Genomic DNA, 72,089 nt, shown 5'->3' on the forward strand with positions numbered 1-72,089 from the left:
GTCAGGGGTAAATTGCACTTCAATGTTTTATCTTTCTCTGCAGGAAATCAGAACTGACTGATCTAACTCAAAGGTGGGCACAGGCTGACTGTTCACAGAACAAGCTGGCTGGTCTGGGCCAACAGCCCCACTGCTCTCAGTTCCATAGGCAGAATACATCTGCCAGCTGACCTCCAGAGGGGGAAAAGGGAACAGCTAAACTCAGCTTGTATACTGAGTTTCTCTCAGGCCGGCTCACAGAGAGCTAATGAACCATGATTTGTAGAACTTCATGAAGATACATCCAGCTATAGAGCTCTTCTCGTCAGGATGTAACTGTTATTACATCTCCAGGACTGAACACTTCAGAAATAAAGTTCAGAATGATTTTAAACTGAGGCTTATTCCTCAGACCTGATGTGCTTTCTGCAGGTCTCAAGTGACAAGGCAAAAAACCATAAAGTTTATTCTGCTCTGTCCATTTTAACAGAGAAAGACAGTAGTACTGTAGATATTTAGAACATGCACAACACAATTTTTGCATGAATTTTTCAAGGATAAATGGAGGTTTGTTCTTAAATGAGGGAAATAAACTGGCATAAAGTAATAGAAAAAGCTCAAGTATTCACCAGTTTCTGGGTTTGGTTTTCACAGACAGGCCTGAAGCCTGAACCTACACCTCTGCATGTGCCAGCCAGCATGCTCTGGACAGGCACAACCATCAGGAGGAAACAGTGTCAGGGTCTACCTAAAAACTACATGTATTCAAGTCCATAGTGTGGTGATGGGATGAGCACAGAGCTGTAGAAGTGGCTGGCCCACATGATTATGAGATAGTTAAAGTACCATACATGAAACAAACCATGTTTATCATGAGAGGGTTCTGACCACTGGAAAAACATCTCAACTCTGGATAAAAAGAAGACCCAAGGATCAGGGGCTAGTTTGCTTCCACTGCAGTTCCCAGAGGGATGAAAGTACACTTCCCCTTGGAATTTAATCCTAAATACTTGCAGGACACAGGAATAACCAATGTGGATTTGTCACAGGCAAATTAGACTTGACTACTTGATAATTCTGGATGTCACTGCTGACAGCAATACTGATGACATGAGAGAGGTGATGCAGCACAGTCAGGCCTCAGACAATGCCTCCTTTCCTTAGAAGCTGAGGTGTGTGGGCTGGAAGAAATCAATATCTTAACATCCAACTGGGGGCCAGCAGGTAACAGAGAAAATATTCCAAGGGGACAATACCAAGCACACAGTGTTCAACCTTCTCCTGCTAGTAACAGACAATATAAATGAGTGGTCATGCAATACAGCTTGCAGTCTCAGGTTGGATATTAGGAAGAACTTAAAAGTGGAACAGATTAGTCAAAGAGGCTGCATGATCTCCATCCTTTTCAGGTTTTTAAGACTTAATTAAAACAGAACATAGCTGACCTGGTCTAGTATTGCCCATAGCCTTACATCATACTTGAGGCGAGGCTGTTAGGGTCCTTCTACCAACATATCTATGAATTGGTGTGACAGACTGCACTCCTGTCAGTAAAAATAGTGGCATTTCAAACAAACTGCCTTCAGTATGCAAAACACACACATTTATTCATTGAAGTCTGATGATTGTTATGGGTCCCTTCCAAACTAAAATATTTTCTGATTCTTTCCCTGCTTAGCTTCATGCCCAAGTCTCTCTGGGAAGCTTTGCACTTCCAGAACAAGTATCTGCTGTATTTATGTGAACTTGGGACTTGTTCTCAGCCCAGTTAACTGCATAATTCTGCTCTCAGGCCCACTGAAGTGACCTTTTTGTCCTCTGTATACTTTCGTCACAGAGACAGACACAGCTAATTTACTGTAGGGAAGAGTTTTTATCACCAAATCCTTCCTTGTGCCACAACCATGAAACAGTATCTGCAGTGACATACTGGGTTCTCTGCTTAGAAACGTACCTCCAAAGAATTATCAGTTTCAGGTTGAAGGATTCTCCATCTTTGGTACTGTGGTTCAGAAAAACATTCACGTAATTAAGATTTTAAGGCTGCTACCCTTAGTCTGAGGAACTCTAATTAAGAGCAAAAGCATTTGGCAGAGGAACAGAGGTGTCAGAACATCTATCTATAATTCTATTGTGTCCAACAAAACAAAAAACTTCCATCTCCAAATAGATCAGTGATGCCCTTTATTTTTCCACTCCAGCAATTGCCAATTAATGAATTGCATTTAGGACTTGCTGATATTCCACACAACAGCTGCTGGTAAATCTCTGGCCGCCTGTACAGACCAGCTTCTTGGAGAGCCAATGTGCTGTACAAGCGTGGCAGAAATGGAACAGGCAGCCAGGATTAAATCACAGTTAAAGGGGGAGGGGAGAGGAATGCCTGCATTACAGCCTTGTGAGGAATTACTGGTGACATTAGTTCTCCAAATCTACCCCTGGCCTAATTAAGCTGTATTTTCACTGTAAAGCAGGCAAACTGCCAGCCATGGTGAAGTGAAACCAGCTTTCCAGTAACTGCCAGGAGGAGCTCAAAAGCATGTTCATGTTTAAAACAGAAACCTTCAAGAATAAGAGGGCTTGAGGAGCTATGTTTGAACAGGGCTTGAACTAACATTAAAATACAACACTTAAGATATTGCATCCTCTGAGCCTGATTTCATAATTATGTCAAGTATCACTATTTCCTTTTGAAGTCACCACAATCTGTACAGACCATCCTGTCTTTTGCCTGTTTCTCTGAAGGCAGGCCAAGGGGTTTGAGTTTAACACAGGACAGCTGGGGCAAACACAGATTCAGAGCAGTACAACCAGACTCCTTACACCAGTTTGTGGTGTGTGTACACTGGATCAACAATGAACCTGTTTGAATCACATTTGGTCCAACAGCAGAATGTATTTTCAGTTTTTTAAGTCGGGATTTGCTAGCCAACTACAAAGACCATATTAGTTCTTAAGGAATTAGAAGCTCAGGCCACATGCCAATAAACAAATCCAGTGGAAGCTGAAGCACGAGCAGTCACCCTCACTGCTATCCAAACCCACATCTCAATGCAGGGTTTCTGGCTAAGAGGCATTCCACAGGAGCAGTACTGCAAGGTCTTCGAGGAATCAAAAGATAGCTCATCCTATACACCACCTTTCAGGCACAGTGCACAAGCTCTGATAACTGCTTAATCCTCCTCCCCTCCCCCTTATTACTTAAATGACAGGGATTTAAATACCACAGGAACCCACTGATCAGATTCAACAGGAACTCTTACAGGTCAGACCCAGGAACAATGGATGAATTGCTTGCTGTGCCAGTCCGTGTGCAACAGCAGAACAAGTTTTAGGGGCTAGACACTGAGAAAACCTTGTTCATTTGCATCATAAGGCAAATGTCAAACACACCCTTTTCCAAAACTTCTCTTGTCCTTGCATTTGCATTGTTAGTAAGAATAACATGCAAAACTGCTAAAACACAGACATAAACCACAGTGCAAAATATCCCACTTCTTAGAAGAAAAAAAAAATTGTTAACTGTTCCACTGTAGATGTGGGTTTGCAGGCTAGGAGACATTCTGATCACCACGCCTAAAGAGAAATCAACATTTTTCCTTTTCAAAGGATGTTTAACCAACATTTCATTTTTGCAAGGCAATTTTTTTCAGCAATTGAGCAATAGGCCACAGTATGAGAAGCAGCAAAAGCATTTTATTTGCTGTATAATTAGTGTCATTAGAAATATGATTGGTAAAAAAAACACGCGAGTCCACACAGAAAGGAAAGCTTAATAAAACCCAAAGACAACTGGAAAGGTGGTGGTGGTGTTAGAGACTTAGCAGAGAGATTTTTTTTCAAGTCTTCCAAGGTTCTAGACAGCAACAACTCTTTTGGCCATCAGAGATGGTAACAAGTCTTCCTACTATTTTGCATCAGAGTGTCCTCCTCCACCCTTGTTGGACTGCTAGCTTCAAATCACTTAAACGTGTTACGGAGTGTGAGAAGGGAACTAAACACAACATCAGGATCTCTTCGCATGAGGTAATGCTTCCATGCAACTGTTCTGCACATGCAAAGGCATAAAACTTACTGAGCAAACACCATCTTCTCAAAAATCACTTCAAGTCATTACAACACTTCACTTTGTTTAATTCCTGTTTTTTCCAAAAGGTGGTAGAAGTACTGCATTTTTTGAACAATAACATGCTTCTCCTCCTTCAAACAGAAAATATCTTTAATCTTTGAAACAGAATGATTTCTCTTCTCTGACACTGAAATGACCAGACAGTCTTAATTGATGAAAGTAACAATTGTGTTTCTGAAGCAACAAGTTGCCACAACGATTATTTGTAAACATTATACCCACAACAGTAAGTACATTAAAACCCCACACTTCCACCTTAAAATAAACCACAAAGATTTGACATGAAATACATAAAAAGTTTATTATGCATGTACCCCATCTTCTTATCTGGAGGAGAAAATCTGAGGCAACAGTTTGGTGCAGTATAGAGAAGCAAAGCAATATACAGTAGCTGCACACAGCTTGATTGGTTTCAGACCCAACTAAAATACTCTTACTATGACTGTTAGTACAGAAATGTTCTGTAATTAGAAAAAATGAGAAGTATTACTCTCATGCTGTACAGTCTTCTGTTTCTTGGTTAGAAAAGAACAACTGATTTGGGTTTGAATCTTTTGCGCCTGAACCTTGCACACCAACTTGTTTGTCTGTTGCCTCTGGAATGTTCAGCACAAAGGTTAAGCTCCAGACATAATTTAAGTGCTTTTCATGTGCAAACTGTTACTCGCTAAAGCTTTCAAAGTACATTTAATTACAGATATGAACACCCTGTAAAGATATGAGGATATGACAGCAGACCCAGAGGCCAATACAGATTTTTTAAGAGAAATGCTATGTTCCACTGCAGTAGTTCTAGTCCCTGATTAGGTCCTTCCAAAGAGGGGGCTTATTTCAATTGTAGGAGATAGACCACTCTTTAACAGAAGCATCATGGGATGTTGTTACCAGAGTATGTTCATCCAGCCATGCCAAGCCGCTGACATGATGTAGTCTGTGAGCATCTGTATCACAGTGTAAAGTAACAGAAAAGAATTAGGAAGGCTGGGTTGACAAGGTAACTTCAGCACATTCCAAATACAATTTTTAGCTGCATCCAATATTAATACTGGATTTTAAAAGTAACTACAAAAATAACAGAAGAATTCCAGCTAGTGTGGCTAGATAGAGATTAACATAAAGGCTAAACGTGGTAACATTCAAAGCCTGCTTACCACTAGTCTAGAAAACAGGAACAGTGATGGATTTCCAGAACTAGCAACTTTCAAAAGTAGTATGTCAAAGAACACATACCTGGTATCTTGACTCTGGTCTCTGGATCACTCACAGTCCAAATATACACCATCATGTCCATGCCTCCAGAAGCAAAGTGTTCATTGTCTGGTGACCATGCAATACAAACAACTTTTGCATGGTGTCCATAAAAGACATTATGCTCCTATTTGAAAATCAGAGAGACAAGGGTTATTTAGAGAGACAAGGGTTATTCCAGTAGTTAAAGCTACTTCAGGAAATTACTCGCTTTCAATGTGAAGCATCAGAACAAGCAACTGCAAGACTCCAGACAATGTACATCTCAGGTGCAGATGGATGCACTAGGAAGTGGTGGCTTCATTTTATGCAATTTATTTAAATACTTCGCAGGCTAATAAAATGCAAACCCCTTTTGTAAAAACACTAAGACATTTTTCTATAAAAGCTTGATCTGTTAAGTGCATATGCAATTTAGAGGCTTCTAAAACAATCCCACAGATGTTTCCCAAGGCAAAATTCTTTCAATTTTTACTTGGAAAATGATTTTTTTTTCTGGAATGCCATCCTATGTTTTTACTTCAGTACTGTTTTAGTCAAAGTTTAAGGAGTTTACAGGCTGATACATAGTGAGTGCTTGGGCTGAAAAGTGGAAATTGCACCGTCTTTTGGTTAAAAGACAGTAGATTGGCAGATAAAACAAGATTCCCTGTCCTAGCATATTCCTTTCTTGCTCAGTCCTTACCATGGAACTGTGTGCCAGAGTCAGTAGAGTTTTATGGCCAAGTCTGCTTGATATACTTCATTGAATTTTATTGTACTGCATGATTCTTATCAAACTTATGAGCCTGCATTCTTGACCACTTTACAAAAATGCACACAAATTCTCTAACAGATATGGCATGTATTTTATTATTTCCTTAAAAAAACCTCCAAACTAACAAACTAATAGTTCAGCAGACCCAAAGGAACTCTTCGTACTTAACTACTGCTGGTCTGTGGAAATCCAGCTCCTTCCCATTTTTAACTATGGATTTGTTATTAGGTGGGTTTCAGTGTTTTCCCTGCAGCCTACCCACACTGCACACTTCTTCAACTTCTTTACCATCTGGAGGGTTCACATAGGCTGCTGTAAACACCAGTACTAGACCAAACAGCAGGTAAACACATTGACAGAAACATCAAATTTACAATTAAGCCTCAGCAGCTACAATGTACTTCACTACAGCAGACTTAGACATGAGCTGTCAGCCAATTTGTTTTTAAACAAAGACAACTCCCACTAAAACAATTCTTACCGCATAGCCATCAGCAACACTAAAGACAGTGACAACTTTGTTTGCATCACAGACTGCAAGAAAGGCACCATCGTGAGAATATGCCAGGTCAGTAACAGGACCTTTAGCTTCCAAAGTCTTATCATCACTTTTCAAAGAGGTTCCTTGGATTGAATACAAATGGACATTTCCATCCTGCAAATTAACAGCAAAGAAGGCAAAAAGGTAGAAAAATCATTTTACAATAGAAAGAGGAGTTTCTGAAACTTTTTGCACGAATTCTGTCTGATAGTGCTTATGTTAAGAAAAGATTTAGATAACCTGTCATTCATGCTGGCTACAATCCACCAAGTGTGGAAATAAACCCATTTTCTAGAATTTGCCAACTTCAAGAACACACTGGGTAAAAACAATTTGGCAATTTCAAAACAGCGAGTACAGAAAAGAAGATTAAATTCAAAAAAGTGAAATAGACTTTAGGTCCTAACTGTGGCAGAACCTGGGGAATGAAAGCCCAGGAACGCCAAATACCCACAGCTTACTTTAACAGTACTGATGTTGTTACAAAGTGTCATCTACCATTTCTCAACACAACACACCTACTATCATTAAATGCTTCTCTTACTTGCTCTCGTGTTCAAAGTAGCACAGTTTTAGGAAGTGCAACCTTACCGCTCCTCCCACTGCTGCTGTACTTCCTGTGGGGTGAATGGCTACAGCCTCTGGCTCATAGCCAAGGTCATCAATTGCAAAACATTTCTTCTTATCTTTCATCAAGACAATCTGGAAGTAGAAAACCAGAAACTAAGACTCTCCTTTAAAGTACCTAATATAAAACTATAACTAACCCACATTGCTTAGTCATAAATACAGATCCCTTCTGGTTGCTCAAAAGTTTATTGTATTCTCATCTTAAGGGAACAGTTCCATTCTTAAAAAAAAAACTACATGTGGTGACTACCTAATCTGCTATACTGGAATACTCATGTGTTCTAAATTACACAGTGCAGGGCATTCTTCACTGGCTTCAGCTTTGCCTCACTTGATTTGAACATGAAATAAACATGGACAAACCAGTATTTTCAGCAATGCTTACTCATTTCCTGGTTAAAGGGAGGGGGGCAGGACCAAATTAGTAGAAAGTTAATGCTGCAGTATTAAAGGCTATTTCCTATCCAGTTCTATGCTATGGTTAACTGGGATTAGCTCACATGAAAACAAGTTTGGATAACACTATTAAATGTCCCAAACACAAAACCAGCACCCATGCAGAACACATAAAACATTAGAAGTTAATAATGTTTTGATATAAGAAAGCCTTGGTGCAGTGTCTTGGGTTTTCTGTGATCTGCATCTTAGTGGCAAGCATCCTAGAGCTGCTTATGCTGTACAACAGCACTAGTTAATTGGTTATTTGGATTAATTGCAAAAAATAAAATGCAGGAGAAAAACATCCTTTTGTCAAAGTCGTGTCACTGAACAGACCTGGCAAGAGTGATTCTGACGTTTAACCTTCCAGCACAAAGCTGTATTGATAACAAATACAGACGCATCCACACAAGGGACTTTATGAAATTTAAATCTATACATAAATGTTGAAATTGGTACAGGATGTAAAAAAGACATGGCTATCAAGTATCCTGCTGAATTATGTTCCCTATAGGTCTTATTAGGAAATTCTACAGGTACAAGGCAATTCCACACCAAATAACTAAATGTTGCCATACATGGCATTATTAACACAGCAATAGTTGATAATCCACATGTTAATACTTACTTGTCCGATGCATAAAACTACAGTATAACCACCAGGACCCACAGCTAAACATTTTGGCTGAACATCCATTTTCACAGCATCCTGGCCACTGGAAGAAGATGAGCAAAGGTGGAGAAGCAGGAAGGACAATGAAGGCAGAAATTACTCCATGTCTATCATTATTTCAAATTGCCTGTTCAAATAATCACCCACTAATCATCAAGTACATGCATAACTTAATTTTCTTATCTACTAATCTAAAGTTTCCTCTTGTTCTGTGTTTAAAGCTTTACTATCTCCATCAGGTAGTACATTTTTGAAATGAAAATCAATGTTACTACACTCCAGCTTAACTTTAAACTAACTAGATTATTTTAACAGGATTCTTTAAATTCTGGTTTTCATGAAGAAACAGCTGTGTCCCACTCCTCCTAACCACATTTATCTCCACTATCCCTGTGTATTTATGACTCACAGACACCCTTCCTACAGCCCTTAACTATGTCACCCAATACAAGATAGGTCTCCATGTAACCCATGGAAGGGATAAAACAAATTGAAAAGCCCGGGATGCCTTTCTCATTGTCAGAAAAAACCCACAAGGTTGGTACAGTAATAATTTCTACAGTTTCCACGGTAACATAAAACCTAAATAAACTCCAGCATTTATATTTACCATATAAAATCAACAATGCTCTTGCTATAAAACAATTACACTGCAATAAAAGGCAACATTTTGACTAACCTGTAATCTCTCTTGCTAAGGTTGGTGTAGCGCACAGTGTCATCCATACTGCAGGTGACCAGCTGGTCCATTTCATCCACTGCCATTCTAGAAACCTGGTTTGTGTGGCCTTTCCCAGAAAAGCCATCATTCTCTCCAGTTTCAGAATCCCAATAATGTGCATAACAGAATTAAGGAACATTTGAAGATACTGGTGCAGTCAGATTCCACACCATATAAAGTTAAATAATTGAGAGAACAGGTAAGGTTAGAAGGGACCTCTTGAGATTTAGTCCAACTTGCTGCTCAAATTGATGTCAGCTACAACAGGCTGCAGGGCTCTGTAAGGTTTTGAGAATGTTTCAGGATGGAGACTCTACAAGCTCCCTGGTCAACCTCATAACCTTATTAAGTGAAACTGATGTTCTGTAGTGAGCTAAATGACCTACCACAAACAGCAGCAAATACTGGAATAAATAAGCATTAGGTCTGAGACTAGAAAATACTTTTTAAAGGATTTTAGTTAGAAGACCTTGTACCACTGGCTGTCCCTCACGTTATATGGCAGCATCAGTGTGAACCACTCATACTGTATTACAGGTCTGAAAAGAAACAAGACCTATGTTTATATTTATATATACCAGTTTATATGGCAACATGACATCATTTTAAAGGCAGGACACAGGACTGTAGTTGGCAACTATAAGCTTCAGAATGCTGGAATGTAACTTCCTGCATATTCTGTCATAAGTGGAAAATATGTATTGTTGTTTCTTGATGTTACAAGAGGCTAATTTATATATTTACTTTACTCCTCCATACTATCAAGCTACCTACCATGAAGAAGAAACAACTGAAAATTAAGAGCTGGCTTACATTTAGCAGGAAAGTGTGAAGGCAGCTTGTAACATAGGTATTAGGGGAAAGCAAAAGAAACTTTAGACAAAATATTCACTTGTGTCCAGTAAACTTTGTCTTTGGCAAAGCTTTTTTTTTTCACCTCTCCTAATGAGCTCTCTCAGACTTATTATAAGACTAGAACGGGTATCACTATCAAAGGATATTAATATGACCATCATTACTTCCAGAGTAAATATAGGACTTTCCACCATTTTTGTGCACCGTCAGACACTGAATTGATTTACTATGACCCTGTGAATGAGACATAAATAATTATTGATGAGCAATTTTCAACACATACATACAGCTATTAGAGAAGAATGACAGGTTATTCAGAAAAGAACATGCTATTCACAAGCATTAAAAGTCACCCACTATAAAACCTACTATTTTACAGTGCAGTCATTTAACTGCTATTGCTATGTCCTTGATAAAAACAATAAGCACCATGGATGTCCTTATTAGCCTGATGAGCCAAAAGACTTTCATAGCCTTTTCATCACTGCTTTTCAAGCACTTCATGATTCAGGGAAGAGGACTAAATATGGTCATGTACCCACACCAACTTCCAGAATTACAGCAGTGATGGCAAAAATCTGGGACATTGTTTCTAGTTCATGTAAAAATGTAAGTTCCCGTGAGAGAGTCTTGTGTCAGCGAACTCTTTAAATCCTAAAATTAAAGTTCAATTGCACGGTAACCCTAATCACCTTGTCCACAATACACTAGTTCTGGGAGAATGAGACATCACTGGTAGTTCTCTATCTATGCTGTATTTCTTTTCTCATCTCAAGAATGCTTAAAAGCTGCACCAAAAGATATGTTGGTAACATTAATTAAATAATCAGTCTGGGTATTTGCACAAAGCACAGTCTCACATGTAAATAGTAACTTCTTCATTCATATGACTTCAAGAAACAGTCACACATAGCTCATTTGGCAATGCTAATTTAAGAATGCTATTTTTCAACAGCTACTATTCCATCTTGACAGCTTCAATCACTGAGTCATTTATTGCAGAAACTCATGCAGTAACAGAACTTTAACCTACCTTTATGACACGTAAAGGCTTATTTGGATTGTTCTTGTCCAAATAATTGATATAGCCAGACAGGGAGATAGTCAGTAAATGGTCTTTCTGCCACAAGCAACCCAGCTGCTGATCCAACACGTTTGATCCCATGTTAAAAGTATTTACAATAGAATTAGCACCAACATCCCAGATTTTAGCAGTTTTATCTCCAGAAGCAGAAAGCAACTGACTACTGTCAGGGCTCCAACTAATCTGTAAAAACAAATGTCACCACAAGACAGTAAATGCATTTATTAATCCAAGACTTTGCAGTTCATTAACTGGGTAATGAAGCGATACTCACAGCATAAATGCCTCCATCATGTGCTTTGCCTCCACCAAGAGCGCACACTTTCTCTCCAGTCTTCCCATCATAGACAAAAATCTTAAAAGAGCACACAGACATACAACTTAAAGGGAAAAAGGAGCAATAGAAAAAACCCCAAGATAGTGTCTGATACTTTGATACACTAGACCCCTTTTTAAGGAGAGGCACAAGCTATGCTGCAATGAATAATTAAGACTAAACAATTGAGATGAACATTGTAAATAACGACAGCAAGACCCCTGTACATTGGATTCAGACATTTAAAACTCTGGAAGATGTTACAGTTTTGACTCCTGCTGTGATGGCAGCTGCTTAGCACAGCTGTCATGGGAATCTGCCCTCTGAGAAGGACAAGCTACCTATGGCGAAAGAGTCATTGTCAACATGCCCTTATCAGTAGGGAGTACACATGGACCTGGGTTGCTATCTGTGAATTCACTATTTCAGCTAGACCTCTCGGGATCATAATATACATATTCCAAAAGCCCAACATAGTCCTGCAAAAATAACCTGTAGGAAAATGCTAGGAGATGGAATGGGGAAAAAACTTGAGTACAAATAGTCTGGTTATCACCATTCATCAGTTATTACAGATTTACAGGAGGATAGTTAAAAATTTAAACTTGTGGCATAAAAAAGAAGGAACATGGATTTTGCAATACTAATCCTATTCCCAAAATGCACAAGAAAATCTTCCCATGTTAAAAATCAATATAAAAATATAAAAAGAGTTCCTTGTCTTTTACCTGCCCATCTGCACTAGCTGTAGCAAATCTGTTCCCATCAGGAGAAAACCTCACACAGTTCACAAACCGTGTATGGTCCTGTAGAAAAAAAGTAAGAATCAGCAAACAAAAAAGAACAGAGTATTTTACATACAAAACAATCTAGTAACAATGCAGATCTCTTACATGTGAACCATAAATTAGCTGTGTAAGAGATGCCTGCTGAGGCAAGTTTAGCCTCTATCTGAAGAGAATCATGGGGATCAAGAACAGTCCAGGGAAGACACTGTGACATCATTACTGATGTAGTTAAAACAACTCAGAGCATACCAGGAGAATGATTATCCAGTTTGAGGGATAAGTACTAAAAAAAGTCAGATGCAGCCTACATGCAAACACGAGATTCTTCCCCAGTGGTCACTGACTTCTATAACATTTTCCAGATTTCAACTATCACTTCATTGTGCAGTGAGTTTGATACACACAAAAATATTTTGTCCTTCTCATCGCAAAAAAAAAAGAAAAAAAGGCACAGGCATGAGGAATAAGTTACTATTTTACTGAAATTCCATTTCTGGGAGACTACATTAGTGGTAGCTCTGTGAAGTAATGAGGCAAGACTGATGTATGCTCCCCAAATAGACTATTTACAAGTAGGAGACTATTCAAACCATGCAAACTAGAATACACACGTTAAATAGGGAAGTACCACAATGAGGCCAAAGCTCCCAAGCAGAGAGATTTGGAAGACTATTTTTAGTGTTATGAAGGCAGGTTCTAACCTACTTTCTTCAACTATACTTTTTTCCCCCCTGATGATACTTCAGGCTCTAATCTAAACTATATAACAGCCCATACCAGAATCCCATATATCAACCCAAATATCACTTTAAAAGGAAGGCTGCATCATACACCAGTCTAAAGCAGCACTGGTAAGCAGTTTGGACTTCAGAGTTCCAAAAGAACCAGCTTAGCAAAATGTAAGTATCAGCTTAAGTTCAGAAATATATTAGGCAACTACATCATTTCATTGGATCGCAGAGCTCAAAACAATTCCTTTTCTAGAACTGGAATGGAATCCTTACTAAAGTCAGCATATGAAGACTACTCAAGGCTCATGCTTAAGAAAATAAAAGGCCTACTACACTGTTTTTAAAACTAAAATACAAACTAAACATTTTGACTCTACTACTGCAATAATATCCAGTATCTTTGTTATAGTTTTTTTGAGGCAAGAGATCTCCTGCCATCCAAACAGCTGCAGAAGCTTGTGGTTTTTTATTTTCTTTGGCCTTAAGCAACAATGAATACCTTCACTGTGGTAGTTCCAGCTTTGTTTCATTTAAGAGATTGTAACAAGTAGAATAAGAAACTAAGTTAAAAGGAACATAAAAACAGAAAACTGACCACACAAGGTACTACCCATACCATGAAGTAGAAATCAAGTTAGGCTTTCAAACATCTGCACTCTCCCTTTCTAAGTGGCCTCGGGATTTCAGATTTGACCACTCTTTATCAGATTGAAAAACGCCATTAAAATCATCACATTTCTTGAATCATGCACCTTGGAAAGCTTCAAGAAATTCTATACACATGTGCACTGAGAAACAGACCTCTGAAAGCATGAACAGAACCCATAAAACAGCCTACTTCATCGTTTCCATAGCTTAGTGACAATGGAAAAGAATATTGAAAAAAGTGTTTCAGATTCTCTTTTTAACCAATCATTTATTTTGGTTTTCTTGGCCTGAGAACAACATTTGGTTATACAGAGCTTTAAGAAAGCCACTTGACACCAGCCATGCTTGAAAGGGGGGAACTGAGAACTTCTGTTATTGCAGCTAGTTGTGCTGAGAATTGCAAGCTTGTTGGAAACTGCACAGTTTAACAGAGCCACATCTGAACTTAAACTCACACTCAGTGTAAACTTGAACTTGAATGGCGGTCCCTCAAAGAAAGCAGCACAGTTGTCATCACTGCCAGTTGCCAGACGATATGGTCTCGTTTGTTTGATGTCCACGCTATTGATCACTTTATTGTGCCCAGTAATCTCGCCAACAGAAGAGCCACTATCCCACAGGAACACTGCTCCAAATCTGGTTAGAAAAGCACACAATAACTACAATTCATAAAAGTTACATGTAGACTAACTCCTTGAACATCTGCAAACTGCAGATATGAGTGCACTCAAAGAAAAGAAATTAGGTCATCTCATTAATCTCATGCAAGCACATCATAGTTCCCTGAAGGCTATTTGAGATCTTGCTGGTGAGAGATTCTAATCTTCAATAGGTTAGAATGCTGAAGGGGACAAACAATCAGGTTTTGCATATAAAGCTTCTAAAATTCAGAGACCCAACGTATATTCCTCACTAAGACTGTTGGTTTATAAAACAAAGCAGTTAATTAATCCATCTGCCTAGCCACAACAGACTTGCAGAAAGCTAGGATAACAATGACTTTGGATCAGTTATCCGACCATTTAGCCTAGATTGGGTACCATCCCTTTTACAAATACTATCACTTCAAGGTTTAAGGAAGAAGAGTTTTAAAACCATTTTTGTCAGTTCTTACCCTAAATCACCTTACAAAAAAACTCCAGTATAATCAATACTGAGGCACTAAACTGCCAGAGTATTGCTATTTGAAAAGCCTTCTTTGGAATCCCTTCAACAATATTCTAGACTGGAAGTGCATCCACCTAAAGGAAAGCTGGCCAAGTTTTGGAATAAGGGGAGCAAACTCACATTGCATCTACCCAGGGGCAGATGGGGCAGAGGGAACAATGGAGGACAGAGAATTTCTTTCAAGCACACAGTACATGACAGGGATTAAAAAATGGTGCAGGGGCCTAGGGAACAGTACTACAAGATGCCTTTTAGTTCTTTAGGCATAAGGCTACCTGGTCTGGATTCTGCTTTAAAAATTCTGACAGTCTTTGTGCATTAAACGAGGGACACAAACTAAAATGGGCATCCCATTTAGTCAGATAAAGGACAACTGCTTGTTTTCCTTTCATTAAACTACCATAATACGGCCTAAAAATACAGACATGTTGCCAAAGGAGAAAACTGAGATACGCTTCAAATTTTTTAAATTCTTATTCAATCAACTGAATAAGACCATAAGTGCAATAAGTGAAGGAAGAAGGAAAAAAAAATTGTTTTCCCCTTCCTAACCTATCAGAATTGGACAAAAAATCCACCAAACAGCTATCCTTGGATGTAATAATACTGATCTAAGAAACTAGTCCTATACAATGTTTAAACTAAGCAATTGTAACAGAACTGCATTTTCTAACTAATTTACAGCTCTCAAACACTGCACAGAAAGTTTTGCTGCAGAACAGCACAACTTGAAGTCAAGACAGGGAAAAAGCAATGACTTAATTCCACAGAAGAATTAAAAGCTTTCTACAAGGAACTTGTATTGTTAGAATTTGTAAATCTTTGTAGAGCTTTACAGTATAAACACATACACAAACACAGAAGCATTACTCACTTTTCCCTTCCTTCTCCAACCACAGCAATTCTCTTGCTGTCTTCAGTCCATGCCAGGTCCTTTATTTTTCCTGCAAACGGCTGATACTCATACTTCAGTAGGTGTTCCTTCTGTGTGGTATCCCAGATTCTCAGCTTTCCAGAGACATCTGCCAGAATAAAACAGAATATAACTATTGTTCCAGCATGACTCAGTCACATGACTCATCAATCTGCCAGAGTTCAGATTTTCAGCTACACTGAAGACTTGTACTAGGGACCTACTACCTTACCCTACTACAACTACTACAAGTCCCTTTTTTAGGAATGCTGAAGACTATATCCATTTCAGTAAATTAGGTTTTTAACCAGACATTATGATTCAAGACATGCAGCACCACATACAACAGACAGAGAAAACATTTGCAGACACATGAAAAAACTGCACAGTAAGAGAGTAAGAACTTTCATGTTACCAGCTGGTATGTGCTAAGTATCTATTACACAAAGAATAAGCCAGCCCAGCAAGAAAATTCACTGACCCTTCACTGGGAAGTAAGCCACCCTACACCTACAAGAAGGGAGCAGCCCAGTGGACAGTGGCTGATGCACTACAATTTGTACCTTCAAAGGAGATCTGTTTTGCACACAAATACCAGGCATATGTAGACATACAAAGAGACTTCTGTCCACAGAACTCAATTCAGGCACATCAGTGTACTACTCCTATACAGAAGCATGTACACACTTAATGGTGTGGATTCCTGCACTATCTGGAATACTAGAAAGGAATGCAACAGAATATTCAGGAACTGAAATGCCCAAAGCAGCAGACACGGCACAAGCAGTTAACAATTTAAGACTTAAGATGATGAAAGCTCCCTGGCTCACTGTTTCCTCTGAGTATTGTAAAACGCAAGAGCTATTCAGAGCAATTACTGTGGTGCAGGATTGTAACCGGAGGAATTGTTCTACACACAGACAAATTTACAATCTTTAATGAAACCCACACAGTAAGGTCTGTGTGTGTTGTACCCTTCAAAAAAGCCACTGTTTTAGAATAAACCACGTGCTAAAATCTGCATCTTTCACCTCGGCAGAATGCTTAAATCCTGTTCATCATTTACTGGTGCATCTTTACCATTCAATTTAAACACACAGCCACCCTGCATCTTTTGGACCTGGTCACAGACTGATCTTCACTTCTGCTAAAAGGACAGATTCAGAATTTTATGGAGAGAACTTGTTATTGAAGCAGAATTTTAATGCAGACTTTACAATCTAATTGTTTTCTCCATCTACTGACAGGTAAGACACAGGTCTTTAACTTTGCAGTATCTCCCATTACATCTGCTATGAGTGCAATAAGAGATATTACCATAAAAGCCAAAAGCATCTTGCCAAAGGTCTCTCTCATGAAGCACATGAAGTATTAATGCAGGCTGCATGGCTAATGCAGATTTATAGACAGAGAAATGAATCTTGCATGTTATACTTAGAAACAGCTTAAACAGCCTGGTCATCTATCTTCAGACCCCATGCTCAGCAGTACCACAAAACTATTTATAAATGACATACAGAAGACACTTTTTAAGGTAAATAGTGCAACCTAAACTCTTTCACTTGTGTATGACAAAAAATTCTGAGAAAAATCAACTAAATACTTCCCTAGCACAATATCTATTACTGTTTGCTTACAAAGGACTAAAAATCTTAAAGACTAAAAGAAAAAATTAGACAGTTATTCTGAGTATTAAGTGCTGCACAAACATAGAGCACAAAGTTTGTAGAATATAGAATGCAAACTGGATTTTAAGAGGGTATTCAGTTTGACACATGGTCCACACACAAGACTGAGCCAAGAAAATCCTGGCTGTGGTCCCTTTCTCACAAAAATGTGAGAAAAAGGGAAAAAAAAAAAAAAAAACCAGCTCTGCTGTCAAGTGTTTTTAAAGGTTCCCCAGTATCCAAAAATACTTATTCTAATATAGCTTTCTGATATGAAGGAAACCAAGAAGGACAGGACATTTTACATTTTAAAATATATGTTACATTGAAATTGCTGAAAGAGAAACTCCCATTCTACGAAGAACTTTGCAGGAATCTGTGCTCCCTTCCTAAAGGGCTCATATTCAGAATGATTTGTTTTCAGATATATTACTTAGAAAATATAGCTGTATTTTTTATACATTACTTGCTTCTGAAGCACTTCTAATTGACAATGGCAAGCTTTTTTAAAAAAATCTATATATTAGCTGCAAATCTCTGCAAGAAATACAAGTTACAGTATTGTATTTATCAATATTCTTCACTGTATACCAGTCCTTGTGAAAAATAACCAATTATTTGATGCTAGCTTCTAATAAAAAGGGCTTGTTCAGTTCTTAGGGAGTCAAAAACTTTTATAACACTGAAATTCTCACTGTAAAAACTCGTGTTACACATCCTCAGACTATTGATTCATATGCATTATATGGAAACTGCAACTCAGCCGCTTTCCATGCTAACTTGCCAAGGAAAGCTTATTTAATTCAGGTTAAAAAGTAACAAAAGTCATAAATCTTTGGTCAGGAAGAAGAGAGAAGGGAAAAGAAAGGAGTACACACTGTTTTAGAATCCCTTCCTGGACCATAAAGTATCAGAGTTTATTAACTTCACAAACAATAGTCCTGTATTTCAGAAATAACTTTTCACTCTGCTTCATTCACACGAGTCTTCATCAGTATTTAGGGTTCATTGCCAGGTTCTCTTTTTATTGAAATAATACATTTTAAAAGACTAAGAATGTCACTAAGCTCACTGCCTGAGAGAGGTTAGAGGAACAAGGACAGCAATCATTCCTCCTTCAGAGATGTGGATGTAATTCCACTGAAGCAGCTCCCATTGACTGCATATTCCATACACACACCTGAAGTGTTACTACTGTTTTGCCAGTAACTTTACAGCTCTCCACACACCCCATGCACATACACACAGATACTTTACCTCCAGATGCTATGTAGAATCCACTGGGAGCATACTTGGCAACTACAACCTGGTGGGCATGCTCAGTGTAGATATCAGCAATTGCAGGATTCTATTTTAAAGGGAAAAAAATTACAAGGTTGTACTTGCTCCTTCTCAAAGGAATAAAATCAGAAATTCAACAATAACATTCATAACTTCTCTCTGCACTCCCTTCTCTCAAACCCTGCCTTAAATTAAGCAATTGTCTAAAAGTGAGAAGTGCAGTAGACATTGCAGAACACTGCTGATACCACTGAAGCAACACACTACTTTCTAACAACTGAAACAAAGAAGGATTTCTTCCTAAGGACTCTTTCTTCTCCAATACCTGCTGAACAGTAGACAAACACTCTGCAAGATAACAGGACAAGCATGAGGCTCTCTTTTTTTAGGGATAGCCCAGGGATAAAGCAGCTACCCAAGCAGAATACTAAATATGAACTGTGCTCTGCAGCACACATCTAAAATTCTACTGTAATCAAGTATGAAACTTAAGCCTGCAGTCAACCATAATACATGCTGTTAATCATCACCATGTACCCCAAATCACTCAATAACCAATGAGATGTGCTAGGCTTGCTGTTTTTTGATAACTGCAATCAGCTTAAAAAACACTAGACCTGGTATCAAGAGTTGCACAGGAATTTTGAAAGAAAGTCACTGCCACTCCATCATAATTATATCTCTCCAGTCTAAACTATGTTTTCAGATATTTCAGGTTGGAAAATAAAATGAACTCTGTGTCTCAGCAAATCAGTAGTGTTATACAATAGAAGCACCCCACAAATCAAAAAAGGATGACATCAAGGCAATAAACTGCTTTCAAATTAATTGTATAAAAGTCATTCTGCACCTCTCTCAATTACAATGTATATATGCTACAACAGTAATACACTAGTCTTTAGATTTTTTTTTAACCATTTAACAGGCTTGTTCCAGCTCCAGAAACTTGACTCATATGATCAAAACAAAATTCCATTTTAACTGCTATAATTAATACAGATTTATTCAATCAAACCAGAAAACCACCTGATATTATGGTATGACTCAGCCATCCAATCAGGAAAAACTGAAACACCCGCTCTGTTAGAAAGCAGTCTCCTGCTCACAAGAGTTCTTGCTATTGCAGTACATCTCAGGAGACAGAATACAGCTTGCTTGTGGAAAAAGGAGCTCTTCTTCATTCCTGCTTTTATGCATTGCTTGAGTGCATTATAGCTCTGCTTAAGTCATAACCATCTGCACTTACAGCATGCACATCCCTCTTCATTTTGTGTCCAACTGGATATTATCTGAGCAAAACAAGATAATGTTCTCCCTATTCCACGTCTGCATCACCTACATGTTCAGGGAGCACAAATCCCCCCACATGTTGTTATTAATGGCATGGTAGGTGCTATTTTACAGCAAAAATTTCCAAGAGTCCAGGAAACTAAGATGAGAGACTGACTTAAAGGGTTAAATGAAAGATAAATACACAAATTTAAGATATGATAGATTCCAGAAACCAAGAAAATAAGTTAGGGCTGTCAAATTGTACATTTACTCAATACTATTATTTTTGCTTGTAAAATCATTTTTCTAACTTGCATTTTTTTTCATATCAAGCTCAACCCCCAAAAAACCACTTCTAAAAACATATTTAAGGAGAAAATTATACTGTGAGCTGGGACAAATGTAGTACCTAGATTAAAGAAGCAGCAAGCTTATGTGGCTTACTTCAAACACTGAAACCAGAGCCACATATGAAAGTGAGCAGTTTCAGTTCCAAGCTTCAAAGTAGTCTTAGACCCACGAAGATAAAATATTAATGAAGTATCAAACCTTAAAAATATCACTAGTCTTTCTCACAGAGCTTTTCCAGCACTGCTCCAGAACTTCCTTGTTAAAGGAAGTCTCTAGATCATGCTCAAAGATCAAGCATTAACCCTGAATGCTATATTCATCTGATTAGCTAATGCTAGATAGCTTTAGACTTAAGGAGGAAGGTGATCACTGCATTTTGATGACCTGTTTTTTTTTAATTAGAGCACAACCATTCCATTGGACAACTGCTCATGGAGGGATTACACACAGACCCCCCCACCATTTCATTTCGTTGTTGCAACTATTAGAAAGACTTTCATATCATGCAAAGAAGGCAGGGCTCTTAACTAGAGAGTGGACACACTTGCAAGTCAGGTTACAAACTGCAACATTCTCCAGCACAAAAGCCATAGCACAGGCTTTGGTCAGTTTTTGTGTTACTGCTACAATATATTCTGTAGTCACCTGTCAATTATTAACAGTAGTAAACTCCCCTAGTCAGCTGAGTAAGTCTGCATATCAGCATGAATTGCACCATAAAACTGAAGGATTCGTGACTTCCATTCTCACCTTCCTTTGAGAGTTTAAATTTTGAATTTGAACTCTCACAATCCCACTTTGCCTGTTCTCAGGTCCCCATGGGCCCTACGCCCCTCAGCTCACAATGGGGCTCACATTTGGACTGGGCTAATCTTCAGTGAGCTGATTCAGGTAAAGCAAATTGCTTTCTTTCAATTTAACCTCCAAAATGGGGTCACAGGAGCATTAATGACAGTGCAAGGGAGAAGGTCAGCACTCACGACTTGGTCAGAAACTGTAACGTAAGCAGAGCGGCTTTTCCCTCTTCTCTCATCACACTGTGTGCATTACAGGGTTTAACTGGAGCTTCTGGTTTCAGAAACTTGAACTTTTCTTGATACCAGGAGCAAAACACTATTACAAAGACATTATACCCACACATTGAAACCAGAGTGCGAGCTTACTTTCGGTTTTAAGTGGATGAATTTAAACTGATAGCAATCAAGAAATCTGCAAGGAATTAAATTATTAGCAGCATTTATCTATTATGGCATGACAATGAAGAAATGTCTGAACATAGCGGGAGTGATGAAGTAAAACAGACAAACAGCTCAGTTTACAAAGGTGATTTACAGAAGCAGCCATAAACAAATCCATTGTTGTGGAGACCTAAAATTCCACAGAGGTATGTCCTGCCCCTCCCCCTACAGCTCTTCCTGCTGCAGGCCAAATCTGCAGTAGGAAAGAAAATCTAGGGGAGAATTTGATTTCTCAAGAACAAGCAATTACTTCGAACAAATTTACATTAAAAACCATAGCAAGACAATGGCCTAAACATGCAATGTTTCCTCCACACTTTTCAATGGGATGCTATATTTGGAAATAAATCATTCAAATAACAGTTAACATTTCTTTAGTTACCACCAGAGAAAAACAAACACAAACCTCCACAGTACTGAAAACATTAACTGGGGCGTTCTAATATTTAATCGATGAGAAAAATTCCCTGTGAGCAGGGCTGAGAACTTGCACCCACAGCTTGTGATGGAGTCCAGCAACTCATAACTGTTTTGATTCCTGCGGCTGGGTGAGGGGAAAGAAGCTGAAGAATAACCCGTTTAAAGATACAGGTTTCCCAGTATTTACATGCTTCCCTGACAGGCTAAAGGTCCAAAACAGCAAGGAAGGAAGAGTTCATTTATTAGGCAAACACAGCACTCAACTCCATAATAGTGATACTTAAGAAGATACAGGGCCAACCAGAATAGACCAGTCTCTTATCTCTTAAGTTCGATGCGAAGAGGAATAGAATTGCAGATTTTACCGAGATTTTCTACATATTTTTACAGTCGCTGCCTATGGTTTTATGCCTGAGTCATGCACTCTGCGTATTCCCCTGCTGCTGATCACGGATCTGTGACCTCGATTGAAATCACCAAGACTGAATGAAGCACAGGCTGCTCAAGGAGGGGCAGGGAGACAAAATGAAACTTAGCGAAAGCTTTACAGTAAAAAACAAAATAAATCAAGATACATTACATCAATGTTTCTGATGACGACACATTTTCCATTGGTATAAAGAAAATTGTTGCCCTTAGGATCACCTCCAATAATTTTGGAAACGCCTCGTTCAACCTGCGGAAGGCTGGCGAACACTTTTTCTGTGAAAAATAAAAGGAGAAAGGGAATCAAAGGAAAATAAATAATAAATAATTTATGAAAAAATCAAAATAAAAGGAAGGCGCTCAATGCCTCCCCGCTGCCGGCACACGCCCTGCCCTGGCGGCAGCCGCCGTCACTTGTTGCTGTCAGCGGGCTCTGAGGCACCGCCGGCTCCGCCATCCCGCGGGGCCGCACGAGGCTCCGCAGCCCGCGGGGCCCCCCGACCCCCGGCACCTCGCCGCCCCCGCCAGCTTACTGATCTCGTACGGCATCTTCGCCCACTTGTCACGGCGGCGGCGGCAGGCAGGGGCAGGGAAGGGCGGCGGGCGCGGCCGGGCCGGGCTCTGTGGCTCCGCTGCCGCCGCTCAGCCCCGCTCGGCCCCGCGGCGCGAACCAGGAAGCGCCCGCGCGGCGCGCCGCTCTCCGCTGCCTTTGACCATATATAGTCAACTCTGCTCGCGCCGCGCCGCTCCCCGCCAGCCCGCGCCGCGCGCCCTCCCCCGGAAATGCCGTGCGCTCGGCCGGGCCCGGCGGGGCCGCGCTGGGGCGGCCTCGGAGGCGGCCCCGCCCCGCGGGGAGCTGCGCGCAGGGCGGGCCGGGCCGGGCCGGGGCCGGGGCCGGGCGGGCGCCACTCGGCGGCTCTGACCGGCCTCGGCCGCGCCTGCGCGGGGGCCGCTCCCCGCCGCGGCGCTCCCGGGTGCGTGCGCGGGGCGGTGCGCGCGCCTGCGCGGCGGCGGGGCCGCGGCGGGCGGGGCTGCGCGTGCGGGCACCGCCCTGGACCGGGAACGCCGGGCGGGCACGGGGAGATCCGCGGGGATAGCGGGAACGGGGAAATCCGCGGGGATAGCGGGGACGGCGGGCACGGGGAGATCCGCGGGGAACAGCGGGCACGGGGAGATCCGCGGGGATAGCGGGAACGGCGGGCACGGGGAGATCCGCGGGGACAGCGGGAACGGGGAGATCCGCGGGGACGGCGGGAACGCCGGGCGGGCACGGGGAGATCCGCGGGGACGGCGGGAACGCCGGGCGGGCACGGGGAGATCCGCGGGGACAGCGGGAACGGGGAGATCCGCGGGAACGCCGGGCGGGCACGGGGAGATCCGCGGGGATCACGGGCGGCAGGAGAGACACCCGCGGGGATCAGGGGATCGCCGGGCGGGCAGAGGGGACACGGGCGTGCAGCGCGGCGGTTCGGGTGCGGCGGCCGGGCGGGCTCGGGGTGTGGCGGGCAGTCCGGGCGGGACCCTCCGCGCCCGCTGCGGGCCCTCTCTCGGCACCGCCCGGCTGCGGCCGCTGGCTCCCGCCGCGTCCCTCGGTGCGGGCTCTGCTGGCTTACCGGGAGTCTGCCCGGCGCTACTGCCACGACAGAGCTTTGGTTTTGCTGGGGAACCACCGTGCTTGTCAGCAGGGATTGAGTCCCCGTAGTCACCTCCTGCGGTGTCCCCGCGTTCCTCCTCTTACAGAGCTCTTGGGGAGGCAGTTCTTGTCAACAGTATTTCCTTTAAGATCAGTCCTACCTTCATCCCTTATATATTTAGAATTATAATATCCTATAGTTTTATGCTGTTCAGCTCCAGGTGCTGCTGAGGTGCTTTACAGACTGCTAGTTTATCACCTGAGTTGGCCTCTGAGGCAGAGTTGGATGTCTGTTTAAATTAACCTGAACCACGTACAGCCCTTCATGTTTCCTATATAACTTCGGATAAATTGAGTTCTTCTTCCAGTGCTATTAATATAAATCACGTGTGCGATCAGCACTGCATGATACATCAAGGCAAAGCGTTTATATCTAATTGGCAGAACCCCCTGAAATACATGCTACTTTGTGCTTTTGTCCCTTTAACATGTTTCATTTGTAAAGTGAGTGGATTTTTTTCGTATAAAACAGGAAAACCATCAGGATAGATGGGTATGATGGGACTGCCTTGCCCAGCATGTGAATACAGAATATAGAAAGAGCAAAGCCAAGTGTTCTTGGCCCACTGACCTGTAAAACAAGTCATGTGGGATTCTCCTTTGGGGGCTGGGAGAACAGGCTGGGGAAGGGAGAAGCTGGATTCTCAAATGCAGGAGGAATCAGTATTGCAGTGCAGGAGTGTAAAGCTTTTCATGCAGAGAGGGGTGAGAATTTCAGAATGAAAGAATGCTGAAATTTCCCAAGAACCTGTCTTGAATTGACTTATGCAGCCATTCTGCTCAAGGAGCAGTAAAGGCTGCACTCAGCTACACTGGGATTGTTGCAAAAGGTTTCTGTATTTTTCACTTCTGTGCTAAATGTATTTGGACTTTTCCCTTAGTAAGTGGTCAAAGAGCTATATTTTCATCATACAGAGGTTGGTTCAGAGAATGCTCAAATGTTGTTCTTTACTTATTATTTACCTAGTGGATTGCAGATACATACATGGCTTGTGACAGATGTAATGATTGATTTCTATTCCAGGAGGCTCCGTTCTCCTGGCCTGTAGGTATTTACCATTAGGCCGTGATACCAAAGATGTTCACATTTTGAGAGTTGAATACTAACGTTATGCCTAAGGCTCTGGGCCAGGAAAAAAAAAAATAGCAGTTTCTGTGAGGGAGGTGTGTGGACTTACAGCTGCACTTCAGAGCAGTAGCTAAGAAAGTGATGAAAAAATCAAAGTTTATGCTGTTGCTGCATTGCTCAGCATATGGAATTCACATGGAATTTCTAAAATTCATAGCAACTTTACGGGTTTTTTTAGCTTTTACTGTTCTTCTCTACTGACTGAGAAGTGACTTGAATACTGATGAAAACACGCCCCTTAAATTTGCAACTCAGCAGTATAGCCTGAGGCACGTGTTAACAGCTCCTTAGAAAGTATTTCACAGTCTTCTGGCATTTCCACATCATTTACTATAGCACTGCATTTATATACGAGTTTTGTCTGATGCTGAGTAGCCATCAGCTTTTCTAAAAGGAGTTTAAGTAAAATCTTTATGCTGTGTTTTGGTTATTTTTTTTTCTCTCAGGCTGCAGCTCTGTTTCGCCCTGCTTTGAAGTCTAAATGGTGAAATCTGCCCCCACATAGTCAAACAGAAATGGTACAAGAAGTTTGAAATGAGAATTAGTCTTACACATCCACAGATGTTGCTATTATGACATGTTATAATGCACCAATTGCGAATGTATAGGTTCTTTAGGAATTATATATATATATTTAATAAAGTATTTATTAGAAATACCAACAGTATAAATACTCTTTTTTAAGACCTAACACATAATTTTAATTCTAGCTAGATTTGTGTGGAGTCAGTGTCAGAATGCTGGTCATCAATTCAATGATAAAAGACAAACTGTGATGAATATTTTCTGATCCTGGTATACTGAAATACACTGAAAGCTAAAAAATACAATAGCTTGAGTTACTATCTTCATAAAAATACTATGACAACATGATAATTCAATATAGAAAAATGCAAACATACTAAGAATTGGTATGAACTTCTGTTTCCACTGACCTTTGTAGGATCAGAATTTGTTCCAGATGGTGAAGATCAAATTCCTTGCAGTTTGAAATAATATAATTCTGGGCTGCTGCAATCCTGCACTTGTTTCCCCTTGTTCCACCATCCCTTGCCCAGATACTGGCATTCATGTGCTCCCATTCCTAGATCTGAGACCTGAATTGGGCCAAACCAAATGAAAGAGTTGCCAATTTGGTTTTCAATTAAATGAATATTGGCCAGTTTCACAGGACTGTTAAACGAGTGCAAGAAGAATGCAAAATCAGCAATACAGTTTTAGATTAGCTGCAGCTGTTACAGAGCTAAACCTTGGTTATTTCTCATTTTTACAGCTCTTAGCTTGGCCAGAGAGACAAGGGGAAATCTGAGGCAAAGCATGAATGTCGCAAGACAATTGCAATAGTAACCACACGTGCATTTCAAATGCCCTAGCAAGAAGGAATGGTTGCAGAAGCTCTCTCTGACCTCTGTGTTTTGGAAAGAACCGTGGCAGCCCTAAAAAGCCAATACCAAGTAAAGGCTGTTAACATTTTAGGCTGAGGAGCATACATGGACCTTTAATTTCTGTACTCTTCTCCAAGATATAAAATGTTATTCTCAGATGGGCTGAAACACCGGTTTAACAGATGTCAGAGTGCTGTTGTGAGTCCCCCTTCTCCAGAAGCTACATCTCTTTTTATGTTTAAATCAATTCACCTGTACCTGGAGCTAGTAGCAATACAAGGATATTACGTTATCAAAGTAAATCCTGCTTTGGCAAAGGTAGCTCCTGTTTCTCTAGTACCCTCAGCACAAAGAAGAAAAGAAAATTATATGTAAATTTTTGGGGGAGAAAAAATAAATAAAAATCACTGTTGTATCAGCCGCGTCTGCACTTTTACCAGTAAGACAGCATTGTGTTTATGACATCTTGTCAAGAAATGTGTAAGGAATAATCTGAGGCGATGATAAAATAATTAACGAGTGGGGGGAAGGAAGGAGTTTTGATCCTGTTAAATTGCAAATACAGCACAGGCTCATAAAAGTGAATTTCACAGGGATAGGCAGTAACAAGTGGTCCAGAGGGAGGCAATTAGATCCTTCTCACCCTCTTAAGGGGACAGACATTGAAATCAAGAGGCAATTGATTTAGAAGAGATAGAAGGAATGTTGCATAATTAACCCATGGAATTCTTTGCCTCAGGCTAACTTCCAGTCGAATTCCTTCACTGAATTCAGTCACTTACAAAGATAACACTTAAGATGTTATGTACATTAGAATACTCCCTATAATTGCCTAAAGTAAGAAGAAAAGCAATTGTTTTCCTGGTTAAAGACATAAGGTATACACTACCTGGAAGGACATGTAAACTTCCCCATGTGAAACATTACCTGAATATGGTGTCTTAGAGCACAGAGCTTTGACTGCTGTCTGTTAAATGGGTTATGGGCTACTCTATTTTACTCTACTGAAAATTATCCTGCCTAAAACAGGTGTAATGGAGTCTTGGGAAACCATATATATTTATACCTCCGTATTTCACCAAATTAAATGAGGCAATTTGCAGTTACCTAAACTGTTGAGCAGTGAAAGCTTTAGGGGCATCTAAAAGGATCTTTACCCTATTTGGGATTACAAAACAACAGTTGTCATGTAACAGAACACCTACATTTGTGCCAATGACTGCTGTGCTGTACTCTGCTGTCAGCAATATTCCACATCTGCTGCCATGCACAGGAGAGGCCATACCTGTGTTACTCCCAACAACAAAAGGAGAACAAAGTTTCTAAACCAGGAAAGCTTTTGTTCTTTCCAGAGTCAGCTTATATGCTGTCTTTTAGTGAGACACAGCTACAAACAAAACATATTCCTTTCTAAATGCTTATTGCTGATTTGGTGTGCCAAGAAAGGCTGCAATATTTGGTTACAGTGCTGTTATAAACATGAGGAGAAATGTGACACACAAAAATGAAGTTTCTCATCATACAGAGATTTTAGCTATTAAAAAAAAAGAGAATAAAATTAAGAGCATTATAACCAAACAACTTTAAAAGAATTCAATGACTTCCAGCTGTCACTGATGTACCTGGGATACCCCTGAGGGTTAGACAGCATCCTTCATTTAATGAAGCTCTTGATGCCTTATATGGGAGATGTTGATGTTTGACATCACCATTTTATTTTGGTGCTCTTTCCTACATGCTGTTTTTGCAGCTGATAATCGGCCACTCCATTTATAGTTGTCACGTTTTGCTGGTGACCCAGCCTCTGCTCCCTGTATCATACCCCCAGTGCCACTGGTGAGAGCCAGAATAATTTTGACTGCCATGTGACAGGCACACGGGAAGGTACAGCTCTCTGGGATGCAGCAGCTCTCCCATGCCATTCCTGTATTGCTTGGATCTGCTGTGCTCTGGTTTCTAACAGCTTGAATCCAAACTAAACTTGTCAGAGCTGAGCGTGTTAAGGAATGCCATTTAGGCCTCAAAACAAGGCTGCCTCGTGTTCAGCTGTTGTGAACACATACACATTTCCTCACCCCCGTTAAGGGAGGGTATGGTGTGCATGTGGCACCACCATAAAAATCAGATCTACAATAGAAACAGCTTAAAGTAATTACCTCGAGGCATCCACATGTGAAAGTGTTGATCTTCTGACAGAAGCCTTATCTACAGTTAAGGTTCCTATAACAGAGTTAAGAGCATAGGGAATATTTCTTGTCTTGGGGCATGAGAAGTTTATTCCTTCTAACATTAATATTAATTCTCTGCTGGAGCACATATTGCATTCCAAGAATTAAAATCAAAACACAGTTTCTCCATTCTACATTAACAAGCTCTTTAGAAGTTAGGTTTTGTTCTCATTAGTAGAGAGAACCATACTCTTAATTAGGCAAATGAGGCAGACAAAGACTAACATATGCAAATTAAAAAGAAGCCTGGTAGGCAGGAGGAACAAAAAAGAGGCAAAAGACTCCAAAAAGCAGTACTGTCAGAGAATAATTCACCTCACTACAGGGAACTTCTGAAACGGTGGAGAAGGATTTGCATTAGAAGATGTGACTATGTATCCACAAAAAGTTGTAATCCCAAAGCTTTACTCAGAGTTCTGGAAGAGGGACTGTCTCATCTCCACTATGTAAGCCACCAAAATGTTCATTTACATGGGAGATTGCTCAGTCTAGCAAAGGGAACTCTCAGTTGTGCAACATTTATGAGGACAGACTTGAACTGAGCTGTAGACGGGTTAGTATCATTTTCCATGTAGTGAAAATCTAATTCTAATGACTTAAGTAGCCTTCAGAGACCTTTGTTTTCCATGTTTCTCTGAGCTTGATTTTAAGTAGAGTCTGCCAAGATGACCCCACTGAAAAGGGCATCAGAGCTTCTTAATAGAGAAGCTCCTTAAGGGAGATTAGTTTAACTCCATTTGTAACCAATTTCTTAAATTACTGCAGTCAGGCTATTCAATGTGTTCTGTGTCAAGAAACTCTTCCTATTGCATAGGAAATAGCTCTAATTCCAATGGTGCTAAAGCCCAGTAACAGTGTTTTCAACAACTTTAGGTCCATGAACTTCAAAGGTCTACCAATTTAATAGTTGCTATGCAAGATGAAAAGAACTTTTTTTTTTTTCCTATTTCAGCATGGTTTAACATGCAGATGTAAAAAATGAAATACAAAGTGACAGAACCAAAATCAAATCCTGCCAGGAAATTCACATGGGCTTCTTAGCTCTATTTTGTCTGTGTGCAGACATTATGATAGAATTGTTTTTCCAGTGGTGGAGTTATTTATGCTTCAGAAATGGATTGCTAAATATAATTGATAATGATCCAAATTTCTTCTATAATTTCTGCATCATATATAATGGCTAGCTTTTACAGAGCCTAAAGAACCAAAAGCTAAAATCATCAGCACTGCACTGCCAGGGAAATGATGGTGATCTATCTACTATAGAAAGACAAAAGCTTACATCCTTAAGGGAATTAAATGTCTAAATCCTGTTTAAATTGCCTTCATTCCACTGAAACCACTGAGAATCAGGTTTTTAAATAGAACTTAAAACCTAAATCTCTGTGGTGTTGCATCAATGTCATCATCTGCAATAATTGTATATAATAGAAACACCATATAAAGAGACATTAAACTAGTTTATCAAATCATCTATTGACTGTTATACAATCTGTAGACATCTTTGGGCCACATAATGATTTTTAAATGGAGGAGGATAACTTTTGAAACAGTTTACCTGTGAGGTAACATATCTGTGAATTACTGTAGGCATGCACATTTTTTGGATTACCTCATGTTAGCACACAAAGAAGAATTTTTAATTTTTAGAAAGAGAACTTTCTGATTTCACTGATGATTTTGGCATGACTGTTAATGATGACAGGTTGTCAGGACTGTCCTTAGACAGGAGGCTTAACAGCATTTACTGGTGAGGACATTAGATTGTCCTGGGGGCCTGTTTGTTAGATAACAAATAAGTGACAGTCCTTATTAAAGAGGCAAAATTCTAAAAATAATTGAATTTGTGACACAGAGCACTTCCTGTTCTTGGCCACATCTTCACTTCTGTCATAAAAGAACCACACAGAATCACTTGTTGCTGAGAGAAATGCACTATAATAATGGTAATGATTATTTTAAGCCAGGATAAAAAAACCAAAACAAAACAAGAAAACAACCTGGTCTGCTGATTTCAAGAATTAGCTCAATGAAATTAAATATATTAACAAAGGAGATATGTATGCCAATAATGCCTCCTCACAAGTTTATGCTTAAGTATCCTCTAAAAAACACAGTAGATTAAACTGTAGTTGCTTTGTAGGGGGTTTGGTTTCTTTTTTCTCTACAAGTTTAACTAATTTTCCTTCAGAGAAAAAAAGGTTTGGTTTTTACCCTTTGGTTCTTGCTTGATCCCTGCTTTAGAAAATCTAGGTGGTGAGTGATCCTGTGTTGTTTCTCGGCCCATATGAATGTCATTACTCTGCTCCTGACCACTTCCTCTAGAGAAAAAGCAGACAGAAATTCACACAATCCTGCTATAAGAGGCAGTTAAGTGAGACATACTTATTAAAAAAGAAATAGCTTTGACTACTAAGTAAAACAGGGGAGTCAGAACATGAAATCTGTTTTTATATAAATGAAGTATAGAAAAAAATCTATCACTTGTACAGCTCTGTGAGATCCACTGATGAAAGGCTTTTCTTAAATGCAGAGAATTATAATATAAAGTAAGCTGTCAAGAAATATTGTCATGCTGTAGAGATCACAAGCAACCCATGAAAGAAGGCAGTGTCACGTGTCATTCAGAAGCCTTTATGAACCTGGAGTGACTCTTGCTAGGCTGGCAGAGCTTACCTGGGCTGGCAGAGTGTCAGCAGTGGGTTGCAATTGCCCCAAACACACAACTGCATCAAGGATTTCCCTGGGACTGAGTGAGGGCCTGATCTGTATGCTTCTCTGATTTTATTAGCTACTTGATAATAAAAAGGTTTGGATGTTGGATAAAAGGATGATTAAGTGACCCTTGGAGATGGTCTAGTGCCGTCCTCCCTGGTCAATACAGGGTCAGGGAGTATAGCTCCAGTTAACCCACAACAGACCCCAAATTCTAACAGTACTCTATTTACACCTCAGCAAACCATGCATTCATTGAATGCAGACACACAGACATGCAGAGGTACACAGCTTGGTCATTCATGCCACTTCTTTCAAAATGGTATTATAAATAACACCATATGTTCTTAAAAGGCTGATCACCACATCTGAGTTATAAATAAATGTTGATTAATACCTGTGTAATATTGCATCCAGTTTTGAACTGTCAAAGCTTAGTTTCAGTGAGGTCACCTAAATGGAGGATATCCAGAGGGCACTTAACTCAGAGACTTGTGATACAGGATCACCACAGACATTTCAGCAATTTAGACTCACTATTGTGGCTTTCATAGCAAGACTAAATTGTCCAGAGGATGGATTTTCACCTTGCTTTGCATCACTGTTGGTTTTATCTGGAAACATGTGTCCTTATGTGCTACCCAGCTTTTACACAGGTAAAAGAAAACAGCTAGAGTGCATTATTCCCTCTCCTCTTCAATCCAAATTACTCTGGCAGCACATTCAAATTTAATGTAGCACTCTTAATCTAGGGCAACCAGTCCTGATTTAAAAAACTTTTAAAACCACTCAGTTTATGAGCCCCAAGACACCACAGTAAATTACCACAGTAAAAGCTTTGGGTTTGCGGTGTTTGTTCATTTGTTTGTTTGTCTGTTTTTCTGTTACTATTTCAGGAATGTTGAGCTTTTATGGTTTAAAAATATTTCTGGCAGATGAAATTGTTAAATCATTCAGATGCTGATTCTCTTGATATAAGAACAGCCATGACCTCCAGTGCATAAAAGCCATTATTTAGCACATCAAGCACATCAAGCTTTGCAGGACTCAGCACCAGGAATACAGTGACAACCCTGCTACGACTACATATGCTGCTGTATCGTGTCTGTAAAGAACCAGATACTGTCACAGGAGGGTAGAAATGTGCATAATGGAGGGGGTTTTGCTACTCATGGCTTTCACACTTTCTGTGAACCTCTAGAGTCACAATGACCACTATTTTTGAGTCTCTTGTTAAAATTTGAAGAGTAGAGCTGTAGAATCTGTGTAATTTTGAGCAAACAGTTCTATGAGCTGCCATGTGTCCCCTTCAGGATGTTCAGCTTATGAATTTTTAATTAATATTTTCACAGAATTTCACTAGCCAGTAGATTTCCTGTCCCCTTTCTCATACACATTATTCACCTGAAGAATATGGTCAAAAACAAGCACATCAGGTGAGGAGTACCAAGGACCCTCTAAGATTAGTGGTTGTACTGTTCCAGAAGGGTGAGTGAACCCTGCCAAGGAAGGCTTTCTGGTGATAATGGATGTCTGGATGCTTCCAGACAGGGGCTGTGCTAAAACTGATGGAGCATCATTTGTGCTGTGGAGAAATCTGTTGACAGATCACTAAGTGCCAATACCTTAATGTCTAGAGGCAGGTTTAGAGTTGAGTCAAGAGAAGATATTGCTCTGATGCATCAAGGAGATCAGCAGAAATTGAAAGCTCTACGGAGAGGCTGCAGGTGTTATATCTCTTCTCTGACTGTGGTACTGTGGTCTAAGTCTTGGAGGTGTAGTTTAGAACTGTACCCAGCACCAAAAAAGGCTTAAAAGCTGCTTTTTTTTTTTTTTTTTTTTTTTTTTTTTTTTTTTTTTTTTTTTTTTTCTGACTCATTCTGAAAACAGAAAATAGAATGCCATTTGAACATCCTTTTTTAAGTGTCTGATCCAGTGAGCCTATTCTATTGATTTTGGGAAGAATTGACTGTGGGAGTCCTTTTTTCTGCCCCACTTCATCATACAACATGGGAATATAGGACTGGAAGTGATCCTTTCAAATAGCAATTTAGTAACAGCTAGGTTGTGGTTTTTCTTTTCACAGGAGCCCTGGGAGGAGGCCTGATAGTCCCTTCTCAGCCCCTTGGGGCTCCTCCCACGCTGCCCAGGATGCCATTTCAGCCCCTATTTAGGAATGTCCATCCCAGCCCCAATGATGCTGGTGTCCAGTGCTCTTTGCCCAGTGATAGGATCCCCTGAGTGAGCCCCCACCACGGGCTGAAGGCTTGGCCTGATCTTGGGCTGCTCCCATCCCCAGGGAGGTGCCAGATGCCCTGGGCTGGGGCTGGCCTGGTGCCCCCAGCTGCCCTTAGGGGCCCTGATGGACTCCCTGGGGATCTCTCACCTGGCCTCACTGTGCCCTGACATCATTTTTGTATCTCTATTGCATCTGGAAGACTGTTTCACAAGCTCAGTTTACTTCTTTTTCAGAGGTTTTTTTTCCCCCCTAATTTTCTACCCTAAAGCTATTTATTATCAGTCTATAATTAGTAGTGACAAATTGTTCTCTCACTTTGGCAGAATTTTCTTTTCATAACAATTCAATGGTGTATTTGTAATCAGTGATCATATAAAATTCTCAGTTCTGCTTGGATGGATTAAATAAGTCAAGCCACCTGTATGTGATGGGGTGTCCAAATTCAGGGTCATCCTTGCCATTTTTCAGTTTATGTCTCAAGGGTGAGTGATTGGAATGAGATGCATTATCCCAGAGAAGACAGCAGAAATGCTTCACACAAGAACATTGAGATGTTCCTGTTTCCGCATATAATACTGTAGTTAAAACATCCAAGGATCATCTTTGTCTTTTTTGGAGTTGCCTTTCATTATCAGTTTGAGGTATCTTGTTATTTACAACATCTAGATCCCCTTGCCTCCAAACCGTGAGATTCCAGTATCAAACATCAGTCTGTGTTGTAGGAGCCCAAGGACACAATTGTCTGTTGTGTACCTGCTGTCTCCTCTGCTCCCTTACACTGTCAAGAAATGGGACAAGGAAGAAAGAAAGAAAGAGAGGAGCACAGACAGCGAATTCCCAAAGAATTCAGGAAAGTGACACAACACCCTCGGGAAGACTGAGCTACAGTTTTGAACTGTGCTTTGTAAAAAATATTGAATAGTTTAAAGAGAATGTTTCTGATCTCAGGGAAGTCTGTAAGTGTCTGGAGACCACCTGTGGGCCACTGCTGCAGGCTGTGGAGACACAATGATTTCTGTACAAGTGACATTTCACGTTAGTCAGTGCATGAACAAGCACTGACTAATAAGCACATCTTGCTGAGCTTTGCAAGCCTCCTTGTTTTTGTTTCTCTTTTTCTTTTTCATAAATGTAGTTTCATAACTAGCATCTTAGTAATTTCAAAAAACATCCTAATGGTTCCAAGTGAAACTCTGTGTACAGGATTGCTGCTGCTCTTTCACAGCAGTGCAGAAGCAGGAACCCGTAACTAAACATGACACAGCACACAACTTTGATCTTAGTACAGAATGCTTTTGTGCACACATAAGAAATACTTTAGATAAACTCATATTAAATTATCCTCTTTTTTAATACATACCAAAGGACCTTTGATATTTGGATTTGCAATTGTTTGCAGTTCTACAGCAGCACTCCTGTTCTTATTTGTAACATCAGTACAGAGTTCAGTATTTGAAGATTACAAGCAATGAAACAAGGCTCATTTTAGACACGCTTGTTCATCCATCATGCTCTTTTTATCTGCTTTTACCTGAGGCATTCCAGCTCAGACAACACAAGTACAGACCCCTTTTTAATACTGAAGTGGAAATTCTGACATTAAAAGTTTCCTCAAATGGCAAGACTGAGGTCCTAGTCTCTCTAGGGAAGACACACTTTCTACACTGAAGTCTTGGCAGAAAAAACTTATTACACTAATGACAGAACTAATAATACCTGAGTTCTAAAGCCTTGTGTACACTTTCTATACTCTTCTCACTATATTTTGTCAGCATTTTCCTGTTCTATCCCCAGTAACGCTCTTTGCACCTGTAATGCCTAACCAGCACTTTCACACCAAGCCTCCTTTACACTGCCTAAGAAAGCCGTGTTCAGTATGGAGCTGTGTTGATGCTGTTTGGTTTTGGCAGGCCAACAGAAGGCTGTTGAGTTTATACTGGGGCCTTTCCTTGAGGTACAATAATTTTGAGGGACATTTAGCTTTTCAAATTGTGCATGGACACACATAGGTGTGACACTTACCAGAGCTGTGGTCTGCCATAAGAGAAAGAGCCTTAAGAGAGGATCTTGAAAAGAAAGGGGGAAGAAACAGATTTCCTGTGGGTTCTCAGTGTTCATGTGAGTGCTCTGTGTGTCTGCCATCTGTGTGTCTGGACATGAACGTAAGTAAATATATCATATATGAGTGTTCTGCATGCATGCACCTGCTGGGAACACATTTCAGCCTCACTGCTGGCTGGACAGGCAGACGTGGATGGTGCAGCCTCCCCTCCTGGGCTCTTGGATCCAGCATGGGATCCTCTCCTCTTACAGTGACAGCCTGCAGATGGTAGTGCTTCCAAAAGACAGAGCTGGCCTGTGCCTGGTGACATACACTGAAGACAGGATATGTTGGAGCACTGCCTCAGCACTCTGAAAGTGTGAAAGTTCTAAGCATAACCTTTATTTAATAGATGTTTCATTTTCTAAGTGAAGGAAAACAGTAGTTTTTATGATTTTTCAAAGAAAGATGAGTCATTGTTAAAGGAGCATTTAGAAAAGGTATATTCTGACTGTGAAAGCATATTTTTTAGTCAGAATTGTTGCAAAAGGACCAAAACAAAACACCTCTACATGTTCTGTAACAGCATTATTTGGTATTTGATTTAGACAGACACCATCTGATAAGCCTCCCACATATCAGAAAGCCTGACTTCTCTGGGGGAGTGGGCAGGGGTGATGCTGACAGGCAAGCAAGCATCAGGGAGAAGCAGCTCTCACTTCTCACATTGGTTTCATCTTACTTCCAGGGCCTTTCTACCAGAGATACAGAATTCTTTTAATTTTTAAGAACTGTTTCCCTCACAGATCTGTGAGACTAATGGCAAGGGTCAGTTGATGCAGAAATGAGTCCAGGATCATCTGAAACTATGCCACAGTCTGAAAATAAAAGGAGAAAGGAGGGCTTTTTTGGTTGTTTTTTTTTTTTTTTTTTTTCCTTTTAGAAAGCAGTCATGCAATATTAACTTCAGCCCAGCAGAACTGTCTGCATGTGAGCAAGGGGACTGAGAAATGCAGTTGAAGTGTGTCTGAACTGGGCAAGTGCCAAGAACACAGAACTGAGTGAGCATTTTGGGAAGCAGCAGCTCTGCTAGTGCAAATTTGAGGGAACAGGTTTCCCCTCAGTGTTCTGGGCTAGGGCTTTTGTGCAGGAGCCACGGCTTCTGTAGGCACTCCTGAGCAGGCATGTAACCATGCTGCTGGTGTACTCCTGGCAGCAAAGCACAGCAGGCTGGAAACACAAGTTACACTCAGGTCAGAAATGTTCCTGCAGCACTGCAGGGGCTGACGTGTTGCTCTCTCACGAACCACGCCAGGAAGCACAGCCTGCTGGCTTGCACAGAAGGTGAATTCTTTGGCCTCTCTGAAGGAAGCAGAAGAAAGCTCACAATGGTTCTTGTTTAGGGCTGGGGGAAATACGAGTGTTTGTTCAACTGTGTTACCATGACATTTTGTTCTGGCAAACCAGAATCTCTACATCAAATCAGATAGAGTATACCAAAATAAATCTTGTTTGTAAAGCTGATTCATTCCTGTAAAGAGACAAGTACACATGTTGGAAAGAGGTAGTGAAATAGAAATTTCTGGAAATAGGTAGTGTGGCTCAAGAGGACATATTTACTAGATCCCTTCACTGAGCTACAGAAATGAGTCAAGAAAACTGCTAGTACTTCAGATCTGGCAAAGTTAATGTAGCCCATCCTTATATGGGTGAACATCATGGGTTTGCATCATTGAACCAAAAGGAAAAAAATCCTTTTTAGGAAATATTTAATGTTACACAAAAAGGTGCACTATGGGATAAGGATTATTTTGAGAATAAAAATAAACATCATGAAACTAAAGATATAGTTTGAGATGCTGCCAAAATACTGTTCTGCTGCACTGCTTGTAGATCAAGGAGCATTAATACATTAGTAAAAGGATGAGTCCTTCTGAGAAATCAGCAAGAGCATAGTGATACTGTCACAATGTAGGGAAAACTATCCAGAGGTGAAATGGAAAAATTCACTGTTACAGCTGCAGAATGCCTGCTTTATGTCTCTATACAATTTATATGAAAATGGAGATGTCTGGGAGATTATGCCTGTTAAGCAGATGATAAACAACTTGGAATTTTTCTTGCAAGTGGTGCAGTGGTCCCTGAGAACAATAGTTTCTGGTGACATCTGATTTATGAAAAACCTAATCCTTGAAAACAGCTAAAACTGCAGTTGAAAACTGCAGATGGCAGCCCTGAACCTCTGAAACCACTCATGGAGATTTAACTGAGCACTCTAATGATTTTGGCTATCTATCTGTGTCATCGCTGTGAGGAGAAACCCTAATCAGCAGCTTTAGATACCACACACACGGATAGTGAGAGGCTCAGACAGATAGAGACGGAGACAAAGGTGAAAAAAGGAGTTATGTTCTTCTCGATTCACAGAGAGAGGAAAAAAGGCACACTAAGGACTTGTGGCATTCTATTCTTGTGCTAGCAGAAGCATGTGCCAGGCTACCCAGAAACTAAGGCAGATACATGAGTGTGGAGCTGGATCTCAGAGCAGCTTGTGAATTTGGAAGCTGCTCTTAACCCCACCCCATCCTCCCCTTTGAAGCCTTCTCCTCTTCAGACTACACAAGCCCAGCTCCCTCGGCCCTTAGGCAAGGTGCTCCAGCTTCAGATGTCCTTGGTGATCCTCCTTTGGGATGCCTCATCTTTCTTTCTGGTAGTAGATGACCCAAAATTGGACACAATAAAATATCTTTCAGACTCTTTGGATTCAGAAAATGCACCACCCAGTTAAAAAAATATTTGCTTCTTCTGAAGTATTCTTGGTGGGTGAGAACTGCAGTATGACAATGGGAACTTCAATGTTTGCAGGGCACAAAAATCTAGTTAACCAAATCTTGGAGTTACTTGTTTTTAAAAATCATTAATACCTCAAGAGATTAAAATTCTCTGTATTGGAGTAAATTACAACCTTGGTTATTGAGGATTCAATGCAAATATTTCCCAGAGATAGTAATTCTCTAACCATCTATAGCATCACTTTTTTCTACCTTCTTAGAAAAACATTGCTGAGAAGGTACTGGGTTAACTGAATACTCATTCATTTGATTTTTTTCCTCTCTTTAACATTCATCCACCTGCCAGCTGTGTAGGATTGTTTTCTGTTTTTAATTCACCAGTGTTTTTCATGATGTAACCTTAATACACTATTTCCAATCTCCTTGGCTACATCTGGGTCAGTATGAGGAAAGACAGGGGAATTTCCTTTGCACCTTCTGGAGGACAATAAAGGTGTAACCCTGCATGAGAACAAAATGCTGCTATGACTGAAGGAAGCCTTTCATCACCCTCAGAGGAGAATGCAAGGCATGCTGAGTGTGAGGGCGATGCTGCCCTGTGGTTCCCCAACAGCAGCACACGACATTGCCTTCCAGCCTTCCTGCCAGCAATATCTGCCCACATGCACCTTGTATGTACACATCAACATAATGCAAAGGCAGAATTGCAGCATGTTATCCCTTCTGGCTCAAGGAATTGAGCCTCCCTCACTGATCGACTCTCTTCAGGCATCAGTCTGCATCTGAAACAATAGTACTAAAAACAGGCTGCAGAAAAGGGCAAAAGTATTTACAGCAACAAGAACAAAAGGTTTATATTCCTAAGTATTGCAAGTGACAGGCCCCTGCCAGCAAGGCAGCAAGGCAGCCCTGCCATGGGAGCCCAGGAGATGCAGTGCCAATGACACCTAGTGTCAGGAGCTCAGATAGAGGATTCGGACCAGGAGCTGCTCTGCTCGGCTTTCTGCATGAAGATATTGTATTTAGTCTTGTTTTCTAGATAGTATCATGTCACTCTTCAATATTGCTCCTCTTTATGTGGGTGTGACAGGTTCCCCCGGGCCCTGTGTGTCCTGGGCTGTCACTGGCAGGTCAGTGTAAAAATGTGAGATGGACCGAGCTTGCAGTTCTGAGATTTGTTTATTATAAAAGCGTAACATAAAACACAACCTAACTCGAAGTCAGAGCAGAGGCTAGGATCTGAAAATCTCCAAAACCAAAAGTGAAAGAAAAAGCTCTGCCCCCTCTCCCAGGGTCAGCAGTGGGTTTTAAGGGACTGATTTTGGGGGCGAGTTCAGGATAAGGATCCAGCAGAGAGGTGGGAACAAGGTGGGGATTACAATACTGAAACCAATAAGGGAACACAGCAGTCTAAACAACTAATAAGGCATCGAAACTTGGGAGGTTGAGAGGGAAAAGTCTGGAAGAAAAGGCTGGGTTAGGAAATGATTGACAGCTACAGGGAAAAAGGCAGGGGGATATCACTCAGGATCAAACTGTTAGCATAGCGGACTACAAAACAATCAATTTAACCTAAAAACATGTTACAACAGTATCACACTTCAGTCCCGCTGCCCCCCTCTGTCACAGCCCCCCTCCGCTCTGTCACAATCTCTTTGAAACTCATTTTCTATGAGATACTGGATTTGTGGTTGCAGCCTCCATAGCCCATGGCAAGGCTCTTAACTTACGCTTCAGTTCTTGCATTACTCACCTGCCCGGGAGTGCCTGGGACAGGGATGGGACACGCAGCACATCCCCAGCTGAAGTCAAGGGAGAAGAGTCAGCCTTGCTCAGTAACCATCTTGTTGATGGCATACTGTCTCTTTTACTTGGTTAAAGAAATTATGACCAGCTGACAACCTTGCTGGTTTCTGCCACCTATTTTGCTGTTGTTTTTATCCATTTAATCTGTTACAAGCTAGGGAGACAAAATTCATGTTTCCAAACATTTAGAGTGTCAGAGTTGACCACATGCAGGATGCGGAGAGTTTTGTCTCTAGAACTGGAGAAAGGTATTTTCCAGTGGCAGAACAACCACAAAGACAAGAGAGTGCTGGGAACCCATAGTCTCTGTAACCTGATACGTCTACCTTAAAAAGCCTAAGCAGTAAAGACTTTTTACTGTATGCTCAGCAGAAACCTGGTATTTTCTGTGGGATTTATGCTTATCTTGCTTGCCAAGGGAAGAAATGTCTCTGGCATAAGAGTTTCTGCTTGAAGTATCATAACTTTCCTTCCTCTGCTCCTGGAGATAGGCAGAGTCCAGACAGACTGACTTCATATAGTATATAGATCCGGGGCAGTTTTACTTTATAGGGATTATGCCTAAAAACAGTAAATCTGAAAACTTTAAAGAAGTGAAAAGAGCAGTTGGACAACATATTGTACTTCTGCTTATGTCTACTTGACACAAGTTTAAAGGAAGTACAAGCTTGGATATCAGCTTGTGTCGTTATCTGTGACCCTTTGCCAGAGACCCTTATTTCCAGTGCTCACCCCTAGCAGTGACCTTGAAGGCTTTCTGTGATGATCAGGATTTCAGAACTCACCATCATCTGTGCTTTGGACCAGGTTAAGTCAGTGAAGACATGGAAGGAATTTGTCAATCATTTATAAATATTCCTAGACAATGGAAATTGTTCAGCTGTGGGGATCTCTCTCTAAAACATGTTCAAGTTTGACTTAGCCTCTTGATGAGGATATATTTTAGTCTCATTAATGGAATACCACTGTGACACACTGAGAATGATATCAGAAAAAAAATGGGAACTGTAAATAGTGTAGAAGCATAAATGGCAATGGCAAAGATACAGTCCTTCAGTGGGCATAGATTTTTTTCTTCATATATGATCAGAGTGACCACTTCCACCTAATAAAATTTCTTGCTCAAAATCACAAATTTTTCCAAATGTTTTATCAATGTGCCACAAGAAAACAGGAAAAATATCAGCCAGTTATGGTCTCAAGTCTTCTCTTGTAAGCAAATGTGACACAATGAAACAGTGAGCTCAGTGATTCAGGAAGGACACATAAATTCAGTTTAAAATGTTCTTGCAGTCTGAAGGACTCTGGGGCTCAAATTTCAGAGGACGGTATCATTAATCAATGCCTGTCTGCAGGGACAGTCCTTGTTCAGAATGACAAGATTCAGCAACCACTGCAATCACTGTTAAAATGTAGAGCCAATTACATATAAAATATTTATAGTCTTTGTCTGTATCCCTTTTTAGTGAGACATGGCGACATTCCAGTAGATTTTTTTTTTTTAACTGATGCTCATTCACTTGCCAATCTCATCCCTGCCTATGTTGTCTCCTGGGATCACAGGCTGAGTTTTAGGATTTTCTGCCCTTCTTACCAAGCAAAACTAGTGAGTTCATGTCTCTGACATTGCTCCCAGGGGTGTTCCTGGTATCCCCAGGAGTGTACACCTGGTTTCCAGGAGGCAAGAAGCAGCAGAGATGTCTCTGAAACAATTTCTCAATAACTACTGTTAACTGTTCTTACAGAACATACAAGCAATACAGACAATTTTTACCGTGTTTAGAAGTAGTTAGCCTTCTCTACTAAGCTGCTGCATTTTTTAATTTCTGTTATTAGACTGACACTATATTCTGTTATTGGTTAGTGGGCTTTTTGCAGCCTTTGTAGAAATGGGAGCTCCAGATTTGCTTGAAGGGCTTTTTGTTGCAGCTGCAAATCTAAATGCAAAGTGTGAGGCTGCCTGCTCCATGCTGGGTAGGGACACTGCCTGATAGCTTGTGTTCCACTCTTTCTAGTAGAAAGACAGAAAGACAGAAAAGACATGGGTATTCATCTGACACTATTCTCCCTGTCTGGCATTATCCTCACTTTCAACCCATCTCTCTTTCTGGCACAGCAATTAAAATCTGCTATACTTTTATGTAAATTGCTGACATAAACCTTTTAACTCCTAATGCAATCAGAAGGTCATGAGAACTCTTGTATTGGGTGCTGTTTGCAGGTAGGTATGAGATTGCTTCCCTCAACAATGGCTGTTGCTGCCAGCCGTTAACCTCTGAGTGCTGATATTTGGAGAATTGAAAGGGAAAAGTGTTTCTTTAGCCTTTTTTCATAATGAAGGGAATAATGCCAGCTATATCAAATGTGTTTCCCTATGCAATATTGCTTGTTAATTCTAAATTAATTCAGGTTTCCAAGTTATTCTGAAAAGAATGGGACACTTTAATTTTTTTTAAGCCTTATTGTAGGGACAAATATTAGGATTATATTGACTAAGGCCCAGCTATATGCTGGGTGTCTTAAAAGCACCTCTCCATAAGGCAGATTAAGACATGGAAATATTGCTAATTGTATTTCTCTGAATGAGGAACAAGTTTGCTTAATTATCTTTCTGACTATTTGATTCTGTTCATTTATCAATTTTTTTAAAAATTATTTCTTTTTAGTTATTAGCTAATAAAACATGCCTTATTGGAATATCCTATAATACAATTTCCTACTACATGCATTCAAAGTTTTAAAATAGGTTCACAAACTTTCTTGTAACTCACACTTTCTTAGTATTTAATATAAAAGGTGTAGTACATTGTAGTAAATTGTTTTTAGATATAACTGTCGAGTGTCTGATCCATTTTCAATTATAAGGAAAATAAAAAGACTTGTATTAGGAAACAAATTCCAACTTGCTTATGTCAGAGAGCGTAGGTGAAAATAAACCAGGAAAAGTGGGATTTGGATTACAGCAAAATTATTAACATTATTCTTGGTATATTTTTTTGAAAAAAAAGACTGAAATTCAGTGAATACAAAAACACAGGTCAAAGAAGTCTTGAGATGAAAACATCCACATTAATTTTGCAAAATCAATAACTGTAAGAGAAGAAAGCTGAAGCTGTAAGGAGTGACAAGGCTTTAAAGGCTCAAAAATCTTAGGTACAGGAGTCTGACATAGAGCAAGCACCATTTTCCTGGTCTGTAGTGAGGACCTTGTACACATGTGCATACTGTAAATATAAACAGCAGAAACTGTTTTGCACTCTAGAAAAGGATGCTTGCCAGAGGTGATAGAAACTGAAGGTACCTGGGAAGAATCCAGGCAGTCCACTGAGCTGGACCAGCATGGGCCAAAGAGGGCAAATGCTCTGAAGGAAAGAGAGGAGTCTGTGGTATAAAGCTCAACTCACTTCTTTATGTGTTATTCCTGGAGAACTCCTCAAGCTATTCCAGTTATTAGTTTTCACTGGAGAACCATGAATCCACTCCTGTCCTTGTGCTGTGTGTCCAGTGCTGTGCTGCAGAACGCCCCTGGCATGGCAGGGAATGGCTCCTTGGCAGCTCAGGTGTAACACAATAGTGACACCAAGCTTCTTATTTCTTGCCCTGAATCCTCTCGCTGCTGCCTTTAATCTGTCAACAGCTCCATCCCGTCACTCAGGCTCCCAACTGAAGTGAGCTCCTCTCTCCTCTACATCCTGACTTGGCTGTGAAAGTCTTTCTGTCCTTCCCTCCTCTCAGTTAAATAGAGTTTAATCTTACCCACCGTCCTTCAGGCATCTTTCCTCCCTTGATATAACTTCTTTCCTTGCAGTCTCACCGGGAACTGACTCTCTTCACTCCCCATCACTCAGGACACAACATCCTCCAACACCTGCCACTGTTTCTTCTTTTCTCTTGTTTCTTCAATCCCTTTAAATGTCTCATCTTTTCCTTGAAGGTCTTTGCAGCTCCATCTCTTTCAGCAATCTGATCTTCTCTATTACCTTGTTCCCCTTGCTCCAGTAATGGCTCCAGTCTTTTCTTCAGATTGTTTTCTTCTTTTATTCCTCTCTGCAGGACTTTTCCCACATTGTATTTTTAGAGCCAGACCTGCTATCAGAGGTTCAGAACTTTCATAAAGGATATCATGCTTTCATAACATATTTCTGGGAAGCTGTCAGACACTGTATAAACTTCACACACACCAGTTTTTTAACGAGGGGCTGGTATAAAGGCTTGAATCTCTGATTGGCATCTTGCTGTCTTAACCTTTGTCCATCTGTACAGCTGCAAGCTTGTTGGGGCTGACTCTGACTCTGGGCTCTTTTATGAACCTAACTGCCTGGCTTTGCAAGATACTTTGTGAGAAATCTGGTTACACATTGCTATAGTTTTTAAGATACAAGATATATGTATTTTAAATTTATTTATATACACTGTACACTCAAGCATCCCTTTTTATATATAGGGAGACATACCTTGCTCTGTTGGGATGGCAGCTGGGAATGCAAGTGCAGATGTTAAGAACAAATTTCAGAATAAATATCCTACAGCACAGTTGTTGCTTTGATAATATTTTTTAATCACAAGTTTGATTTTTTTTCTTTCTATAAGCGTTCCAGAAAAGGAGCTGAGAGATCTCTTTCTCTTCTGTATTTAAAATACCTCTAAGTTTGTGTGAAATCTTTTGGTGTTTCTTGTCCATTGATTCCATTGTACCTGAATCTCATAGCTGATGACATGGACTTATTGAGGAAGATGATGCTCCTCACTTGCAGCATGAAAGATGTCATTTTAATTAATTAAAAAATTATCTTTCATCGCTTTTCCTATCAGCTAAATGTGAGTTCATAAATGGATGGTGGAGCCTGGTGACAACTGAAGTACAATATCCAGTTGTGTTCTGCAGTCTAGGAAAGCATTAGTGTTTCCCCCATCTGTTCTCACTTCCATTGTAGTGGTTTGCCTGCCACATAATATTGAAACGCTGACAATCTCCAGCAAAACACAGACTGAATGTTTGTTCCTGTTCTTATCATGTTCAAACAGACTTGCACATGGCTCTTACTTCACCATCAGAAATCAAAATAATACACTCTGATTTAGCTGCAGCATTCCCATATTACCATGCTTGTACCTGCAATGTGCCTCATAAATAAGCACTTAATGAAAATTAAACTGGATGAAAACCATTTTTTTCATATGTTTAATTTAGAAACAAATAGGAATTTTATCAACAGATGTGAAAGTCAACATTGTACACAGCTGTGGATGCAGAAGAGCCCAAATCCAATATATATATGTACAGATAACAAACTGATTATAAATAAAGAGGTTTATTTTAGCGGAGTGGATGGTGGTTGCTGCTATCTCCCTGAAAGCATCTTCTCAGGAAGCCACTCGGGCAGGCACACAAGCAGTCACCTAATCCACACTCACACACACCACAGATAAGGAAGGAAAGGCAGGAAGAGTCTTCTGTACAGAGTTCCAGCGGGGTTTATTGCAGCCAAGGGGGTCCAGGGACAAAAGACAAGGATAATGTAGGGCCCAGGGTTAAGTACAAGGGCAAGCGGGGTGGAGCAGAGCACCAGGGGCCAGTGATCAGAGGGCACAGGGCAGTGCAAGGGCAGGGCAAAGGGCAGCAACCAACAGGGAATATGGGGCTGGACAATCAGTGATACAAAAACCGGTGGGGAAACAGGGAAAGGAGAACCCTCCAGAACGGGGACATACATGAACAGCAGAGGTGGGCGAGGCCAATGGGCCAATGGGAAAAGCAAAACTGAGGTAGATTAACAAAGTGCTGCAGAGCACCATGGGGGAAGGCTTCTTCTCTCCCCTAAGTGGTGAAGTGGCACTGCCCTGGAAGTTCCCCTGATAGGCTCAAGGGCCTCCACAGTTTAAAATATTATAATAGTGTTATGTCTATAAAAGAAATAAATAAGCAATGCAATATTTTCTTTATCAGTTGCTGTAATAAGATTATAAAATCCTGGCTTTCCCAGTCTGGTGAGTGCCATTCCCAGAGCAGTATGTGCTGTTTGCTAGACGATAGTAATTGTGAACAATAAGTCTGACTTTATAGTGTGTAAAATAGGGAGGTCACTCTCAGTTAGGAGTATGCAGCTCCAACTCAAAACAATTGTGTGAATTGGGATATATTTAATATCTTCACTTTTCTTCATTCCAGAATTGCTTTTTAAACCTGTTTTCTCATTATATAAATGCAGAAAACACAAGGTACTCAGTGTATGCTCTTACTGCTGTGAAAAATCAAACCATCTGTAAACACAGAGTTAAACTCTGTGTGTATGAGAGAATATGTATGTATTGTGCTTATCCTACCAGCCCCGTGTGTCATTAGTTTGGCCTGATCAGACAGACAGTGTTCTGTGTGGGATTATAGCAGGGGCTTGTGAGCAAAAGTGGGACAGAGGGACAGAAGGACAGAGCCATGTAATCAATGAAAACGCAATTATTATATAAACAAGCATTTCAATCCAGATGGATTTTCCTTATGGACAGGCATTGGTGAGGCCTTCCTTTTGGACAGACGGGGTTATCAAGCTGATCTGGTTTTTGAAAATATGAGAATTAGGTTTTTAATCCTGGTCTTTCATTTGTCTGGGTTTGGCTGTCTGTTCTTAGGGGAGTGTGCACACAGTGACTGATGAGCCTCAGCAGCCCTGGTGCAGGCAGTTCCCACTGCTCACGTGGGCTCTTATTGCAGGGCCAGGCACAGGTGAGACACCCTGAACACCACCCAGCTCTGATGGGTCAGACATGGAGTCAGTTTGGCTTAAAGAAGAGTGTTCAAAAGCCAGGTCCTGTAGGTTGACTCTACTCTTTGATACCTGCTTGCTCTGCTCATTTTAGACCAAACCAGCCTTTTTAACATGAAGATATTTTGCTGTTAATGGTGACATAGAGTCTCATACTGCAACAGCACCATTTAATCCAAATCATGGCTTATTTCACACAAAACTAATTCTCCCCAAGATGCACATCAGATTTCTCCATCCTTCCACTTCTGTTTGGGGAGAAGTGCCACATTCTCAGAGGTGAAAACCATTCCAGATACCTGCCCACATTCTCCCATGCACTTTGCAACCCTGCTTCGGGACACATTCTGACATGTCTTCTTCTGCTACCCTTCTTCAGGACATACTGCTTCAGGACACGTTCCTCTGTGAAATTCCTGTATAGGAGTATCTTGGAAAAGCCAGAATAGGTTCTTGAGACACACCAGTAAGTGCATTCTGATTACCCAAGGATGCTGGAGGAACTGAGGACTCATTGTAGCATCTCACCATAGCAGAAGAGGAAGGTGCCATTCTGCATCCTGGCCATAAATTGGCTCTCAAATTAAAAAGGGAAAATGTGTAGCTGTTTATTGTTTTCATGAGATGGTGCCCAAGGTACAGGGATGACCACAGTGCTGGGCCAAATTACCAGATTACTCTAAAAACCAGTGAATAAACGAAACACAGCATAGCAAACTGCAAAAGCCAAAACCAGCCTTGCACACACTCTCAAATTTTATGTACAGCAAGATGGAGTGTGGCATGGAGCAGGTAAGGGAACAAACAAGTCAGTGTCAAGAACATGTAAGTCAATACTGCAACCAGCAACTGTTAAATAGATTAGGTTCCTCTGCCTAGCTCTGATAAAATCTATTATTTTTCTGAACACTTAGTGCTCTGTGTTGGGTGCCAGGAAGAAGTGCTCTGTGATGGCCTCACCCTGGATGTCAGGTCAGCCTCACAGAGCTGCTTACTCACAGCTCTCAGTGGAATAGGAGGAAGAACTGGCACGGCAGAAATGAGAAAAGTCATGCTTTGGGATAAAGTACAGTATAATAAACAAAGTGTCTAAAAAAAAGGGGGGAAAAGAAAAAAAAAAGGGAGGAAAAGAAAAAAAAAAGCAAAACCAAACCAAATAACCCAAAGTGATGCAAAAGTAATCACTTCCCACCAACTGACTGATGCTGACCTAGCCCCTGAGCAACAACCCCTCAGAAAACTCACCACCTCACATTGCTGATGGCATTGGATGTTATGGAATGTTCCTGGGATCAGCTGGGGGGAGTTGGGGTCAGTGTGAGAAAGAAAAGGCCTTGCGCTGTACAGGAAATTCATCTCAGCTAGAACCCACACAACTCTGTGCTTGTGGAGTCTTAGAGGTTTAAATCTGGCTTTCCTCTTGGCCACAGAATGAGTAGGGTCTTTGATGATGTCAAGAGAAAATGTTAGAGCTCATTAGATGTTGGAGCTGAGATCCATGCAGCCCTGCCTGGATCTCTCAGAGGAGAACAGAGGGTCATCTCAGTGCCCTACCGCCTGGAATCACCCTTGGGTCTCTATTCCATGTTGGGAAGCAAAAAGGCAGGTTTTGGCATACTCAAAGGGGAAAAGAAACTCAAATGTCTGCTTTATTGCCTGTTATCTATCTGTACAATGCAGCTTAATGTTTCCTTTTACTTTTGCATGTCACATTCGATATTGTTTTCCCTCAGCCTGGTGGGTGGTGTGCACCAGCCATAATGAATGTGGATCAAAAGAAGATCTTTCAAGCCTAATCAGTTTTATTCCTTAACTGACCTGAAGGATGTTAAAACAAACAAACTAAAATTTAGCTGATAATTTTTGTTTGCTTGCTGTGCTCTGCTTGTATTGAGGAGATTTTTCTTGAAACACTAAAATGCCTACTAATTCAGAAAACCATCCTTGGTTTGAAGCCTGACAAAACAAACAAATTAGGGCAATTACAGCAACAGGAGTAAGTACATACATTTTGAAGCACATGGAGTACATGAATAATTTGTACATATTTTAGGAATAATTATGAAGACATTAAGCTACCTGGAAATTAGGGTAAAAGGCAATATAGATATACTAGAATAGATGGCACCAGGCTGCCCTGGTAGCTCTTCCCAGTTTTCTAGAGAAAGGCAAAGATATGAATCTCATATGGCTTTCTGTAAACACTGCATTATCAACTAATTTCCTCTGTGAAATGTGCTTGACATTTCTGTACAAGTCCTTAAATTTTAGATGAATGGATGCTGTCAGATTTTATTAAGCAAGAACTCTCCCAGTAGCTTTCCTGTAGCCCAAAGGCACTATACGGAGAAGTACTAACTAAGTAACTAACTACTAGAAGATGGTGTAGAGACCCAGAGAAGTTGGCTTTAAGTCACTGGGTGGGTCAGGAGCTTCCTTTCCCTTGTGAGTGGGTGATCACAGATGGGAACTGGTGTGAGAAGGGATGGGGAACTGGTGAGAAAGGAGGGAACAGTGGGCTGTGTTGCATAGGAATGTATCAGGACATGGAGCAGTGGCCAAGGGAGCTCCTTCAGCATCATTCCTAGGACTGTTCGTGTTTGAAATCTTCTCTGATGACTCTGAGTCAGTAAATGCTTAAAAATGAAAATTCATGATTGTACTGAACTTGGATGCTTTGTCAAAACAGAAGAAGGCCAGAATTACATAAAGGAAGAACCACACAACCTTGACCACTGTACAGTTAGGGCTGACATGAAATTCAGACCACAGAAGGAAGGGGGAAGGTTTTGTGTTCAGGGTCTGGCAGGTACAAGTCTTCCTAGAAGGCTGGTGGTCCACTAAAAAGCAAACACAAAGAAGGACCTGAGAAGAAGAAGCTGGAAATGGTTTTAAGTTTCCATGGAAAAGGCAAATGTAATCCCAGAACATGCCAGGACAAGCATTTCCAGCAGTGCTGGTATGAATGTCAGTGAGAGGGCCCGGTGAGATTCCCTGAAGACTGTCTTGGCAGGACCACTGATGTTTCAAAAGGATTGGAAAAAGAGAGGGGCTACTGAGAGAGCTGGGGAAGGGGAGGGTAAAAGGAGATGTGTTTTCTGCCTGTGAACTCTTGTAGAAACTTCCCAGGTGAAGAGAGGTGCTATTGAAACTAAGAGGAAAGGCAGCACAAAAGCAGAGGCATAGGTCCTTGTCATGAAGATACTTCAGAAAGACTCTCTTTAGTTTCTGTGCAGGGTCCCTCTGTGCCTTGGCTGAAAGGAGACCCTAAGGATGCAGGTTCTTTGCTGTTTGTCAGGATGCTTCAGCCAGGAGAGTCTACCCAAGGAAAAGAGAGGCTTTTGAAGCAATGCTTGTATCATGCTAGTCCCTTTAGCTGACATTAATCTGTTAGGATGGGTAAGAAGATTTAACCTTTAGGCTTTTGAAGTGTCTTAAAATAATCCAGATTTTTTAAAATGCTGTCAATAATAGAAGGAAAGCTGAATAGAAAAGAAAAATATCTCTTTGTATTAAATACAGATTTATGATCACAAAAGGATAATTTTTTTAGGAATATGACTGGTATCTTTTAACATTGGGCATATAGTTGTAATAATTTTTCTCCTTAAAGATGTAAATGGTTTTAAAGGAATAGTTTTTTGTCTAGTTATACAAGAGTGAATGGAATGAAATGCCTGAATTGTGTGCTAACACACCTTCATACATACCCTTATTCTTGCAGCAGATTTTCTTTTTCTGCCACAATAATTACAAATTCTCTGAACCCTGTAAACAGTCATGGACTATTTGGAAAAAGCAAAAATTATATGTTTTGAGGAAAGGACAGACAAAAGGTCTCCCAGTGCCAAAACCTCCCAGAATGATGCAAAGAAGAAAGACATGGTCTTACCTTTTCTGAGCATTTTTATTTACAGACATGGAAGATTTGCCAGATTACATAAAATGGTACACAATTTTGTTTGTGGTTTGTTTTTGTGGCTTTGAAAATATCATTTGTATCTTGCTTATTGGTGGAGACAAACAGCAAAGAGGTAGAACAAAATGTCCACAAAATTGTCAGGTAATGGAACTTTCCTCAAACATAACTGCAATTGCTCTAGTTCATTAGTCACAGTATTTGCTTGAAAAAATAGTGTTCTGCAATTATTTGATAGAAATAGTTGTGGCAGAGATTCTTTGCTCTGCAGACAAATCAAACTTGTCTTTTGTTTTACAGCAGTTAGGTTTTGAAGCCCCGCATTATTCAGAAAAAAAATCCAGTCACTGGAATTTCTCATATTCTTGTCTGTTTGATGTCCAAAATTAATTATAAGTGCATTCTCATCCTATCTAGATCAAGAAAAATCTAAAATTTAAAAATACAATAAGTAACAGTAGGCTCAGTAAAGGTCACAAGCTTCACTAGGTTCTTCCTGCATTACACTTTTTATTTCCTTAAAAATAACACAGAAAAGAGCAAAGTTCACAAGGGGTGTTGGAGGGAAATTAGCCATATAGAGACCACTGCTGTAGCAGGCTAATGACAGACAGCAGAAAGGCCTGAAATCCTACAATCCAATGAATTACAGTGGAATTTCCAAGTATCTCTTGAAGTCAGTCACAGCCCCGAGAGATCTTTTACCTTCTGCAAAGCAGCAGCACTGCAGTAACAAGAACAAACCTCATCTTTCTATCCCTCCTTATTTCCTGGGAAATGAAATCTTGATGCTCAGAACAGTCTGCTAGGGCAGGAAGGGAGTGGATGAGAATAATTCCTCCCTGTCCCAAAAATAATAAACTAGGTGGACCTAATGCTTAGCAAAGGAGCAGTTGGCCAGACACAAGCACAGTTATTAATTTGTGCCCTTTTTTAGTGCCTGTCCAGAAACCCACTGCTAGGGTGGACACTATGACTTATTTGCTATGAAATCAGTGATCAACAGTGGGAGGAAAACGCTTTTGTTTTACAGGGGGAAAAAATGGTTCTGTGGCAAGAATCCTGCATACTGACCTGCTGGGAGAGGGGCTTTGCATTGCCATACAAAATAGGCATGACAGATTAATTAGTGCTTTGGGCATTAATTATATTAGGGTTGATAATTCTAATATAAAAGCTGCCCAAGAATGCTGTGTACATTTTCACTGGAGAATATTCCATAACTGAACTCTTTAAGCCTACCACTTCTTTCTTTCATGACACCATCATCTGAGTTTCATGTTTAGAGCACAATGCTGGAAGGGCAAAAAGGCTACTTCAGTGGAGACAGGTGTTCTTCAAAAAGCTCAGAGTTTCTGACTGTGTCTTTTTCACTTTGTAATTTTTCATCACTGGAGATGCCAGGTATCTCCCATGAGAAAAAAGGAAGGGAACTCATCCAGCTAGAGCAGTCACTTGGGTTGCACACAATACTTTTTCCTCCTGATACCAGCGAACAAAATCTCAGCTGGTGGTGGCACACAGATGAAAAGTGTGAGATACAAAGTGAAGAACTGAAGGTCAGTCTATGGTCTTCCTGTTCCTGCACGTTTGCTTGGAACAAGGCATTTTGTAAACACTACAGTGTGGCTGCAGCTTACAGTCTTTGGGTGTGTAAAAACCCAAAGTTTGAGAGACAGAATCACGAGCAAATCTTGTAATTCATGAGCAGTACCCATCCTGTGATAATAAACAGTCACTGAGACAGCTGCTGATAAGCAAAAAGAGATATTGTTACAAGAGCTGCTCTTGCCTTCCTAAGTAACCCTAACTCAATACATGGAAAAATCCAAATATTTCTAAACAAAGAGCAGAAAGTAATACAAGTTCTTTCATCAATACTTTAAATTTAGCTCATCTGTCTAATGAGCTGTCCAGATTCCCAATTCATATTATTATCCAGGATCAATGTGGAGCAGGATGCAATTTAGCTAGTAGCCTCAGCTCCAAAAATTACTGAATTCAAAGCATATGTGTTTGGACTCCCTGAACATCCCTCACAATAAACATTATAGCGCATAAAAATGCATATTTCCTGTCACAGAATAGCATTAACTGGAAGAGGAATATGGTCATAGCTGTCACAGTCAAAAATCCCACAGTTATAATTGCCCCCTGCTTGTTGCTGCAGTCAATGGTTTTATTCAGGACAGTTATAGATGGTGTCCATGAAGAACCTATTGCCTGTTTTGGAGATGTGGTAGCCTGCAGTGTAGCCCATGACATCTTTAACATCAAGCTAGTGTAATGTCTCTAAGGGTGTACAGAACACTGCAATCCCTCTTTCCAGTTTTCATTCAGTCTTTCAGAGATAAGCCTTACGGTGAAATCCCCTTCTAACCTCAGCACCATTTTCAATTAACAAGCCTGTAAATATTTTCTTCCAGCACTTCAGAGTCATTTGAAGGGGATTTAAGCCTGAAAACGTATTTATTTTTTCTTTAGTGTCTTTTACGGATGCCTATTAGATAATTCAGGAACAAAACTGCTGATTTATAGAGCAATACTGCACGTCACTGGTCTGATTTATTGGGTAGCCTCTGTTTTGTTAGTTCAGCAAAACAAGAATGGTATTTTAGGGACCAGAAGTGCCAAAAAATATTGTTCATCATTAAAATCTAACTTTAGGAGCAAGTTGAATTACTGAGGTGCCAAAGTAGCAGGGTTATGTCGTCCTTTTTTTATGGTCAGCTGTTAGATTAGAGAAGCACAGAACTCCAAGGTTAGCATTGGCTCACACGTGCATGTCTCTGTGCATGTCTCTGTCTCTCTCTGTCTCAAGCAGGCTTGATGGTCTAATGCAGGTTTGCCATTATTGTGACAGGTTCTGGCATTATATCATGCTCCATTTTATGCATCCCCTGTTCAAACTATGAATAAGCAGCAAAATGCATTACTCCTCATAAGCAAATCTCTTTTCTGTTGGTTATATCTGGGAGTGTAGATGTGATTATGTATGAATTCTCTATTTGCTAAAGAAGCTTGATTTGATTCAATTTCTTTTCAGACTATTTTATTTATCTGAATCTCAGCCTTTAAATAAAAACCCTCTTTCATGTCTTTATTGGTCATGATATCTTTAAATGTACAAACCAGAAGCCATTTTTTTTAAATGATTAGCATTAGAGCTGTCAATCTGACATTGAATTTGTTGCAAGTATCACAGGAGTATCATTTCTCAAAGAGATATAAAAAACCCACCCACAGTTATTATGTTAAACTCATTCTATAAGCTTTTTTTCATAAAGCCTTAGGAATATTTTCTCACTTAGCCTTATTTTCCCTGTCTCATATTCTTAGTTTTTGTATAAGTTTTCTAAGAACACTGATTTCTGTACAATTTCATGCATTTATTTTAAACAGTAACCAACTGGGGAGGGTAGCTTATTTAAGTACATGTATATCTCTCCATACAGTGATACATCTGGTCATCAATCTCTCTCTAAATAATTATATAACTGTGCATCTGCATCTCTCTCTATAATATCTGTTGAGGTTTTTCATCTCTATGCAATTGATTCAGTATTTTATCTCATTTGCATATTTACTAATGTTTCTAACACTACAGTGTTTAAGCCAGTTTGTCTACAATTTTACTCTTTCCTGCTGGAGTAAGAGCAGTAGGTGACTGCAGGACTGATTTCATTGTCAGTGAAAACAACAGTAGCTGTAACTATTTTCTAAGCATTTATCTACTGTTTGTTTCCATGAGTCTCAATCTTGATCATGTAAACCTGTGTTATTGAATTTCATGGGTAGATTAATTCATGTCTGTACTTCCCTGTGTATTGGGGTATGATCACAAATTACAAAACTCCATGCATGTTTATTTTTGAAAGATACCCTAAAGACATTTGGAGGAGTTCAGTGTTTTTATCCCTCTTTGATGCTTGGTGGTACAATATGTTTCTGTCATGAAGAGAATAGAAATAATACAAAATAAATTTTCTACGTAGCATTTTCTGTATTTTGATGGGATTTTTTTGACTGTATTGTTTTAGTTGGTCAAATCTCCACCATATGCAGAATAATTATTACCTGCATGAGTTATTTTTGAGACTTTCAACCTGAGATTTAGAGATGTTTTGGTGCACAGGATTAGCTGACTCTGAGGCACTCCAATCAATAATTCCTAGAAGAATATGTGGTTTTCTTGACGCAGTTTTCTGCATTAAGAATCCTGTCACCTTCTTACACATTGCTCCTTTTTCTGGTGGTATCCAACAAAAGTTCAGACATTCTTGGGGGTGACATAGAACCGGCAATGAAGTGATTTGCTCAAGTATATGAACAAGTCCACATGAGAGGTAAACAGTTGCCAGGATGCCCGTGCAGAGTCACAATGACTAGATTGCACAGCCTGCTTTAAATTTGCATGTGTTACTATTAATATTTTAAACCCTGAAACCAAGCAATTCTTTTTTCAAGAATAATTGCCATTGATGTTAGTGTATGTTCTCAGGTAGGTGCAATAGATCCAGCACTATGTGTTTATATTTGAGTTTTTGCCCATTTAAGGGATTGTTCTGTAAAATTAACAGCTTTCATGCTCAAGATTCTGAGGCAATTTTCCCTGCACAGTTGATGTGGTTGCCAGAGAAATGGCAAAAGAAACTTATAATTTTGTATAGTACACTAAAATGCAGGCTCACAGCTGCCTACACTAAATGTCTGATGCTGTCTCAGCCCTGTGTCCTAGCAGAGAAAGTGAATAATCACCTCATACATACATGAGCCTATTTCAGGGTTTCACTCTTCTACCAAACATCAGCAAGCACCGTGCCCAAGCCCCTTGGGCTAGGCTGATGCCCTGCTGCAGAGAGGGGAGCTCATTTTTCAGACACTGCTTGCCCAGTGTTGCCATCCATGTGTGAGCCACCTGCACTGCTCTCAGCTGCTCATTGCCAGTGTTGAGCACACCTGGGGGATGCTTTCTTGTGTGTCCTCTGGGCACAGAGCCAAAAGGGGATTTGCTCAGTAGTACCTCTTAAATGGCAAGTCCTGATGCTCTGAGGCTCATGGAGGGACTCACAGATGCTTGTGAAGTTTAAAACGGCTGCAAAAAGACAGACAAATAATTTTAAGAAATTGTGGTCAGTGTTCAGGGGTCTCACGAGGACAGAGGATCAATAAAAACTTTAATTATTCTCTGAAAAAGCTGGAGTAACTTGACAGAGCATTGTTTCCTCTTGTGCTTTTTCACCCCACATTTTGGGGAGCTTTGAACTCTGCTCTAAGCCACATACTTCATGCAATACTGACACTAAAAAATTTGCCATTTTGAACATAGGCACAAGATGCACTGAGATGGTGTTTCAGCAGTTGTTTACATGACTTCAGCAGACTTCAGCAATACCCCCTGATCAGGCTTTACCACCCAAGCCATAGTCATACATGATACAGGCAAGGGACACGCATGGCAGCTCAGTCTTGATCCAGAGGCAGTGGTGGCCGAGGGGTGCAAATGCTGACCAGGAGGGAAGGACTGCAGGCCTTGGCAAGTCGTGTTGCTCTGTATGGAATTGGTTTCACCTCAGGAGATGCAATGGAAAGAGGAGACCACCTCACAGGGCAGTCTGCACTCAAATGTTCAGGTATTTCCAATGTTCTTCCAGTTGATCGCAACATCTGCACAGTCAAGGTCTGCAAAAGTCATCTTGCCAATTAGTCTTCCAGAGCTTGGGTCACCTGCTCAGGTGGGTCAGCTACCTGCCTCTGGCATGGCAAAATAATGCTGAAGGATGTAGGGGAGGGCTTCAGCTGCTTGTGATTCTTTTCCCTTCTTCTGCCACTCTATTTCTGTCCTGTGGGAGAAGAAAATGACATTTAGCAAGAAACCAGCTTTCTGTGCCTTGTAGCAGCATGTGTGAGTTCTCCACAAAGATTATGCTTGTGGTTTTTGAAACATGCTCTGTCTGTGTCGTATTGAGGCCACAGCATATGATCATTCCCTTTCTGCTAAAGGGAAGGTAGGTAAACAACCACACAAATACAGGAATGGCAATGCTGAGAAATCAACCCATGGCACACAAGGATAATATAAGCAGAAATATTGTCCCGAGAGTGATTATTATTCAGGCCATTTATAAGAAATCTGCTATAAGTTCAGTATGTAAATTATTTTCATTTACAGGAATGGCAGGCTGAGCTTTTAGAAAATAGCTCTGAACTAGACTGCATTGCTGTCTGTGGAAAAACCAGCTGGTGAATCTCAAATTTGGTATTTTAGTTTCCCGCAGCTTCAACATTTATGATTCTTCCTGATACTAATATAAGCAATTCAGATTTCATTTCTGTGCTGAAAATAGAGAGTAAAATGATATCCAGGAGGCATCAATTCATTGCCTTGGGACTTGCAAGAAAATTCTTTAAGAAGCAGTCTAACAAGGGATCTAGCTTTCATATCCCTCACATTATCTGAACAAAATTCCCCTTGATTGATGAAATATTTGAATAAAACACAATATTGGCTCATGGTAATTTATAAATCCTGGCTGTCAAACAGGGATCCACAAGAGCAGGAATACTAGGCTGAATATTTTGGTGTGTTTTCAGGATAAAATTGCACTACAACAATATCTATAATTGTGAAGATTTCCAGCCAAATCCACCCACAGTCCTATGAAAAGACAGAGATCAGATTTCAAAGGCTATAGAGACACTCTGACCAGTCTGGACTTGAAAACAGGATGTAAGTCATGTAAAAGGAAAGACTCATATTGTACCAATAACTTCTACTATTCTGAAGTGATTTAGGTCAGACAGAGATTATCTTTCACTGTTCAGAAGCACATTAATCTCACCATTTGTGTTTTGTGAATGTCAGATTCATAGGTATAACTGTGAACTAAAATACTGTCCTTAATAAATTGAAATCCTAGACAATTTTACAGCATTTTTGCTGAGTGTTGCAGTGTAAAAAGCCCTCTGAGGGTTGTTGATTCCAGAAAAATTGTGGCATTATAGAAAAAAATAAGCTAACAGTCATACCCAAGAAAATAAAGACAAATATATTCTGGATAACTCTGAAAAATCAGTTCATGCAAATGTTTAGCCTTATGTGAAATTACACTTATTACTGTCTTGTAAATCGTGCTGTTTTAAGAAATGTCTAATCAATAGCTATATTAACTTTCCAGAAGACAGAACCAGAATAGATTCCAGATGGGCTGAGGGTAAGTGGTGTGGGAAAAGATAAGGCATCTTGAATTCCAGTTTGGAGGAACTGGTCATATTTGTTAACTGCATTAAATGCTGAAAATGCTCACTTTTTGGTATAGAATGATATAGAAAGATTTGATGGCACTCCTCCAAGCAAGTTTTTAAAGAAAGGAGGGACATTTATTTTAATTCTTGTCAAAGCTCAGAACAAAATGGACCTATTTAACTTTCTGTTTTCCACTAAAGTAAAAATGGCACCTCTGCTAAGTTATTTAATTATTTCTACACAAAATCTCCATTTCATCAAAGTTCAAATGTGCCAACAAGAGAAGGAATTCAGTATTCATCAAAGGGAAAATGAAAGTATAATGTAGACACGTTCATGAAGGACTTAATCTATAAAATATGAAGGTCATGTTACTCTAACTTCTACCTTGACTTTGTCCTCTTTTGATAGAAGAAATTGATATTTACGTATAGACACTAGCCAGAAATGCCCATCCAAGTTTTTAACTTGCTGTCTTTATTAAAGCTGGTAATTACTTGGCAACAAAGGACATGGTTGATGTTTCCAGCTGGGATTTCAATAAAGCATTATAAGAGTAACTGAAGGACAGCTATTGCATTTGAAAATCTTTGCTGTTATTTGAGCAGGATCCAGTACATCTGTTAATGCATCAGATCCTGCTGCTGCCAGGACAAGGCCATTTCCTGCCAGAAGTAACAAAGAAGTATCTCAGGCATTATATGAATCTTATAACTGTTAGAATAATCTAATATCAGCCTCCGCAATTTACATTTTATAATCACTATAAACATCATTTGGTGTCTCCTAAAAGTTGTATTGCTTTGTCAGGAACTCTTACCAATATAAAGTCTGTATCTGCAAATCTCTGAGAAAAGGAACAATCTTCCTTCAGTGTTACATCTGTGACCTCCACAGATCAACTGATCACTGCTACAGCTCCCACTTGAGTTGTGATGCCTAACTGGGTCTTCTTGACCACCTCTCCAAATACTGTGTTCTGTTTCTACTTTGTTTGTCATTATTTTTAGATTAGTTTTTCACTATTTCAGTCATCTGTAATTAACTGCAAAATTTGCCTCATGCTTGAGCCATGTTTGGTGGAGTTGGGGAGTAAACAGATAACTTGTTACACTATCTTCTTGTTCCTGTTTTCTCTTTGAGGAAGTAACTGAAATCACTGTTGTACTTCCCACACCTCAACCAGTGACTTAAATTGAGGTAATTTTCCACAGCTGTGTCCTGACTGCAAATGTACATTAATTTGACATTTTCTCCTCATCAAGAAGGTTTTCAGTATTCAATCTTTTTTATTTAATAGCAATCCTAAATTTTTTTCAAGTGCATTGCAGCTTCACTTTAATAATTTGGACAGAACTATGGCTAAGGTTTGGTTCTATTCCAAACAAAATAGATTCCTCAGGCTCTATTCTTGTACTGGTCTGATGTGTTGAATGCAACTGGTTGTTATTTACAGCTGGCTGACAGCTGTAGCACATTTGTAGCCTTCCCTATTGCAGTGTATCACTGGCAGGAAGCTTTTAGCAAGGAGCATAGCTGGAGCCATAACAAAATGGTTCAGGGTTCTGTTAACTCTCAGGGCACTGCATCTCACCCCAGGAGTTTGTTCAGCCTTGCTCTGGGAACTTCTTCATGTGCTGATAGAGTAGGGCTGGGCAGCATTGTCAGAGCCTCAGCACAGCAGGAAAACCAGGAAAACAGGAGAAGACAGAGAACAAAAAGTATGGGTTCACACTGCCACTGTCCTCCAAACAGCCCAGAGTGGAAGTAGGGCATGGGTAGAGGTGCAGGCTCGGAGCATCCTCCTGGCCCACTATCACTCTGTACCATTTCTACTGCTGTTTTTCAACAGGGTGTGAGCTGGGACTCATTTGTATAATTGTATTTACACTATTCAAAATTCAAGGTAAAACCCAGGTGGATTTGGCTATGCATTGACTGGATATGACCTTCATCCTTTCAAATATTTTTCCTATGATTAGCATGCAGTTTATAATGTATTACTATATTCTTCCTATCAACTACTGGAACTTTGGTTCTTTTCTTTCTTCAATATAAAGTATATGAGGGATTTTGTCCTATATTACTGTCTCTTTTCAAGAAGTCTTTTCTCTCATGTGATGCAAAATAGGTTTAACATGATGAAAGCACCGGAACAGTAATGTTTCTTAAATTTTGTTTCTGTTCTGAGGTAGTTCATTCATCGTTAAGAAAAGTGAGGCAACTGTCATTTCAATTTAATACAGATTTTTCTCTTTTATTTTGTCCATTATCTTTCTTTTATATACTCCTGTTTGAGGCACGTGCTCTGTTCATTTGTTCATATGCTTAGTTCAGTTTGTACTTCCAGCTAAAATAAGATAAGGAAGTTTTATCTTGGTTTATATTTGTCTTGGTTTGGAAAGAAAGGTATCTGCCAGGGAAAGCTGGAGCTTCCCTTGGAATGGACAATGTAACCCCACTCTAACCAAATTATTATAATTTTGCAATTAAGGGCTTTCAGGCAAAGATTTGGGAGTAGGAATAACAGTTCTTTACTGGGAATACTGAAAATACAAATGTAGTAAAGCAAACAAACAAATCCTAGAAACACTGACAGAGTCAGAATATGACCTGACACCCTGGTCAGGGTGTTGGGAAAGTCCAAATAAATCCTCCTGGAGTAACAGATGTGGTTCTGTTGGAGAAGAGATGATCCAGTAGAAGGGTCTAGTGGTGGTAAGATGGGTCTGGTCTTTCCTCTGGGAATCCAGTGGAAAACAGGCTGCCTTGGTGTTTCTGAATCTCAGTTTTTATCTAGGTAGGAACAGTTGGCTCCTCCCCCTGGGTGGAGCATCTCACAACAGGATGATGTAATTTCATCAGTCATGCAGTGAACCTTCATGGCCCATTAACAGAAGATATCCCCCGAAGGGAGGATGGGTCATGGAAGAGATAAGGAACACTGCTCCACCTGGTTTTAACAGCTGGCCCATAAGCAAAAGGCACCCACTCCCTTCCCCCTGGAGTTATGAGGAATGGGTTATAGAAGAGATAAAGAAAAACACCTCCCCAACTCATTTCAACAGATGGCAAATAGAATACACATTTTTGGTTAGATATTGCAACCCAAGACAATATTTTTGTATGCTTTTAATCTAACTTGAGCTGTAAGAACTGTTCCTTAATTAAAACAGAACAAGTTTTTTGCCTTCATCCCAACTGCCTATTTTGCTTTTTGCTGCATTTTAACATTGTGAGCTTAGAGAGTAGTATAATTCCAGTAGATGTCTAAATTCCATTTCCAATGCTGTTACTAAGCAGCTGTATTATTTAATGCTTATATGCACTTCTTTTAAAGAGGTGACAGGAAAAGTATTAAAATCATGACTGCTCATTGCAATTAACTCAGTAATGAGTGCAACAATGATTACTGGATAGAAGGCATGAGAGGAACTCTTAATGCTTTCTAACAATTAATGAAAAAAGTGTGCTAAACTGTATGAAGAAGTGACAACTGCTTGATAGACCCTGGGGACTGTTGGGTGTCAGACACAGTCCTCAATGTGTTACATCCTTCTTGATTCATACGACTCTAGATCTCAAACCAACTTGAGCAGATTTTGTGGAAAAACTTATTACCAGCTGAATATCCCAAAACAGTCTGCTGGGACAGACTGTCCTCACTGAAAATTTCAGTTTCCTACTTTTAAGGGCAAAAGTTGTGTAATATTATCCAGAGGCTGATATCCTGTTTCACTTGATTTAGGTTAAGATACCCGGTGTGGAAAGTATCTGTTTACAACTTCTTAAACAGCCAGGACAGCTACACAGTTGCAAGTAGTCTTATAAATGACATCAGTGAAAAAAAAAAGAAAGTGCTTTTATCTTTTTATCTGAAAAATTAAAGAAAAAACCAACCAACTAAATGCCACCCCCACCACCCCCAAACACACACACAAAACAGTCTGCCTGCAATCAGACAACCTGTTGTAGGCTCTATGCTGCCCCACACATTCAGAAACTTCTCTCTTCATCCATGTTTTATGTCAGAGGTTACACTTATTAGAAAAAAATCTCCTTTATTGGTCCCTTTCTGGAAGTTCTCCATCTCTGACATCCTTGGAGATTGCTTCTCCCCTAAACTAAGGACATTTTCACTGCTTTCAACAGAGCTCATTTTTTCAGATACATACTACATTTTATTGTTCTATAGTGTTGGTTATTAACAGAAAAGTAAACATTCCCCAGGCTGTACCTGGTGAGATATGAAGTTTGTGTATTTGACAGGCATCCTTAATACAAAAACACAAATGAGATTCACCCATGCAGTTCCTCACTGGCAAAGTGAGAACAAAGTGTGGGAGGCACCTACTTTGGGGTGATATTTGCATTGTGATGACTGAACTGCAGATCCTATCTTTCAAAGGTGTGGCAGTAACAATATAACTTCAAATGCAGCAAGCTCCAAGGTGTACATCAGGAAGAGTGCCTGATGAAGAAGGTAACTAGAGAAATTAAGATGGCAGCTGCAAAGGAGGTTGTGCACTGAATTTCTGTGACTTTAGCTACGAAGGGTGTCATGGTTCAAAAAAGTGAATATTTTGCTCTACTGTCAGAATAGTCATACAGGAGGAATTACAGAGGAAGTAAGATTTACTTTACTTCATCTGGAAGACTTTTCCTGAAACGTATTAAGCCTTTTAGAGAGACAAACAAAATCTGGTCCACTCAGCAATGGGATGTCCTGTCTAGAACACATTCAATCTATGAAGGAATAAAGAGATTGTTGCACAGGTCAGGAGTCATTGCTAAGTATTGTACATTAAATAGGTAGAATTCAGTTATCTACTTTGGAAATAACTTTTTGTGTGCCTTCAAGTGTAATTTTTTAAACACTGGAAAAACTAGTGACATTTATTGAACCATTGACTCTTCATCTCTGTCATATAACAGGTATTTTCACAGTTGACTTTGCCATCTCATATTTTTAATTTCGCTTCTAAACTGTTAAACATTTCCAATGCATGCACATCATCACAACTCTTTCACTCTATTTCACATTGGTTTGATAAAAAAATCACTGGGGTAATAAATCACACTGTCCTGTGGGAAAGTAGAAGCAGAAAACAGACAGATAAAAACTGCTCTTCAATGTTCTTATTTATTTAACCTGAGGATTTGATAAACTCTTTACATAAAACTGCTGGATCATGGGAGAAAAAGGAAGGGGATGGTAAATCAGAAAGTGTTGCTTCATTACAAAAGGTGAGGGAGGTGATAGCAGTGATGGAGCAGTGACATTACTCAGACATTACTCCTCTGTAGCTGCAAGAGAGTGTGCTGGAGCAATTTCTGCTCTTCCTTTGTCCCCTAGAAGGGACTGTGTATGTTATCTACACTTCCCTATTATCTTGTGTTTTCACTATGTATAGGATGATTTACAAACATAAGATACATCTCTGCTCTCTTTGCAATTCCCTGCTCCCCCAGCCAGCCCTGCCCAGCACCCCAAACCAGCTCTTCCCGGCTCCCAGGGCTGCATTCCTGCACCGATGAGTCACTGACCTCCTGTGGTTTGTGTTTCCACCGGGCTGGAGCCTCTGCTCTTGCCCTCCCTGGCACTCTTGGGGGCTTTGTGATGCTACTGCAAAATCCAACAGGCTTCTGGTATGCAGTGACAGATCTTCCAAGGGCAATAGCGTCCCAAAGCTCAGTATTAGCATAGCAAGCCCCAGTGCTCCCCTTAGCTCCCTGCACAGTCAGTGTGAAGAGATAAGCACTCAAGAGAGAAATTCAAAGTGGAGAAATTGGAATTTCACTCCTGAACCTCTTTCTGCAGGATCTCAGTTCTGACTGTTAATGCTAGAAGAAGCCTGAGATGTTAAGTCTCAGCAGGTTATATCAGCCTTTGAATACACTCCCCACATCCATCGTCCCCCACCTACTGCCTGCACAGCCTTCCGAAGGGACTGTAATTGTCCTGAGGAGCAATCACTGCAGGATTGCTGAGCAGCACTGACAGGCTCTGTGAGCACTAAATCCTCCCCTAAACTAGTCCAGCCAAGAAACTGAATTCAATTATTGAAAATACAGAGGAACACTAATACTTGAAGGACACACTTCAATCGCAGTAAAATCAAAGGAATGATTTTTCGGGGCTGGTCATATTACAGTAGCACTACAGTCTTTGTAGGGGTTCTTAAAGCACCTTTAAAGGACAGAGAGCTTTGGATTAACTGTTTTTGGTCATTGGTCATTCTGCTGAGACTTCTGAAGGATTGTTTTGGACAGACCTTCTCACTGAGCTTCTCTAACTATATTCATAGCTTACTTTCCTAGAGTACTTACACTGCTGTTCATTTCTGTTCTTAGTTAATGAACTTCTTGTCTCTGAGTCTAAGCTTCTACCTTATCTAACATCAAAAGTACCCCAAGCTTTTGATCAGTTCTCATGGACTATAAATTGGTTTTAAAGGGATAATATGAAAAAAGATATGCTAAATATTCATATTATGTAACATTTATAAAGTAGTTACACTGTTTTCTGAAATCTGAGCCAAGTATCAATGGTAACTTAAATTCCCATATGCTAAAGCATCACAAATGCCTTTGGATTTCCAAGTTGCAATCTAATTATATCATTTATATAATGATATAATAGTCTTTTTGCTTGCATGGCAAAAAACCTGCCTTTATGTAAGAAATGTCCATTGCTGTTTTTGATGGTAAGATCACTATCAATAACTTACTATTTAATTCTAGTTTACAGATCCCTAGCAACAGCTCTCTGATGCTCCTGTCCTTTTTGACATATGGAAGAAAATTTGCGTTGTGCATCAACCTAATTCACAATACAAACTAAATTTGTTAAGACAGAAGCACAAAACTACATCAGCCTAAGAGTATAAAAATGACACATTAAGCCAATGATTCTTATAAGCCACCAATCTGTAGCAACCAACAGCATATGTCTTGTGCAGAATACAAAACCCAGTGATCATGTAGTGGTGTCTTCAGTGATGGCCCTTAACTTAGTCCCCTGTGGATATTTCTTCTTGCATGTGCCCAACCACTTATTGAATCCATATACACTTTTGCATTGAACAACACTATATCTAGCGTTTATAGCTTATTTACTTATTGTGTGGAACATCATCTCCTGTTATTTGTTCTGCATCTACTGCCTGCTTGCTTTGAGAGTAATGCTGCTGTCTCTTGAACAGTAAAACACAATTTTTCTCCATTTATTCTCTGCGTTGCTAATGGCTGCAGAGGCCTCCACTGTATTCCCTTCTCAGCAGTTTCTTTCTCTTGCTGGTACTCTCCTCACAGAGCTGGCCTGGACTTTGATCATCCCTGCTGCCTTTCTCTGAGCCCATTCTAGTCCCTGGGATAGAAGGGTCATAACATCCCAGAATATCCAAGGTGTAAGCACATGGGATTCATATAAGGAAAAAAAAATCTTTCATTTTGTGTCCTCTATTCCTTTCTTTGTCATTTCTAGCATTTGATTTGTTTTTCTGACCTGAGCACTTGACCCCCTAGTTGACACTGTAATAAAATTCTCATTTCCAGTAGCAGTCAGAGAAGCTATTATTTTATATATAAGATTTTCCTATGTGAATCATCTGCACTTTAATACTTTTCTCAGTCTTGGTTTTGTTTCCAATACTCATGGCCTTTGTTCTAAATAATTCAGTGATGATTTTGAAAATCTTGTTTTGGTTCAGATCATTTTCAGCTGCTGCCTGCTTTACATGTTGGAAGTACATATCCAATTATTTGATGTAAATCAAAGCTTCCAGGCTACTTCTCAATTTAAATTCTCCTTCAAAGGCATGTCTAATTTGAATAGAAAAGGTTAATATCCCCTCTTTTTATGCAGAGACATATTTTAATTCAACCAAGTTTTCATGATACAAGACAGTCTTAAGATTTCTACCTTAGACAATATGCAGTTTTTTTTAAAAGTAAGATGTCCTTACACTTTTTCCTCAGAGAGATTTCCATCAGTTTTTTTTTTTTTTTTAAGTTAGATCTATCATCTTTTATTCTGTTTCCACTTTGCTTTCATCATTGAAAATCCTTCATAACTATCTACTTCTCCTTCAGTACCATGTATATTCCACGTGGAATCTACTAGATATGAAATTTCCCTATTTTCTGGATTCTTGCTTTTTACAAAGCTTATGTTGTCACAACAACTTGTGTTGTCTGACAACCTGCACTTGGTCATGCTGCAATATTTTTTTTAGGTTCAGGAATCTGAGGCAATGCAGGGTTCACAGACCTGTATAACATGCTATATTGACACTAATTCTCCTGTCATTGCCTATCTTGTGCAGTAATGCCTTAAACATATGGATGTGCAAAAGATTCTCTTCTGTCAGTGCCACAGAGCTGGAAATTGCAACAAATGCTTTTTCCCTTTTTGTCCTGTCTTCTTCCATGATGAACATCTTCTGTTCTGACCAAAAATTCACCATTAACTGCTTAGTGATAGTACTAAAAATTCAGTAAAGAAACCTCTCTGGGGAAAAAGGCTATCAACAATTTCGAAGGCACAATATGTGGAATTTCAACAGGAAGAAGAAAAAGAAAGATATTTCCTGTTCTGAGGTTGTGGGTAAGAGTCAACACATTGAAATTATATCACACCTGATTCAGATTGTATATGCAATTATATGCTAAAGAAGTAGCAAAAAGGCTTTTGAATTGATTTAATTTTTTTATGACCATACGTAATTTCTTTACTTGCAGTACTCCAGTGGAGGTGCACAGCACTATCAAATGAGTGTATTTTTCCATCTAACTGTTTTCAGGCTTTCAGGCCACTTAGAATTCTGATTCAGCCAATCCCAAGAGAATTAATTTTGTTCTCTATTTGAGTTTGTTTTTCCTCTTTGTGTTCTTGCAGTAGCATGGAGAAAAATATTGTAATGTTGTATAGAGGCTTATTCATCTGCTTCAGTAAGTCTGCTCATTTTGCATCCAAGCACTCAGTTGCTAAAATCAGCAGACCTTATCTTGTATACGTCTAGACCCTATCTGGTATAACAGCTGATATGAGAACAAATAGAAATGTAAACAGTTTGTATAGATTCTCTAGAAAATCATTAGAATAAATTATTATGAATTGCAAACACAGAAACACATTTGGTAACTGAGACTGACATGAATAGTTTCTCCTTTTGTGCTGACAGATATGATATCTGCAATAGAAGAATTTGTGTGTGTGTGCTGCTTGGAGGGACCAGAGGCCTTGGGTCCTTTTGGTCTTTTCCTCATGAAAGATATTGTTAATTGAAGATCATGCTGGGATTATGAATACACCACCAAACATACTTTGTACTTGCAGACGTTATGATAACATTCCTGGAGATGAACCACATGAAAGTTCTATACTGATCCTTTGTACAGAAGTAAATTCCTCAGAGGAATTTACCATCTCAAGTTTTGGGTTACCTTCCTGGACTGACAGCTGATGTATACCGTCACTGATTTGGAGACAACAAAGCTGTGTTGGTTTCTCACCTAGTTTTACACAACGTATGCAATAATCCAACTGACTATGCACTTTTAAGAATGTCTTGGGTTTAAAAATGTAACCAAAAATGTGTATTCTATTTTCATCTGTTGAAACCAGTTGGGGGGTGGGGAAAAGGAAAGGATTTTGGGGAGGAGGGGAGGGTGACGACCACGAGGTAGGGTGGACGCCATTTTGTGCGTCACAGCCGCCATTTTGTGGTCGGTGTGACGCACTTAAATTAAACTTAACTTTGGGTCTACAACTTGGGGAAGCATGGGGAAGGTAAGGTCCTCGGTCAGCCTGGCCAGGGCATCTCGAGGAATCCCCAGCAGTCCGGCCAAGACTGCTGAGGCTGGGGGATCGGGAATTTTGCAGAGAGCCTGGGCTGGCAGCCCTCTGGGTTGCCGCTCTCTTTAAAATTCCCCTTCTAGGGGCAGAGGGGCTGGGACTGGGGTGAGGGTAAACTGGGGCAGGCTGATTTTTCCGGGGATCTTTCTGCACTCCCTTATTTGCTGTGGATGATTTTAACTGCAGGATCAAAAAGGAGGATTTAGGTATGTCCTTGTCCCTGACGTCTCCCAATTGTAATAATTTCTTTTCTGCCGCCTCCCAAAATCGGGAGCTGCGGACCATCGTCTGGGACACATTGGGGTAGTGCAGGAAAATCCATTTAATCAGCCTTTTTAGACAACTTTTCGAAAACCGAACGTTATGAACCTCTAGCAACTCAACACAAACATAAAAAACCCCTTTCTGGGATGCAGACAGGGAAGCACCCATCCTGTCTGTGTCTTTCCTGGAGCCGGAAAACAGAAAATCTCAACAAAAGCAGAAACCGCCGCGCGCTTTAAAATCCGGTGAACACACACTCCCGACCGCAACCGCAAACAGCCGGGGCGCGACGTTTAACAAAAAGGACTGCCCAGCAAAAACCTAAACACCAACAGGCAGCCTCACACTCACAAACAAAAATCTTAAAGTAACTGAAGGAACACAAAACACCAGGGGGTTACCAAACCGGGGCAGGGGGCCAAAAAACCCTCTCCCCGGGGCCGCGCGACCACAGCCTGGGGGGCTTTCCCTCACAGGCTGCTACCAGGGGAACCTGATCCCCATCAACCCACCCTGCGGTCAAGGGGGGTTATACTTACCTCAAAAAATCCCTGGTGCGGGTGCTGGAACGCGACTCCAGGAGTCCACTGCCGTGAAGAGGACCTTCTCTGGAGTGTGGCAGAGCAGGCTACCCTCCTCTCCCCGGGGAGCGCTCCTCCGAAGAGGCTGCTCAGACCTGGGGCGGCGCGACGTCCAAGGATTGTACCGGGTGGGCTCAGCGCCTCGCTGAGACCCACCAATCCTGTCCGTGAGGTCCTTTGCGGCACAGAAAGCGCCTTTTCAGGGCCCCACGTTGGGCACCAGAAACGCTGTCACGGTGCCCACTAGAGTCCACCGACTCTGTCCCCGGCAAGCCCAGGCGCGGCGACAGGCGTTCAGTGGGGTCAGCCTGCAAGCAGCGCAGGCGGGGCTGACTCCCTTGGGTTCTTATCCCTGAGAGGCTCTTGTGAGTGGTGTTGAAGCGACAGGCAGTGGAAAGAAAGGAGGAGTCAGTTCTGAGTGCACAGAGGGTTTATTAAAAACACCTCCTCAGCCCAGAACTGGCCAAGGAAGGGAGGGTGCAGTGGGTTTTTGTTAGGGCTAGCTGGGAGGAGCAAGGGGAGTGGTTGGCTATCACTAGCCAACTGGGAACAGTTGCTGAGGGACCCAGGGGTGGGGAAACATAACGTGGACTAATCAGGAGAGGGTAGGAGGGGAGTTACAAAGGCGGGAAGGGTAACAGATACATCTAACAAATGTGTGCTAAAAATAACTCACTGTGAGGGAGAGTGAAGGAACAAAGGAATATTAATGAGGGGGGGGTGAGGGTACAGAGAACCAAACTTTTACAGAGAACATATGCCATAAACTAATTGAATTAAAACACTGCCACATTGGGAGATACTGTTCTTTATCTCTTTTAACTCTAGGGGTGGAAAGAGGGTGGATGCCTTCTGTTGATGGGACACCTGATAACTGATAAGGCAGTGCCTTCTTATCTCTTCCTCCACCCATCCTCCTCCGAGGGACATCACCTGTGAATGGGCCATTCAAGGCCTCTCACATGACTGATAAACATCACCTACATTCCACTGGGAGATGTCCACCCAGTGGGAGGAGCCAAAGCCTTTCCACCAGGATAAAACCTGCAATCCAAAACACTAAGGCAGCTGGTTTTCCACTGAATTCACAAAGGAAGACTGGACCTATCTCACCAGTACTGGACCCTTTTTTTTCTACAGGATCATCTCTGCTTCACAGAACAACATCTGTTACTCTAGGAAGACTTATTTGGACTGCTTCCAACACCCTGACAGCAGGGTGTCAGGCCATATCTCTGACTCTGTCAGGGTTTTCTAGAACTTTTGTTTGTTTGCTTGTTTGTTTTTTGTACCACTGCATTTGTATATTTTTTAAATATTCCTGGTAAACACCTGTTATTCCTATTCCCATATTTTTTGCCTGAAAAATCCTAATTGCAAAATTGTAAGGGGATTTTTACATTCTCCATTCCAAGAGAAACTCCAGTTTTCCCTGACAGACACCTGTCTTTCCAAACCAAGGCAAAGAAAGATGTGTGCATGTTGGGGTAGTAAGAAAAAGTGGAGACAGTTCAATTGCTGCTGAGCTCAAACCTAGAAGGATGCCTATGAGAGGAATGGGCAACACAAAGACATTAGGCAGAGGGAACAGCTGGAGCCAAGGATTTCTCTGGGTGGTCTGACAGGGCCACATAGTCTCACCCATGGGACAAAACTCCCTTCAAACTTACAGGTCTTCCCACTGCAGTCTACAACATTGTGTACATTTATCCATTATGCCAACATCAAAGGTAATTGAAAACAAAGACAGGGAACAGAAATAGCCTTATGTTTATTCTGAAATGTTCAATTTGTAGCAGGTTGTATCAAGAGAAATTAAGATCAGAGAACGCAGGTAATTAACTGGCACTTGCACAGTGGGTTGTTTCAGGTCTGTCTCCTCAAAATCTCCCTTTTTGCTACTGTGCTCTTTCATCAGTGCCCTATCCCACACAGTGAGATTAAATGAGGATTTTGAACTGCTTCATCACTTCTGTAAACAAGGAGATTCAATGAGTTTCAGCTTGTTCATTGACATCTGGGGCTTGACCAAAGCCTAGTGAAAATCGATGGGAAGTCTCCCATCAGCTGTAGTGGATTTTGAATTCTGCCTTTAAACCTGGAATAAAGATGACAGTGAGAAAGGAATACACTTCTGAGCATAAAAAGAATGGATCATACACCCATATTTTGTTTTGGTCAGTTGATGACTGACTTTTAAACACAGAATTGAACACAGACCTCATGAGTCTTCTAATTGTGTTATGAAGTATCTTGATAAGTATTTCTTATAAAAAATAGGAATATGAATTAAGTAAATTTAATATTGGTAAAATTGCATTACAGTGGAAAAGTGGAGCCATTTGCACATCTTATTTTTTTAAAGTTCTGCACAAATATAATTAAAGGCACTAGCAATCCATGCAGCATTCTGTGTTATTAAATACGTCAGTGAGATGGGCAAAGGCTTTAAAGTTATTTGAAGAGGTAGATGGGGTTTTGGGGCCATTCAGATTTTTTTTTAAGCAGGATTCTCAGAAACTTTCAGTAATAGCATGAAAACAGATAATTAATTTGTTTCTAGTATCAAATGGTTGTTTAAAGCTACAAGTCTAAACTCAAGATCTTATGCAGAAAAATAGTTCATTTTAAGGACTTAATAAATTTAATCAATTTTAACTCCAGGCCATGTTTTAGTAATAATAATACAAATTAAAATGCACTACAATAAAGTTACAGCATAACGAGATGTCTCCATTGGAATTTTACTGTGCTGCTTCCCTTTTTGTTGAATAGTTTCCAGAAATGGAGCTGAAGACTATATTCTCTTGAAAAAAATGCCTGTCTCCAGTTTCTAGGAAGTCTATTCTAGTCTTGGAATTCTAACTAGACTGAATTCCCTGTTGAAAACCTCATTATTTTATGAAATTACTCACTGCAACTAAAAATATCACTAAGGATGCCTGTTGAGACACAAAATTGACTTCAAAATGCCAAATAAGCTCATTAGGTGTGTTCAAAAGATTACCTGCATCCATTATCTGTTCAAAGTAAACTAACTGACTTTTATTTAATAACAGAAATCTTTCTATAACAGTGCACATTTTTTTCAGTGGTGATTACAAGACTTAACACGTGTAAAAAAAACCACCAAAAATCGGAATACATTTATTTGTGAG

The 72,089-nt window shown here is 40.4% G+C and overlaps 1 protein-coding gene across 1 annotated transcript; it reads right to left on the bottom strand.

Moving 5' to 3' along the window:
• Window positions 1-3,655: 3,655 nt before the first annotated feature.
• On the bottom strand, window positions 3,656-22,966 carry WDR1 (WD repeat domain 1). The gene is made up of 15 exons (XM_063401619.1): window positions 22,807-22,966; window positions 22,428-22,549; window positions 18,543-18,633; window positions 15,580-15,727; window positions 13,994-14,174; window positions 12,100-12,177; window positions 11,330-11,410; window positions 11,005-11,238; window positions 10,116-10,205; window positions 9,075-9,229; window positions 8,351-8,438; window positions 7,246-7,356; window positions 6,595-6,768; window positions 5,339-5,483; window positions 3,656-5,049 (listed from the first exon to the last, which is right to left on the bottom strand). Exons 1-15 carry the CDS (start codon window positions 22,820-22,822, stop codon window positions 4,940-4,942), a joined length of 1,824 nt encoding a protein of 607 aa, XP_063257689.1. The 5' UTR covers window positions 22,823-22,966; the 3' UTR covers window positions 3,656-4,939.
• Window positions 22,967-72,089: the final 49,123 nt, after the last annotated feature.

Source organism: Prinia subflava, chromosome 7 (assembly GCF_021018805.1).
Source record: "Prinia subflava isolate CZ2003 ecotype Zambia chromosome 7, Cam_Psub_1.2, whole genome shotgun sequence".
Taxonomy (NCBI): Eukaryota; Metazoa; Chordata; class Aves; order Passeriformes; family Cisticolidae; genus Prinia; species Prinia subflava.

Bases quoted from the DNA above. Each gene is read 5' to 3' on its own strand.
- WDR1 (XM_063401619.1), bottom strand. The intron at 12,178-13,993 runs GTGAGTTTAAGT...TTTTTTCTACAG, and splicing joins AGTTCAAGTTTACACTGAGT to GACCATACACGGTTTGTGAA. The intron at 9,230-10,115 runs ATCCTTTGATAG...TGTTATGCACAT, and splicing joins GTAATGATGGTCATATTAAT to TATTGGGATTCTGAAACTGG.